Source organism: Sminthopsis crassicaudata, chromosome 1, assembly GCF_048593235.1.
Source record: "Sminthopsis crassicaudata isolate SCR6 chromosome 1, ASM4859323v1, whole genome shotgun sequence".
Lineage (NCBI taxonomy): Eukaryota > Metazoa > Chordata > Mammalia > Dasyuromorphia > Dasyuridae > Sminthopsis > Sminthopsis crassicaudata.
In genome coordinates this window covers 272470854-272542942 of record NC_133617.1, presented here as the reverse complement: position 1 = coordinate 272542942, position 72089 = coordinate 272470854, and the positions used below count along the sequence as shown (strand labels likewise).

Genomic DNA, 72089 nt, shown 5'->3' with positions numbered 1-72089 from the left:
TCTTTAGTATTTCCTTGGGATATAAGCCCAGTAGTAGCACTGCTGGATCAAAGGGTATGCACAGTTTGATAACTTTTTGGGCATAATTCCAGATTGCTCTCCAGAATGGTTGGATTCTTTCACAACTCCACCAACAATGCATCAGTGTCCCAGTTTTCCCACAGCCCATCCAACATTTCTCGTTATTTGTTCCTGTCATCTTAGCCAATCTGACAGGTGTGTAATGATACCTCAGAGTTGTCTTAATTTGCATTTCTCTGATCAATAGTGATTTGGAACACTCTTTCATATGAGTGGAAATAGTTTTAATTTCATCATCTGAAAATTGTCTGTTCATATCCTTTGACCATTTATCAATTGGAGAATGGCTTGATTTCTTATAAATTAAAGTCAATTCTCTATATATTTTGGAGATGAGGCCTTTATCAGAACCTTTAACTGTAAAAATGTTTTCCCAATTTGTTACTTCCCTTCTAATCTTGTTTGCATTAGTTTTGTTTGTGCAGAAACTTTTTAATTTGATGTAATTAAAATTTTCTATTTTGTGATCAATAATGGTCTCTAGTTCTCCCTTGGACACAAACTCCTTCCTCCTCCACAAGTCTGAGAGGTAAACCATCCCATATTCCTCCAATTTATTTATGATTTCGTTCTTTATGCCTAAATCTTGGACCCATTTTGATCTAATATTAGTATGTGGTGTTAAATGTGGGTCCATCAAGGAACAATATGTTAAAGAAATGTAAAATATATGCTTGACTCAATTAGACTTGTTTCTAGAAATAAAAACATTTGTTGCCAATCCAGGACCAAATAATTTCTACCAGAAATTATGGAGATATTCTCTTTAAGGACTTCCAACTTTTTGATCAATGCAAATTATGAAATTAAGAGATGGAAACTGTGCAACATAGTAATACAAATTGTTTCCCTAGAAATTAACAATCAAGCAGCTAGTTTTAGTACTTCTCACTATCATTTATAAAGCAACAAATAGTAAACCTCTAATGCAAACTTCATATATCCCTGAAAAATCAATCACAACAATAAAAATAAAAAGTAGTATTGCTACTAGAAACTATTATAGATAGAACTATTATTTTCAATTACCTAAATATATCATTGATTCATAAAAATCCAAGAAAATATTTTTAACAAACCCCCATACCAAATACTTGTAATCTCCAAACTGCATGGAATCAAAAACATTCAAAATATTGGGACCTAATAAAACGATTAAAACATGTGGAAACAGGATAAGGTATATATAATCCTTTTTGGCCTGTCTTCTACTGGAACTGATCTTAAGGTATTTTCAGAGATATTTACAGAAGGTGAATTTATATCCTAGTACTATTATTTTTATCTAACTGCACACTATTCTATAAATCACTAAATATGAAAGTAAAATAGCTGAAGATCCATTTGCCCTTGTCCTACTTCTATCTGAACTTCATCAAAATCATGAGAAGAATTTGACATTATTATATTATTGTAAATGATATTATTACTATACAAGGAATTAGTAGAAACAATATATCATTGTAGGCTACAAAATAGTAATACCTATCAAATGCCTAGGAAATAACTGTTTGATATCTAAAAGTTTATAAGCTCACTATCTTTCATGAACTAAGACAATAAATCATCAAATGACTAATATAAACCATAAAATATCTTGTGGAATTCAATCAGTAAATTATATTAGTGCTGAAACTTTATCACAGATTGAACTGTTGCTCACATGCACCCAGATATAACATTAATTCATAACAAGTTGAGTCTTTTTAAAATAGATGTCAATTACTATCTCAAATACTCATAATTTTCAAGTTCTATAAAATAAAAAGTTTTCAAAATAAAGAAACTTAGCCAAAGAAACCAAAATCAGAAAGACGTATTGTCCCTGTCTGCTATTACTATTGTACTGAAGTTGCTTTCAGTGAACTTAATTGATCTTAAATTCTAACAAAAATTATAAACGGAGCTTTTTTTGTCCACTTGTGAAATGATCTGAGCAATACTAAATATAAAAGAAATAAAGCAGCAGAGCAACTTCCACCTTAACCATTTCTATGTGGAACCCATTTAAAAAAAAAAAAAAAGATGAAAAGAGTGCTAAGAAAACAATAATGGTTCATTTGCATGACAATTATGTCATGATATTACATCTGACTCTAGATTTCTGTATACTTTTTTTCCTTAATCTGTACTTTATTTTCTGTCACCATCACTTTTGCTATGTAGCTTCCCCTAGAAGTCAGATGATTTGTAGAAAAGAGAGAGGAACACACAAAATGTTCAGAGTGGAATAGCAGACAGGAAATTTCAAACTAGTGATAGAGGAAAAAAAACCACAGTTTCACAAGACAAGAATAGAGTGTCAGAATTTTTTTAATGAGGCAGGGCAGAGATTAGGATGACAGATGCTACATTCTTCTTTTCATTTCCTAGCTGAATGTATTTCTTTGGATCTTTCCATCACATCCCAGGAACTTCTTTATCCTGCAAGATCTCATTAACCTGAAGCCCACACCTCTTCAGGACCCTGTACTCCTGAGATCACTCCAATCTTAAGGTGGAGTAGAAAATGCCTACCAAAACTTTTATTTAAGGAGAACACCCAGTTCAATCTTCACTGTTACTTCTCATAGAACTATAGTTCTTTGAATTTTATCATTTCTCTATATCTGTTATTTTTTTTCTGCCCTCTCTTTTTAAGCTTCCTTTTATGTATTGTGTTCTCCCTTCAGTTTGTAAGCTCTTTGATATAAAAGATTTGGATTTACAGAGTTTAGCACAGTCTATGCCAGAATATAATAGGTTCTTAATAAATATTTATTGACTGATTCTCTTTGAGCTATAGAATTTAGGGACAGAGGAATTTGGGAATGGGCTAGTCAGACCCACATTTCATTTGTTTCATATCACTATTGCTTATCTTTGCAATCACTCCATTAAAACAAGTTTTTTGTCTTTTTTTGACCTGACCTAACCATGTAATATCTTGACACTTTTTACATTTTATATGATTGGTAGTAATAGCTAGCATTTATATAATAATTTAAGATGTACTAAGTATCTAACAAATAATATGACATTTTATCATCACAATAACAGTAGGAAATCATTTCTTATTCTCATTTTTAATAGATGAGGAAACAGAATCACAAAGAGGTTAAATGATTTACCCAGGATCATATAGCTGGTGTCTGAAACTGTATGTGAACTTAGTTCTTCCTGATTCTAGGACCAGCACTCTATTTAGTATATCACCTACCTGCTTCTCTACCTATATACAATTGAAATTGTTTATGTTGCCATAACTTGTTAGTGATATTCCTCATCATAAAATGCATACAAATAGAACCTTCCATTTAATTTTTTTAAAGTATATTTAAGTACACAAAAGCTTATGGTTCTCTTGTTTACACTTTTCATTTTCCTTGATACTCTTTTTTCTAGATTTTTTGTGAAACTACTCCCTTTTGGGTCTCCTATCTATCTGATTGCTTTCTCTCAGTCTCATTTGCTGGATATCAGCCTGTCCCTAACCATGGATTTCTGTTTTAGACCCTCTTCTATTCTTCCTCTATATATTATTCTCAAAAATCAACTCCTATGAATTATATTATCATATCTATGATGATCATGAAATTGTGAAATCTAGTTATCCAGCCCTAACCTCTCTGCTGATCTCCTATCTCCTATCTCCAGCTGCCTATTGAACAGTTCAAATTGAATATCTTGTGGACATCTTAAACTTAGCATATCTAAAAACTGAACTCATTATTTTATCCACATTCCTTTTTCAAGCTTCCTTGTAACTTTTGAGGGTACCATCATTCTCCTAGTCCTTCAGGCTCCCAATGAAGGTGTCATCTTCAACTCTTCATTCTTTCTCTCATCCATTCCTCATCCAAAGTGCTGCAAAGTTTTGGTACCTTAATAAAGATCTCTCATATGTGTCCCTTTCTCTCCTCTGACACCATCCTGATTTAGGCCTCATCATCTTATACCTGTATTTTTGTAATAGCTTTCTGATTATTTTCTCTGCCACAAATTTCTTCATTCTATGATCCTCCTAACTGTCAAATCTATCTTCCTAAAATATGGTCTGACCTTACTTAATAAACTCCAGTTACTGTCTTTCATACTTTTGAATCTGCGTCAGTCACTTAATAGCTCTGTGACCTGAGGAAAGTAATTTAACCTTTGCCTTAGTTTTCTGGGGATAATATTTGCAGCTACCTGACAGAGTTAAGATCAAGTGAGATCATATTTGTAAAAGTGCTTAGCACATAGTAATTACTTAAATATTTATTGACAGACTAAGGAAGGGAATAAATATATTTTACTGCTGCAAGTTTGAAGTCAAGTTATTTTGTTCTTTGCTTTCTTTTGAAAATGGAATAATGTGAATATCAGGACACAGACAAAGCTTTTTTAGCAGCCTCTCCCCTTCCCTCTTAAAAATGCATTAGCTACCATGTTAGAATCTCATGAAATCACATGTGACTACCTGCTATCCTATTAATACATGTTAAGTTATAAAAACAAACAAAGCCATTTCCCTTTAATATCAAGACATAATGTGAAGAATTTATTTTAAAAACACCTTGTAGACTTTTATAAGAATTAGCATTTCATCAAATTGTGGAATAGAAATACAATTAGGAATTGCTATTTCTCTAATACTTATTTTCTCTAAAACTAATCTGATAAAATATATATTATATTAAATTTAGTGTTTTATTTTCCACAGTTATATGTGAAGCAACTTTAATGTTAATTTTAAAACTTTAAATAAAGTTATGCAAAATATTTCCATAAGAGCCATGTTGCAAAAGAAAGCATTAACCCCCCCCCAGCAAAAACCTTCAAAAAATAAATTAAAAAAACCCAGGATGCTTCAATCTTAATTCAGACATAATCAGTTCTTTCTCTAGGAATAAACAGTATTTTTCATCATATGTGTTTTAGAATTGTCTTGGATCAATTTATTGCTGAGAATAGCAAAGTCTTTTACAGCTGAACATCCCACGATATTGCTATTACTTTGTACACAGTACATTTCACTTTGCATCAGCCCATGGAAGCTTTTCCAGGTTTTTCTGAGAGTATCCTGCTAATTATTTCTTACAGAATAAGAGCATAGCATCATAATCACATACGATCATTTATTCATTCATAACCCAATTGATAGACATCCTCTCAATTTCCAATTCTTCTCCCTAAACAAAGTGCTACTATAAATATTTTGTACATATAGGTCATTTTCCATTTTTTAAAGTCTCTTTTACATTAAAAGCCTAGTAGTGATGGTGTTATGTCAAAGAGTATGCAAGATTCTATAGCACTTTGGGCATGGTCTAAATTGCTCTATAGAATGGTTGAATCAGTTAACAACTACATCAACAATGTATTCATATCTCATTTTCCCCAGATTCCCTCAAATATTCCTCATTTTCCTAATCTACCTGGTATAAACTAGTACCTCAGAATTGTTTCAATTTACATTTCTCCATTCAATAGTGAATTAGAGTATTTTTTACATATGGCTATAAATGGATTGATTCCTTCATCTGAAAACTGCTCATAAATTTTGGTCATTTATCTGTTGGGAAAGGATAAATTTAACTCAACTTCTTATACATTTGAGAAATGAGGTCTTTGTCAGAGAAACTTGCTTCACAATTCTTTTCACAATTACTATTGCTAACTGTATCCCCCATTTATTCTATTCTATCTCTCATTTTGCCCTGTTCCTCCTCAAAAGTGTTTTGCTTCTGATCACCCATCCCCCAATATGTCCTCTCTTTTGTCACCCTCCCTCTTCCCTTATTCAAAGTCACCTCCTACTTTGCTGCAGCATATGATAAATTTAAATACACAATTGAATGTGTTCTATTTTCTCTTTGAGCTAATTTTGATGAGAATAAGGTTCACTCACTTCCTCTCTTCCCCTTCAGAATAAAATATTTTCCTGCCTCTTTTATGGTAGATAATTTATACCATTTCATCTTTTTCTTTCCCTTTCTCTAAGTACATTTCTCTCTCCCATCTTAATTTTATTTTTGGATATTATATCTTCATATTCAACATACCTGTGCCATATATATACCCAATCCTTCTAATTGCTCTAATAATGAAAAAGTTCTTATGAATGATAGTATCATCTCCCACATAGGAATGCAAGCAAATTAACCTTATTAAGTCTCTTATGATTTCCCTTTATCACTCCCTCATACTTCTGAGACTTGTATTTGAAAGTCAACTTTTCTCTTGAGTTCTGGTCTTTTCATCATGAATTTTTGAAAGTTCTCTATTTCATTGAATGTGCAACTTTCTCTCTGAAGGATTATATTCACTTTTGTTGGTGATTTATAGTTTTAATCCTCACTCCTTTGCTCTATGATATATCACATTCTAAGTCCTTTGATTCTGAATGTAGAAGCTGCTAAATCTTGTGTTATTCTAACTGTGGTTTCAAGAAAGATTGTTTCTTTCTGGATGTTTATGATATATTTTTATTGATTTGGGAGTTCTACAATTTGACTATAATATTCCCTAAGAGTTTTCATCTTAGGATCTCTTTCAAGAGGTGATTGGTGGCATCTTTCTATTTTCAATATCAATTTTACCCTCTGGTTCTAGAATATCAGGATAATTTTTCTTAATAATTTCTTAAAAGATGATGTTTAGTTTCTTTTTTGATTATGGCATTCAGGTAGTCCAGTCCAATAATTTTTAAATTATTTCTCCTGGACCTACTTTCCAGCTTTTCAAAACAGATATTTCACATTGATTTCTAGTATTTTATTTGTCTTGTTTTGTTTAATTGTTTATTGAGTTCTCATAAAGTTATTAACTTCCATTTGCTCAATTCTCATTTTAAAGAATTATTTTCCTCAGTGAACTTTTGTACCTCCATTTCCTTTTGGCTAATTTTGTTTTATAAGGCATTCTTATCCTCAGTGACTTTTTGTACTTCCTTTTACATCATTTTCATTTATCTTCCCAATTTTCCTGGATCTTTCTTACTTGATCATAAAAAAATCCCTTTTGAACTCTTCCATGACCTGAGACCAATTCAAAATTTTCTTGGAGTCTTTAAATGTAAGAGATTTTACTTGGTTGACTTCTGCGTGTGTGTTTTGATCTTCCTTGTCACCATTGTCACTTTGCATTGTCAGAAGCTTTTTCTACTGTTTGCTCACTTCCCAAGCCTATTACTTAATTTTTAATTCTTAGTTAAAATAGGATTCTATTTCCAGGGTGCAAGGTGTAATGTCCAAAGCTTCAGGAGTTTTGTGAAGCTATTTGCCAGAGTTCCTTCTAGAGATCTGTAAATTTTCAGTTCATTCAAGCTAGTATAATCTAAGAAGTGTTTTTTAACTACTTCCCTGGCCTGTGCTCTGGTCTATGAGTGACCACAAGGTTCCTGATCCTCTTTGGTTGTAAGTTTTAGTGCTCCTCTTCATCCTAAAACTGTGACCCCAGATTCCTATCCAGATCTGTATATGGGCAAAGCAGCAGAGTTCTACCTCAGTTCTAGTGACAAGATGCCAATAATCTCATTTTACCCAGCTGTGTAACACCTTACCCACTGTAGACTGTTCCTGCCATTGCCTCCTCTGACACAGCTACTCAATGGGTACCAAAAATATCACAAATCCCCTGTCAGGGATTTGGAGTATATGAAAGAAGACCCAGAACTAGCTAAGCTGGCTAATGAAAAAAAATATACCTGAGAAGTGTCAGATCTTAGTGCATATAAGAAAGCAGAAGTAATATGAGAGAAAGAGGTAAAAAAACAAAACAGTTTAATAATTATAAAGGAAATTTGAGAGGACACAGGTTGGGGATAGAAGCTTGTTTGTTTGTTTTTTTTTAAATCCAGAGATTCAGTATCAATTTTTAGGATGAAATAGTTAATTTGAATGACACAATTATCTTCAAATTTGCTTAGAGATTCTTGACTCAATTGTCTATTGTTTTGACTATGTGATGAGTGGACTAATCTCCCCTTTTTGTCAATATAAAAGTTCAGTAATATAGATACATTCTATTCTATAGATATATTCTAAGCATTTATAATATCTATATATAGTTATGTGTATACATACATACATTTCTCCCTTCCTTTACTTTCATTTCATTTATTTTGCTATGCAGTCTCACTGTTGTCATTCTATTCAATATAATTATTTGTTGCTCCTATAATTTAGTCTTTGATTTATGCATCATCATTGTCATAATGATTATTTTTGGCACAGCTATATGATTTTATAGGTATAGAGGCCTCTATACTTATGATCAATATTATTCTGGTGGTAATTTATTTGTACCATATAGAGTTAGGCAGTGTTGGAGGAGTTTAAGAAGTTAAGTGACTTGTCCATAGTCAGAGAGCTACTGTGTTATCAAAGATATAACTGAAAATCCAATGTTCTTGAATATGAACTAGTTCTTCATACATTATTTAACAATGTCTTATTATTTATAATATTGTTATTTGGTCTTCACTAAGTTCTACATCTTTATTTTTTTATTTCCCTTATTGATTATAATTTTCACTATGCTATAGTCTCTAAATGCAATTAATATTTCTGCCTTTTTGATTATGTTTATGAGGGAATTTTCTTTTTGGTTTAACATAACATTGATTTAATAAGGTTCTAAAAATAAGCAGGTACTTTAAGGTTTTCATCAAGTAATTTTATTACCATTTATTTTGCCACAGAATCTTAAGGACCAATGGATCTTTCCTTCTAAATTATATTTGATATCTCCTAAATTTATTGTCACTTCTATTAAATTTTGAGCTCTTTGAGAAAAGGAGTTCTTGCTTTCTATTTATATCCCTAGTGCTAAACAAAATTCCTTTCCATAAAGCAAGCATTTTTCATTCATTTGTTCATTAATGTGTCTATCATATTTCAGAATTTTGTTCAGATCCTTTCTATCTTAATAACTTTTCAAAATTTGAAGAAGGAATATTGAAATCACCTATAATTACTGTAAAACTAAGGAAGAGTTTTACTTTTTTTTAGTAAGGTTTTCCTTTAGAAATTGGATGTTATGACATTCAGTGTATACAAACATACATATATACATGTCATATTGATATTAATTCATATTCTATGATGTTATGAAGCATAACAAAGCTTTCTCATTTGGTTTTTATGGAATTATGAAATCATGATTGTCATATTTTCTTTTATGCATTCAGCTAAAGCATAATAGATTTTGTACCTATTTTTCCCTTTAACTCTTAGAATTATAATTATTTGTTTTTCTTGCTATCAAATCCTCTTATGTTACTTTAAAATGCTTTACTTTTTTACAGATTCCTGAAATATAGTATTTAGGCTTCCCATTTAATCATTTTTGGGGGCAATAATTCTCAAGATTGTCCTACCAAATTTGATAGTGTTAGTCGGTTGTTTTGATTTTTAGAGATTTCAGGTGTTTTTTCCCATTTTGCTATCTTTTTATTTTGTTCCATTTATTATATGAATTATATGAATATTATATGACTATTGTCATCCCTTATGAATTAAAAGATTAATATCAATCACAGGGTAATTGAGAATTTGAACATGAATGACTACAACACATAACAAGAAATAAAAAGTCAGAACAAAGGTTGTCTTCAATTAGATATATTAAAAAAAGTAAATGGAATAGTCATGTTGATAGATATTCCATATGTTAAAGTATTAGTCTTGTGATGTTCATAAAAAGAAAGGAAGAATCCCCAGCACATTGGTTGAATCTCTTTAGTAAACTTGTGGGAGGGCTCAGTTAAGAATTGTATGAGACTAGCAAACATGGATGATATTTATCTGATTAATTCAAGATAAAATTTACATCAATGAAATCAAAAATCCATTTGAAAATATAGGTATTTATTTAGAGCTCTCATGCATACACACATGCATATGTACATGAATACAAACACATGCATATACACATATGTACACAAAAGGAAATACAATTTACTGTAAAAATAAAATAGTTTATTTTACTAAAAATCTGAACACAAACTTTCCATAATCTATCTGAAGTATTTTGAACAGTGAGATACCAAGACACCTTTTGTGACAGAATTATAAAATACCCTATAGGTGCTTGTTTGAGAGCAAATGTTTTTAGCTCAATATCTATTGATTACATATCTCAAACTTAGTCAAAACTTTGTAAGAACAAATTCCTGTTGTTCCTTCTCTTTTGGTGTCTTTCATTTTTCTTTTTTTTTTTTTTTTTTAATTTGAAAGGTTATTGTATTGTTAAAAGTTTTAGTTGCATGAAAAATAGGCAATTTGTATTTGTTTAAAGTTATTTTTCTAACCTTGATTAAAAACAGTATACTTAAAAGTATTGGTAATACTTTATTAATTGTCTCATATTCTCATGCCTTCTCATAGCTGATATAGTGGAAGGTGCACATTAATGAAGATTGTGTCACCATTTTAAAATATAATAGAGCAATGAAGTATTCTGTGTCAAAGTCTGAAGAGAAAACAACAGGATACATCAGCAGCAGATAGTAGGTACAAATGGTAGACCTAACTTTAGCTACTAATTTTTTTCATTTGGTCTGGGGAATTTCTTTTGTGAAAAGTTCCATCAACAGTTGAACAAGAGATACTGGGATTTTACATTATTTTGTCATAACCATTGATTATAATTGTGATTATGAAATATGATATTTTTCACAGGCAGGATTTGAAATCATATCTTCCTGACAATAAGATAATCCCTCTAACCTTGAATTTATGCCATCTACCTTCAGTTTTCCTGAAAAGCCAACAAACATTAAGTGTCAGATACACTGATAAAAATGCTTAGAGATACAAGAAAGGCAAAAATAATCCCTTTTCTCAAGGTGTTCATAATCTAAAAATATAGACAACATGTAAACAGGTATGTGCAAACAAAGTATCTAAAAATCAATTAGAGAAAAATCTCAGAGGGAAAGCACTGAGAGGGAAGGATGACTGGAAAAGGCTTTTTGTAAAAATATGGGATTTGAGTTGAGGCTTGGAAGAAGTTAAAAAGTGGAGACAAAAGTGCAGAATTCTAAACTTGAGGGAAAGTCAGTAAAATCTGTAGGTGTCAGAAGATGGAGTGTCGTGCAAAGAATTACAAGGAATATGGGATCATCGAGTATATGAAGTTAAAATCAGCAAGACTTGGCAACAGATGACCCCTAGAGTAGAAGCTTAGATGACTGGGCTTTGGTGAAAGAAAAATGAATTCATTCTGTAACATGTTGGATTTAAGATGTCTACAGGACATCCAGTTTCAGATGTCCACTGGGCAATTGGAGATGCCAGACTGGAGGTCAGGTGAATAGTTAGGGCTACAAAAATAAATCTGATAATTATCATTTCAGATAATAAGTAGTATATGCTACCACAAGAAGAATAGAAGGAAACATTTTTGCAGCTAGATTGAAGATTAGGTTTTTAGCTACCTAAACAACAAGACAGATTTATTTACTTACTTATTCATGAGAATGGCAAATAAAACTTGACTAAACCATATAATTTTTACATTAAGAGATCCCCAAGAAACTCCATAACAACATTTGCAAGTGTTTCCATAAGAAGGAAAGTTTATGAAACATGTTTAAATATTTATGGAATGATAAAAATGAGGCATTAATTGGCAAACAACTTAATTAAAATGCTTTCTCAAGTAATTAGCAGCAAATACTTCCCTATCTGTTTTGCATGCCATTTGTCTTCTTCTCTGTTTGTTAAAGCCTGCCTGTCAGTCAAACTTTGCTGCAGGTAATTTTTTAGCTCTGTGGGGAAAATCTTCAAAAATTACATCTGAATTTAAAATATTTTGATTATCATTTTTATCTAACAAATTCTCTTTTTCACTTCATCTTCTATATGTCCCAGTAAAGCACCATCCTGGGAATTTAGGGCCTGAAGATGAAATTCTGCATCAAGGCATTACCGAGTTTCCAAAAACACTCTCCAGAGAACCAACTGAATCAATCTTGAATCAACAAACAGTGCAGTTAATTAATGAGCACACCATCAGGGAGCTTTTTTAAACAATGTTGACTGCTGCTGCCTCAGGACCAATAGCACCAGAAGTTATTGCTGGTTTGAAAGAAGTGACTCTTAGGGTTCCCCCAAGGCACCTTTTGCTTACATTAGCTATTTCCCACAACTTTTCCTTTTATTTGTACCCTAGGGGAAGTATACTTATTTGCTAAATTACTTTTTAAGTGATGCTCCTTCTTGCCAGTAGCCTGAGGTACAGCAGTGAAGATGCCACTGACTAAAAAATAACAGAAACTAACTCTGGTTATATTGAAAAAGTCTAGGATAAAAATTTCAACTAAAGAGACCATAGTTTTGAAATGGTACATGGGACTTGAGAAATTATAGGCTCTAGGGAGTTTTTTAAGAGAGTTCCAAGGTCCAATTCTGAGGGTGTCAATGATTTGCAAAATTCAAACCTGAATTTCATCATGTTAGTCTATTGCCTTTTTGTAACATTAGGTGACCTTGGTTCTCCAAGGCTATGACAGCAACTCACAAACTCTCTCAGGTCTATTCACTTAATCAAAAAGCATTCTAAATTATCTGCTTTGTGCCCAGCATTATTCAACATTCAGGAAAGAATATAAAGACAAAAGAAAAACAGCTAAGGAAGAAACAGACCCCATAATCATTTGTATATCTCCATCCTAAAACCGTGTAGTAGAGGATTGAATCTATAATCAGAAGGCCAGGGCTCAAATCTCTCTACTGACTCTACATATATGACATTAGGAAAGTTACATATTGTCAGTGACCTTTAATGTTCTTATCTATAAAATGAAGAGACAGAGCTAAATAACTTCTGAGGTGCCTTTGAATTCTAAAACTATGCTGCTCTTATCCTACAATCAGCTTAATCTCAGAAAGAATCATTATGCTGTATCTTTATGGCAAACATCCTTTCACTGAGAAGTGTTGTGACCCGAGTAAGAGGAGATGTTGTACCACCTTTTACAGAAAAAATGGGAAGACTTACATGAACTGACACAGAGTGAAGTAACTAGAAAGAATCACTATAACCAATGGCTACCAGAATATGAACAGAAAGAACACTAATATAAAAATTCAGTTTTATAATTTTTATTACCAATTTCAGCCTCAAAGAAGAGGTGAGAAAATTCACCTCTCTTCTTTTGGATTAAAGGTGCAGAATCTTGCATAGGTAGGCTGTCAGATGTGGTAGTTAATTTTGATGAATTGTCCACCCTCACTCTCTTGAAAGCTCTATGACAAAGGAAGATATTTGTAGAAAAATTTTCTCCCTGTCCTCTTGCCCCTAGACAGCAAGCAGTCTGATATAGCTTGAACATGTGCAGTTTTTCTAAGCATATTTCCATATTCGTCATGCTGCACCAAAAAACCAAAATAAAACAAACAAACAAACAAAAAAAAAGGAAAAAGAAAAACATGAGAAAAAAAGAAAAATGAGCAAAGAGCAAGTAGGAAAAAAAGTGAAAATACTATGTAGTGATCCATACTAAGTCCCCACAGCCCTCTCTTTGGGTGCAGATGTCTCTGCATCAGAAGTCTATTGGCATTGTCTTGAATCGCCTTATTGTTGAAAAGAACCAAGTCCATCACAGTTGATCTTCACATCATCTTGTTTTTGCTATGTACAATGTTCTCTTGGTTCTTCTCACTTCACATAGAATCAGTTCATGTAAGTCTTTCCAGGCTTTTCTGAAATCAACATTTCTTTTAAAACAATAATATTTCATTATATTTACATATAATTTATTCATTCATTCTCCAACTGATGGGCATTCGCTCAATTTCCATATCTTGCCACTACAAAAAGGATTACTACACACATTTTTGAACATGTGGTTTCTTTTCCCTTTTTTATAAATTATTTTGGAGTCACACCTAGTAGTGACACTGCTGAATCAAAGGGTATGCACAGTTTGATAGCCTTTTGGGCATAGGTCTAAACTGCTTTCCAGAATGGTTGGATCAGTTCACAACTCCATTAACAATGAATCCCCTCCAATATTTATCATTATATTTTCCTGTCACCTTAATCAATCAGAAAAGTGTGAGTGGTACTTCAAAGCTTTCTTAATTTGCATTTCTCTAATAGTGATTTGGGGCATTTTTTTTTCATATGACTAGAAATAGCTTTAATTTCTGCATCTGCAATTGTCTGTTTATATTGTTTGAGCTTTTAGGAAAAAAGTATTTTTAAATAAATTGATAAGTGAATATACATAAATATAGAGAAACAAGGAAAAGTAATGCATATAACTGATGTAAAATGAAGCAAATAAAAGGCAAGAAAATGATATGCAAAATGGCTACAAAAATATAAAAACTGTTAAAAATTAATGTTATGGACTTTTGGATCACAAGAGCAACCCCATGGAGGAAAAAAAACAAACACTTTTTGTAAGACCAACAATCTCTCAAATCTCTTTAAAACAGAAATTACACATCAAAGATAAAAAAACTTCAGCTGTCCCCATAATCTAGAACATTCAGAATTACAAAGTGATCTTCAACTAATTTAGCACTCCTTCCCTAACTCCCATACTAACAGGATTGTGGTTCTATTAATATATACAAGGAATAACACAGGCTTGTGACAACCTAACCTTGCATTCTAGTACTTCGTAAGTTTTTTAAGTGCCAAGGTAACCCTGGTTCAAGACTGTGGACATTCACTCTGGTTGTGATAGATAGCTGGTGCAGCCACAACTCTTCAGGTAAAAAAGTCTGCAAGATGTCATAACCTTACAGCATTATAAAGCTTTGAATGAGGCTGGTACAGTCAATATTCCAAAAAGACCATCACAGCTAGGGCTGATGCAGACAACTTAGTACCAGTGCTGCAAAGGTGAAAATTGCCAGTACTATAACAAATAAAGAAATAGAGGAAATAGGACAGGACATCAAAACAGGATTCTGTGTTACTCTGGGACTGTGAAATTACTCACTAAACTTGAAGGAAAAACCACAACATTCAGACTGGGGCCAGTTATGACCACTAATTTTGTCATTTGTGTCACACCTTGGGCTAGCGAATTGTGAATTGTCCAGCATGGTAAAGATTGAGATGTTTTGAAATCCATCTCCAAGGAAACCACAAACATAGAAGGAATCAAAAAGTGAATGAGATAAGGGACAAAGACTTAAATTACTAAAATTTAAGGAAGAAAAAAGGCAAAGACCTTGAACATAAACAAATTAAAACAAAAGAGAAAATAGTGTCAACAGAATGAAATATTTCCTCTAGATCTAGTAAATTAGTTCAAGCTTCTACAAATAACACCATTTTTGTTATATTATGCTGTATCATGTTATAATATGAATAACAACGCAAAACAAAAGAAAATTATCCAACACATGATGAGACGGAATATCTTGTATAATTTGAGAAGAAACTAGAACTATAACATGTTGTTCTTGAGTGGTTCAAAATAGAAATTAGAATCATGACAGCAAAATTTATGGTCTTCACAGGAAAAATAATGGGCAGAATAGAAAATAACTGGAATCTGCAAAGCACTCTTCACTAAAAAAATGAAAAGAAGAACAATAGATTAGGAATAAAAGTTAATAGAACTGAAGAACAATCTTGAAGTAGAGAAGTAAAAAACCATAACATTATAAGAAAATAAGTTCATTATGCAAATAGAACCTACTAATCTCAAAGACAAGATGCATAGAGAAATCCTACAGATTGTAGGTTTCCCAAAAGAACATGACAGGACAGAAATCTTAACAACACACTACAGGAAATTTCCTAAGGTAGAAAATGAATACCAATTAAAAAGAATTCTCAAATAACTTTTAGAAGGAAAAAACAAAACAAAACAAAACAAGAATATTGCTCCAAAAATCATAATGGTTAGATTTATTTTATAATTTCTATTCAGAAACTAGAAGTTCTTTGAGTAATCAGGAGAAAGACCTTCGGATATAGAGAAAAGGAAATCTGAACTCTACAAACTATTCTGCCACCACTAGAAACACTAAAAAGAATGGAATATTCCCTTCTATAGAAATGTGTTTCCAAAAGCACTGGAGCTCAGGATGTAGCCCAGGGAAAATCTGAGCTTAACTAAGCATGAAAAAAGATGTACATTCAGTAATTAAAAAGGCATTTTGAATATCTTATGAAAGAAAACCAGAACTCGAAAGACTGCTTCACATCAATAAAAAAGTGAATGTTGTATTATTAGAAAAGAAAAGAAAAGAAAAGAAAAGAAAAGAAAAGAAAAGAAAAAGAACATAGTCCTTGGAAGAAGTGTGAGAAGATACCTTATCCCAAATTTTATAGAGGTTTAAGTTCTAAAGATGAGGACATTACATATATTTTTAAATATATTAATCAATTTTACTCTTTTTTTTCTGGTTCCCCTTTTTCTTTGAAAAGAAAATCTCCTTCCAAGATGGTGGAGAAGGCACACGTGAGATTCTGAGCTCCTCTTATACCCTCATTACCAATTTTTAAAATCAGCCTCAAAAAATAGTGCTAGACTGGTAATGTTCACGAAGATTGGAAATACAACTCACCAGCCAAAGAGAATCAGGAACATCGCCGGAAAAGGTTTCTCCTGAGTGGCAGGAACAGACTGGCTCAGGGCAGGGATAGAATAGGGAGTAGGGGTGGCCTCTGTGGTTGGAAGGTTTACATAGAGCTCTCTGCCATAGCCTGACTTCTTTGCTTTGGTCGCAGAGTAGTGGACCAGCAGAGAAATCAAAGCCTAGGGTAGAGGGTACACTGAGGAATGCCAGAGCAGGATCTGGCTATGCCCACCCAGGACTGGAAGTAACTCAGCACAGACCATAACATAGCTCTTCAGAGGCATTCTACAGCTAGGGCCTCTAGTAGGGGGGTAGTCACAAAACTGCATGGCAGAAGCACAGCCTGGGGCAGCCTCTCATCTGGACAGTGAGGGGCTCAGCCTGGGGTAGTGGAATCTCCCCAGCTCAACTGTGCTCCCCAGGCAGAGACACTTCTAGTGTGGTGATGGATCAGGCAACTGCTAACATTCAAAGCAGGCATTTATGGGGGGGGGAGGGGGCAGGTAGAGGGGGCAGTGAATCTTTTGCTGCTTAACCTCTAGCCCCAAGGCAGAAGCTAATCCTCACAGTAGGATTCGTCCCAGGGCACTTATACAGCCCGGCCCTTGATACTCAAGCCTAGTCACTTCTATGTGGAGCTCTTCCCAGAGCACTCCTGCAGATCAGACTCTCCTTGAAGCCCTTTGGCAAAACAGCTACTGTCCATATACACATGCTTGTTCTGCAGAGGAAGCTGGTAATCTCCTTGCCCTAAAGGCAGACCCTAAAGGCTTTTAAAAAATGAGTAAAAAAACCAAGATTGATAGCCTCTATACAGAAAGAGAGTGGGCTTCCAACCCCAAGGAGACTAATAGCAAACAGCCTCCAGACAATACCCCAAATAAAACTCTCCTGGAAGAGACTATTAAAAATCTCAAAAGAGAGTTAGAAGAAAAATATGGAAAAGAAAGAGAAGCTATGCAAGAGAGTAACAACCTTCTGAAATGTGAATTGGAAAAGATAAAAAATTCACAGGAAGTGCAGGGAAACAGAATTAGGTAATTGGAAAAGGTAAGGAAATCATAGGAAAGTAGAATATGTGAATTGGAAAAGATAAAGAATTCCCAAGAAAGTAGGATTTGTGAGTTGGAAAAAGAAAATAACTCACTAAAAACAAATTTAGTGAAATGGAAAAAAAATTCCACAGAGCAAAACAACTCATTTAAAAACTCAATTGGACACATACCAAAAGAAGTAAAAAAAAAAAAAAAAAAGTTAATGAAGAAAATAACTCATTAAAAATGAGAACTGAACAAATAAAAATGAATGAATCATTGAGACACCAAGAAAAACCAAAAAAAAAATAATAATGAAAAACTGAAGAAAAATATCAAATATCTACTTGGAAAAATGACAGACCTGGAAAATAGATCTAGGAGAGATAATCTGAGAATTATTGGACTTCCAGAAAATTATAATGCAAAAAAAAGCCTAGATGCTATTTTACAGGAAATCATCAAAGAGAACTGCCCAGAGGTAATAGAAACAGAAGGTAAAATAGGCATTGAAAGAATTCATCGAACACCTTCTGAAAAAGACCTATAAAAAAAAAATCCTCGGAATATTGTGGCCAAATTTCAGAACTATCAGACTAAGGAAAAAATATTACAAGCAGCCAGGAAAAAACAATTCAAATACCAAGGTGCCACAATAAGGGTCACTCAAGATCTGGCTCCCTCCACATTAAAGGATCAAAGAGCCTGAAATCTGATATTTAGAAAGGCAAAAGAACTTGGAATGCAGCCAACTATAAACTACCCAGCTAAGTTTAGCATTTTCTTCCATGGAATAAGATGGATATTTAATGAAACAGATGAATTCCATTTGTTTCTAAGGAAAAAACCAGATCTAAACAAAAATTTGATCTCTAACCATAGGACTCAAAAGAAGTAGAAAAAGGTAAAAGGAACTGTTGAGAACTGTATTTCTGTTGTGGATATACATTAAGACTATATGTATAATTTGATTTTACTGATATAAAAAAGGGAAGTAGAAATGGAAAGAGGATAATGTCAGAAAAAGGGGAAAAGGGAGATATAAAGAGAGAAACTACATCTCACGAAGAGGCAAAGAAAACCTATTATATCTGAGATTAGAGAGGGGGAAGAACATTGTGTGAATCTTACTCTCATCAGAATTGGTTCAAAGAGAAAATAACTGACATTTATTTTACAGAGAATTCTCTATCACCTCATTAAAAAGGGGGAGAGGAAAAGGGAAAAGGAAAAGAGTAATAAGGGAAGGGTACAAGAAAGGGAAAGGGATTTAAAGGGAGGAGGGAGGGATACTAAAGAGGGAGAGCTGCATGACACAAGTGGGGCCCGTAAGTTTAATACTGGGGAAGGGATTCAGGGAGGGCAAGGGGAAAAAGCATAATCTGTTATCAAACATAACTATTAAATTAAAAAAGAAAAAGAAAAGAAAATCCCTTAGTACAGGGAAGGGAAGGGATGCTGAATAAAAGTTAGGCAATGTGAAAAAAATTACATTAAAATTTCTTAAAATTATAATGATGTTAAACAGTGTCTAAAAATTGAAGAAAAATCTAATCCATGATTCTTCATGTACATCAATGATCTCAGATATTCTGAAATGTGAAATACATTTCAAAGCTGCCAACTCATTTGGTAAGGAAAAATAAAATTTCTTCTTTTCTGTATTTTTCTATTCAAAAACTTTAGGGCCTTTTAATACAGATAAATTTAATTTGGAAATTGGGAATGTCATTCAGTAGAGTTAGGTTTTTCTCCCATTACCTCATGATCAGAATTTATTTGTTATATATTTGGGGCTTTTATTTTATTCTATTGGTAGGAAAAGAAATGTCTTTTTATGTTGAATAAATAAATAACAGGGATAGATTTCCAGAACTTCTGAATGTTGTCACAACATATTTTAATAAAACTAGACTTAAAATGAACTTCCTTAAAATATATTTTAGTTTCATAGAACTATAATAATTCTATTTTCCTATATGCTTAGGAACTTTTGAAAGTTTCACAAATTAATTCTATTGTTTTAAAGAAATTATTTACTTCCACATTTATAAATCTGGAAATATCACAGTATTAAATGCTGGAAAGCATAAGACTATCGACTACCACTGGCTAAAATAATTTGTTTCAAAAGAAGGACAACATTCATTACATATACACAATTCAGTTGATATTCACAATGATATAGCACTTTTTAGGGTTCTTCACAATAATGCCAAGAGGCAGATAATGCACGTATTTTCTAATTTTACAGATAATGAAACAGTTCAGGGAAATAGTGACTTGTGCATTGCTAATTTTGTATATGGGACTCCAACATAAATTTCTAATTCTGAGTTCCATACTCTTTTTAAAAATATTACTATTTTCATATTGATTCTATTATTTGCTCAGACTTTGATTATATGGTTTATAATCTACATCACTGGTTCTCAAACTATGACCCATGGGCCAGATGCGGGCCCGCTGAGGACGTTTATGCGGCCTGCTGGGTTATGGCAAACGGGCTGAGGGGCGGAAATAGAGTATGAATTTTTGTTTTTACTATAGTCTGGCCCTCCAACAGTCTGAGGGACAGTGAACTGGCCCCCTATTTAAAAAGTTTGAGGACCACTGAACATTGTCTGCATTAAAAAGTTATTATCCACAGGTTTCTATTTATATTTACGACATGGATTGACCACTTTATCTGGACCACTTAACCCAATTAATCAGGTTTTTTACTACTTTAAATACCAATCATCTTTTAAGGCCTACCTCAAATATCACTTATTCCCATGAAGCCTATCCCACTCTCTGAATTTTACTGAAATGCTTTGCTAATTTAGTTCTGTCTCTACTGTATATGTGTCTTTTCTATTATATTTACATTTCATATGTTATCTTCTCTGTTGGATTATAACTGCTGAAGATTAAGAACTATGATTTTTGATCTCTTCACATAGATTGTCGCGACATTTAGAGGGTATGGTGAGTAGAATGCTGGGCCCAAGTGAGGAAAGCAATTCAAATCTAAACTTAGATATTTACTAAGTCTGTAACCCTGGATAAGTCATCTAAATTTTTTTCAATATGTTTAATCATCACTAAAATTAAAGGTTTGTCTTCCTGCCTGGAAGATTTTTTTTTCTGTTTTTATACATTCCTAAAATGTTTGAAGTAATCGCATTTATTTAACAAATATTGGTGAAGCACCTTCTTATGTATTGAGGAATATATAAAATAGCCAATATCTACATCATGCCAAACTACTATTTGAAAATAAATGAATTTTTATTGAGCAAAAAATTAGATAGATAGCACAATGTCTGGTACATAGATTCAGTAGCATGAAGTAAACCCCCAAAAAAGCAGAAATAATAACATTTAGACATACACATGTATCGCATTGCTCAAACTTGACACATTTTAGTCTATACTTAATACAAGTTAGTAATAATCCAAGAAAGTAGAATTTTTTAGAGTTAGTGAAGAGAATTGGATATTTTTAAAAGTTTTATTTATGTATTATTTCTATTGACAAAGCATTCAAAGATTTTTTCTTTCTCTGTGAGACCAATGCAGATAAATCCAAGTTTAGGATGGGAATTTCAGGTAAAAGAGAGGCTATAAAAAGAGGGCAAAATGTAAGAAACCCAATGACTGTCTGAATAACAAACCTTGACAATGCATAACTTGGTAGAAAAACATTATTCAATTTCCATTATTTGACTACACCTGTTCTGCCTCTATTCAAAAATACTCATGTGCATTTGTCTTGATGAATGTAGTATTGGTATTCACACTGGTGTCAGCACATGTTCTTGGAGTCATCCTTATGAGTAAGTTTGGGGAATTGTATCTAGTAAAGTAAGCTACCTTAACTCTTCTTAAATTCAGGTCACACCTGACATAAAGAAGGCAAAAGAGATAACACCTGGGAAGTAATGGATCTCAACAGTACCAGTGACTGAAATGAAGAGTTTTGGAAGACAAAGGGAATTATGCAGCTAATTCTCTGAAGAATCATGGCTGATAGTGGTCAGGAGACTGGAAACCATATCTGGAGAATACAGTTTTAAGGAAAGAGAAAGGAAAAATAAAGGAAACTATTAGAATTGAGTGGAGGATGAATAAATCTTCATGCAGAAAGATAGTATATGAAACAAAGGATAATAAAATCCAACATGGTAGAATGGTATAAAATGAAAACCAAAGGAATAAGGTGATTAGGAAATATTTTAGAAAAATAAATAATTTTATTGGGAATTTATTTTATTTTATCCTTTTATCTTTATTTTATTATTTTATCCATTTATTTTATCCTTAAGTAGCAAATGTTTTTGGCAAAGATGGCAAAGATGAATATTAGGCTAAAGATGACAAAGAATTTCAAGGAGAATATTAGCCTCACCTTTCACACCTTGAATCTAGCTCTGGAAGTCATTTTTGGTTATATATTTTGGCCTGCTAATATTGAGAAAGTCTCAGTTAAGCATGACTTGGAAAACTAGAAATAGTTCCAGGACTAATCAAAGAAATGTGTGTTTATTTATCATAGAATCTGGTGCAACCTGTAATTTTTGCAACAAATAAACTATCAAGGTCTACTCTGGAACAATGCTGAGACCCAAATCATTTCTCATTTGGGCATAAGCTCAAGACACATCAATGATATAAATATATATATATATTTTTCATTTGGAGTATTCCCCAAAATAGTTTCTGTCCAAAGTTGTTTCAGTAGAGCTGAGTCACTACTGAACTCATTCCCATGGTTGTCAGAGCTTATTTGTACATTTATTTGAAATGTGTTCAATGGATTGTCAGATCAGAAGATGTTTGAGTTAGAATGAAGTGGAAGGCTCTGGTTTTTCAGATCATTAGAAACACCTTTTACAATGAGACATCTGTTGGAATTAGATGCCCTTCACTTAAACAGATGAAAGACTAATCTCTTCAGTTTAAATTGATATAGCTTTTCATGGATTTAAATGAGTCAATGGTATTCAAACTAAACAGGAACTAGAAAGATGAGAGTGAAATCATATGGCCTACTGTTACATGTAAACAAAATGAGAGAGATTGAGAAAAACAATTTAAGAAAAATAAGAATGTGTAAAGAAAATCAACCAACTAGAAAAGGAGATTCGGGATCTTAAGGAAGAAAAGGACTCTTTGAAAACTAAAATTGAGTAAGGGACAGCCAGCAAAGTTATGAGACTAAGAAATGATAAACAAAATATAAATAATGAACAATATAAGTGATAATGTGAAACAACTCATAAACAAACAATAGATCTGGAGAACAGATAAAGGAGAGAAAACTAAAGAATAATTAGACTACATGAAAGTTACAACCAAAAAAGGAGTAATTCATATAGTAATGGAAGAAATAATTAAAGAAAATTATTTTAAAGTGTTAGAAAAGAAGGGAAAACAGAAATAGAAAAAAAATCTACTGATCACCATCTGAAAGAAATCCTAAAAGGAAAACTTACAGGAACATCATTGCTAAATTTTGAACCTTTGGATTAAGGAGAAAATATTATCAGCAACATGAAAAATAAAAACAATTCAAATATAGCAGAGTCACAATTAGAATTACATAAGACCTAGTAATATCTACATTAAGACCATAGGTCTTGGAACACTAAATATCAAAAGCTAAAGAACTAGAATTGTGGCTGGAAAATATTATATTGAGGCAAATTAAACATAATCTTGAATGAAACAAAATGGACATTCAGTGAATTGCCAGACTTTCAGTATTTTGTTACAAAAAAATTTGAACCCAATTGAAAATTGACATATAAAATCCAAGAGAAATATCAAGTAAACATCAAACATTAATTTCAAGGGACTCAATAAGGACAAACTGTTTATGTCTTATACTTGGAAAGACAAACCATATGTCTAATAATGTCACTGGTAGAAGGTAGTTTGAAAGAAAGATTGGGGTAGAGCTGAATATGATGTGATTCTAAAAGCAAAACTGTAAAAAACAAACAAACCAGAAACAAAAGTAAAAAAGAGCAATTAAATTATATGAATAAGGCACGTGTGTGTGTTTATATATATATATATATATATATATATGTATATATATATATGTATATGTATATACATATATATATATAAATCTTTTAATTTTTTAAGAAATAAGAGGGGGAGGAAATAGGATAAAGGTAGTATAGAAGGGACTGTAGATTAATAAAATGGGATAACTGTGTGCATTAATTAAAGTGGGATAAAGATGGAGGGAAAGAATGGGGAGAAAGGGTAAAGTAAGGATTCTTGGGGGTGGAGTGGGTTAACTAATAGCAAGCAAGGTAGTAGGCAAAAATAAAATAGAGAAGTCAGCAAGGAACGTCTGCTATCAGATACATATAAACATAATAATAATGATCAGAAGTATAATTTATAAGAAAAAAGTCAGGGACAGTCATCATTAATCTCAGACAAAGTTAAAGTTAAAACAGATTCAATCAAAAAAGAAAAATAGGGAAACTATAGTATATGTCAACCATATTAATTTATATTGCTTTAGACCATATACAGCCCTTAGACAGTAGGAGGTTGAAGTATTTCTGTGGTGTAGGAAATGATGAATTGGAGAATTTAGAAAATTATAGGCCTTGGACCTAAAATAGATGATATCATCCACCTTAAAAGAAACAGAGGACAAAAATTAAAGTACAACCTTAGAAAAATGTATATGACTCTCTCTCTATGTATCTGTCTGTGTGTGTGTAAATATATTTATGCTTAACTATAGCACACTTTGGAGAGGAAAGGGGAAAAAATAATAAAGTAAAAAGTGCACAGCAAAAAACAAAAAACAAAAAACCCTACAAGAAAGCAAAGATGGACAGTTCTGAATACTATATGTAGTTTTTATTATATATGCTTTCTTGAAATGGAAATTTATTGTTTCATATTTTGAAAACTTTCTTATGTTCTTCTGTCCACACAATGTTCTGTTTCTTTCCCTTTCCTTTTTTCTTTTCTTTTTTTTTTTTGTTTTTAAGTTTTAAATTATTTTTAAATAGAGGCAAAAAATAACAGAGGTGATCATAGATTGTTAAAGACTGTGACAAAGGAAGATTCAATCAAACTAGAAGATATGAAGTATGAGCATGGTGGTAGACTATATCTTATGTGAGGACTAACCTGACTCATTTTGGAGATGGTAATTCCCAAAGGTCATCTAGAGGATAGCAGGGTACTAAAATTTGACCCAAACAACTCTTTAAGGCAAGTGTACAAGTTGTAGAGAGTTTAATATGAATCAGTTGGGAAACTAGGACATCCAGATCAGTGAAATCACACATCCTGAAAATATTGAAGTATTTAAATGCCTAAGACTTTTCTTTTAGAACATAGTGGTGAGGGACTCTCTTGCCAAATTACTACTTTAAGACATTCTGCAAAAGTACTTTTGGAAGTTGGATTTCAGAAGACGAAAACAATTTAAATGGAGTATGTAGAAGAGCAGAGTCAGAGAAGTCATAGACAACATTCTTTTTTCATCTGCTATTTATGCATTTAAAACTATACATAAATATAAAATGTGAATATATATACATATGCATAAATATTCATTTTGTGTTAAAAATACAACAAAAGTATAGACAGACTTGTTAAATCCTTGTACCCAAAACCCAATTGTCTTAAAATATGCAACTAGGTTTTAGTTTTGAAAAATCTCTGTATACTTTGTAAAAATATTCAGTATACTTTAGCAGTGCTTTTCACACATGTACAAGCAACATGAGTAAAAAGTGTAAATTTGAAGAGTAAAAAAAAAAAAAAGAATTTGGAAGACCTGGACAATTGTCCTTTATCTGCAAATGGTTCTCTTATTAAAAAAGAAAATATTTTTGAAATCTCTTTTTTTCTTTGTAATGTGATATTAAAGATAAGGACCTATGATTTAGTGGTATCTGGAACTCCCTCTACGAATGAATGCTAATACCTCTGCAATTTAGACTGGCTGAAAGAACTAGAGAGTCATATGAGCAGCAATGTACAACAAGTTGTTCAGAAGCAATGCTTGAACCCTTTTTTCACTTCTTACTTCAAGGCTAGTTTTCTATCCACTAATATTGGAGGATCATATAAAGAGCTGGAAGTCATATTAGAAGTCATCAAGTCCATTTTGCAGATGAGCCTGAGATTAGAGAAATATCTTGTCCAAGGTCAAAAAAGGTAATGATACTGTCATCTATATATACACCTCACTGAGAATTGAAAGTTCCGATATAATAGGATGTAATATCTTGGTTTCTGCATTAATAAAGTCAGTACCACACATTTTCAGGAGTCAACTAGTTAGAGAATAAGCAGAACCTTAAATATGGCTGGAATAGCCATTAGTTGTTTCCTACTCATAGTGATATAATCATATTAAATACATATTACATATATATATATGTATATATATATATATATACATATATATATGGTGTCAATAAAAACTGTATTCCATAATCATAGATAAAAATCAATTTATGGAATCTTAACATACTCAGAAAAGATTGAACAGAAGATAGTTGAAATAAGTAGATTGGACTAATTTCATCATCTACTTTGGTAACATTGTGTCTTCCAAAGACATTACATTCCTTTGTATCTATCCAAAGTTCATTTAATACCAATTCTCCATAGAAAATAAACTTTTAAAAAATGAAATCACAATGGTCCCAGTGATAGATGTACTGGTAAATGATTTTTCTAAAATATTTTTAGCTTATTTTAAAATTTAATCTGCATTATTAACATTTTCTCTAACAATGAAATTTAAATATTGAACAAAACTATAAATCAATCCCTAATGTATAGGGTTTGCTGATTTCCAAGATGTAAATCCCACATTGAAAATTTAACAATTGGTTATCATTTACTCGTCTCTTGACTGCCACATTTTTTTAAAACTTTATCACAAGAACATTTCCCTTTCAAATTCTAAAGTCTAGATAATATCATCTCAGATTTCTGAGCAAAGTAACTTAAATTACCATCAAAACATGATTTCATTAGAAAAATTAAGTGATGCTACAATGTGTTCTGGAATAATATATGCTCAAAGTTCATAATAAGGACAGGCTATAGATCACATACTTTTAAAAATAATTTTTATTTATAAGATATATGCATGGGTAATTTTACAACATTGGCAATTGCCAAACCCCTTGTTCCAATTTTTCCCCTCACTCCCCACCCCCCAGATGGCAGGTTGACCAATACATGTCAAATATGCTAGAGTAGAAATTAAATACAATATATGTATACATGACCAAACAGTTGTTTTGCTGTATAAAAAGAATTGGACTTTGAAATAGTGTACAATTAGTTTGTGAAGGAAATCCAAAATGTAGGCAGACAAAATTAGAAGGACTGGAAATTCTATTTAGTGGTTCATAATCATGTCCTAGAGTTCTTTTGCTGGGTGTGGCTGGTTCAGTTCATTACTGCTCTATTGGAACTGGTTTGGTTTGTCTCATTATTGAAAATGGCCTCATCCATCAGAATTGATCATCATATAGTATTGTTGTTGAAGTATACAACGATCTCCTGGTCCTGCTCATCTCACTCAGCATCAGTTCATGTAAGTCTCTCCAGGCCTTTCTGAAATCATCCTGTTGGTCATTTCTTACACAATAATAATATTCATAATATTCATACACCACAGTTTATTCAGCCAATCTCCAATTGATGGGCATCCAAGTAGTTTCCAGTTTCAGGTCACTATAAAGAGGGCTGCCACAAACATTCTTGCACATACAGGTCCCTTTCCCTTTTTTAAGATCTCTTTGGGATACAAACCCAGTAGCAACACTGCTGGATCAAAGGATACATACAGTTGGATAACTTTTTGAGCATAGTTCCAAATTGCTCTTCAGAATGGCTGGATGTATTCACAATTCCACCAACAATGTATCAGTGTCCCTGTTTTCCCACATCCCCTCCAACATTCTGCATTACCTTTCCCTGTCATTCTAGCCAATCTGACAGATGTGTAACGGTATCTCAGAGTCTTAATTTGCATATCTCTGATTAATAATGATTTGGAGCATCTTTTCATATGACTAGAAATAGTTTCAATTTCTTTATCCAAGAATTGTCTGATAATTGACCATTTATCAATTGGAGATTGGCTTGATTTCTTATAAGAGTCAGTTCTCTATATATTTTGGAAATGAGGCCTTTATCTGAACCTTTGAATGTAAAAATGTTTCCCCAGTTTATTGTTTCCCTTCTAATCTTGTCTGCATTAGTTTTGTTTGTACAAAAACTTTTCAATTTGATATAATCAAAGTTTTCTACTTTGTGATCAATAATGATCTCTAGTTCTTCTTTAGACATAAATTCATTACTCTTTCACAGGTCTGAGAGGTAAACTATCCTATGTTCCTCTAATTTATTTATAATCTCATTCTTTATTCTTAGGTCATGAACCCATTTTGACCTTATCTTGGTGTACAGTGTAAGTGTGGGTCAATGCCTAGTTTCTGCCATATTAATTTCCAATTTTCCCAGCAATGTTTGTCAAATATTGAGTTCTTATCCCAAAAGCTAGGGTCCTTGGGTTGGTCAAACACTAGGTTATTAGAGTTATTGATTGTTTTGTCCTTTGGACCTACCCTATTCCACTGATCAACTAGTCTATTTCTTAGCCAATATCAAATAGTTATGGTAACCGCTGCTTTATAATATAATTTTAGATCTGATACAGCTAGGGCACCTTCATTTGATTTTTTTTTCATTAATTCCATTGAAATTCTTGACCTTTTGTTTTTCCATATGACCTTTGTTGTTATTTTTTTCTAGGTCATTAAAACAGTTTTTTGGGAGTCTGATTGGTATGGCACTAAATAAATAGACTAATTTAGGTGGTATTGTCATCTTTATTATATTTGCTCACCCTATCCAAGAGCATTTAATATTTTTACAATTGGTTAGATGGGACTTAATTTGTGTAGAAAGTGTTTTGTAGTTTTGCTCATACAGTTCCTGATCTTCCCTTGGCAGATAGATTCCTAAATATTTTGTACTATCTGTAGTTATTTTAAATGGAATTTCTCTTTGTAACTCTAACTGTTAGATTTTGTTAGTGACATATAAGAATGCTGATGATTTATGTGGATTTATTTTGTATCCTGCAACTTTGCTAAAGGTGTGGATTATTTCTAATAGCTTTTTAGTAGAATCTCTGGGGTTCTCTAAGTATAACATATCATCAGCAAAGAGTGATAATTTGATTTCCTCATTACCTACTCTAATTCCTTTAATCTCTTTCTCAACTCTTATTGCCAAAGCTAACATTTCTAATACAATATTGAATAGTAATGGTAATAGTGGGCAACTTTGTTTCACTCCTGATCTTATTATCCTGATCGACCCAGGCAAGGAACCCCCAGACCCTCAAGAGCATTATCTCGAGTTTACATATATACATATCTTTCAGGCTGCAAATGCCAGCCATCAGGACTCTACTTCCTTCAATCTTCAATTCTGTTTTCCACTGAGTATCCCTGATTCAGGTCATTGTCTAAGAGTGAAGGGAGGCTGCTCATGCAGAGTCAGAGACCATGGAGAAAACTACTGTGTGGGTACCTTTCTCTGTTTGGGGTTACACATAGCCATCTCCCCTAAAAACCCCATCCTGAATGACCTCCTAACTGTGAGGGATGTAGAAGACTTTTAACCAAAATGGCTACTCAGAGATCACTCACAATAGAAAGTAGAAAGGTTGTTTATTAATAAATTCTCATGAGAATGAGCAATTCCACTGTGAATAGGGAAAGAGAGAAAGGTCGCAGTAGAAGGGCTAAAGAAATAGTAAAGATATACAGTTTTTATAATTTATGTTACAAAGGATTATATCATAGGTTGAGGAGCATTGAGAAATAAGTGCTCTCTCCCCTAACTGAATGTTAAACATTGGTGCCAAAGGCAGATTAGAATGGAACATTTTCAGTTTCCCTGATTCCAAGAGGAATCATCCATCAGACATTCAAACTTCAGATTGCTGAACTGATGGCATTTAGTAATCTAAATATTGATAACATTGAACAAGGATAAACTGTCATCATCTCTGGTTAAATAAATGTATCTAAAGTTGAAGTAAATATTGGTTTGCACACACCATACTTATGTAGATAACATAGACATAGAAATAATAATAAAAAAAGATAAAATACAGAAAAAGAATTTAAACATTCATGTAAGTTCTTCACCTTATCTCTTTATTCCACACAGACTTCATCTTGTCAGAATTTGTCTTTAGAATACTTAGGGAGTTTGAGGTCTTTTCTTCTCTTTATCCATAAAAGCTATTTATGATCAGAGTTCCTTTTGTTTTTTTGCTCATTTTCTTTTAAAAAGTTGATGACTGCTATGAAGGCAAAGGGATGATAGCTGCTTTAATTTGCTCTGCGGCCAATGCTGCTGACTGACTTCTGGTGCTGGGTCAGTACAGAATCCATGTTTTTCTGAAGTTTGGAGGCTCACTTTTTGCTTTTTATTTTCTTTATACTCAAAGAAATTTCAAAGAAAGAAGCATCTAATCTGCTCATTCATTGGCTTGTAACCAGGACAGAGTAGCTTGGGACCTTCACAGTAGGTTTCTCATTGAGCAGATGCCACAATGCTCTGGCTCCCTGTTCCAGGCTCCTTACTCTGCATCTGTACTCTGTAGCCTCTCCCCATGCTGGATTGAACCAGATCTTTTTTGAAGTTCTTCCAAAGTATCTTTTTTTCTGGGAATTTGTTACACCCCAAATATTTGTGGGTTCTATCACTCCTAAACATAGTCAGAGGCTTGATCTGGTATTGATCTGAGGGAAACTAGGAGGAGCTCAGATAAAGATGTATCTACTCTCTGCCATCTTGGCTCCATACCCCCCCACTACTCCACAAAGTTATTTACTTTAAAAAAAATACCTGCTCATCTACTTTAGTCTATTAACTGATTTTCTATTTTTTAAAACAATAGCAATTAGTCTTGATGATTATTCCCTTATGATTTGAGACCTGAAATTGACATTCTTTTTTCACCTTTCCTTTCTATCCATTATTTGGGATTCTAGACATTTTATTAATCAAGATGAACAAACAAAATGAATAATGATCTTGTTTTTTTTGCTTTATCTCAAATTCCTTAAATATATTTAAATTATGGCTTTCTTTCTTCTTATTTATATTCCCCTTTTTCTATCTTACTCTTCGTTGAAATATTTTTCCTTTATGATTACCTTTCATTTACATTTTCTGTTTCCTCATTTCTTTACCCCTTCTAATATATTCTGAATTCTGTTCATTGCTTTTATATTATATCTTCCTTTTTTATTACCTCTTTTTCTCTAGAAGAGGTAGAAATTCTCTAGTGCCAAATTGTTATAGCATTTATAAAGTTTATTTTATACTCTTTTCTTGTATATCTATTTATTTTATCTTTGTTCTGGTTTTTTGTTTGTTTGTTTTTGTTTTTATTTTGGGTTTCCATTCCTAAATCTTAGAAATTCACTTGGGTATGAGGGTAGAAGTGGTGGATCTAATATAGTTATTTTGGATCTTAATTCATTGCTCTGACTGTATCCCTTGTGCCTCCCATATTATCTAATAACTTCCAAGATCAAACCCAGGTTGATTGCATCTGGGGATTCATATATCCTTTATTTTGGGGTGGGATATAATTCTGTAAATGCATAGTTTTTTTATTTATTTTTGTTTGGGATAGGATAGATGGAAAGAAGGTTGTTTACTATTATGTATATTCCTTGCCTAAATAAAAGGTCCCACCCTATCACTAGGATATAAGGTTTGTCACTACTTCTGCAAAGAAAAAAAAAATCTTATGATAAACCCCTTTCATTTTAATTTTCCTTTATTGAAGGAAATTTGCGTTCTAATTTCCTTATCCTAATCTTCAAATCCATTCCAACTCATTTTGTTCAATTAAGAATATTACTATTTTTAAGCTATTCCCCTCAAAGATAGATGAGGCTTCATTTCAAACTTAACTAGGTAGGTTTAATTTATTTTCACTCAATATGAGTGACTCCTAGCTGTGTTATTATTCCCCTCTCTCCCAAAGATGTTGATTTACTTGTGGGGAAGATGGAATTTAGCATATAGTATATAAATCTGACTATTTCCCATAGATTCAATTATTGCTTCTATGAAGACTATTCCCAGATTTCTATATCTAAATACAATCTGTCTCCTAGCTATAATGTAGATGCCATTAGAAACTCAAATCCAACAGGTCCAGAAATATACTCATTCCCCACCTTTTTTAGCTTCTCTTTTTCCAATAAGGGTACCAGCATTCTTCATTTCATGAGGCTCAGAACCTGAGCATTGTCCTTGTCTTCTCACAGTAGCTCCACATACCCAACCTTTTGACAAATCTTATCTACCAAATACAAAATTTCTTTTTGGCATTTGAAGTTTCTCACAATCTGTCTCTTGTTAACTCCTTTAACTTTCCAGTCTTCTTATACCCTCTTCCCCTGCTGCCATGCAACCTTCAAACTAGTTATATTGATGTGCTTAACATTCCACACACTCTATCTCCCATTTCTGTGGCTTTACATAGGTTGTCTCTCATGCTTGAAATGGTCTTCCTTCTCACCTCTATCTAATACTTTTCATAACTTTCTTCAAGTCTTAGAATAAGTCATTCCTTTCTCTGAAGGTTATTCCTAATCTCTCCAGATTGCAGGGCCTTCTATTCTGAAATTACTGCCCCCCCTTATTCTGTATATATCTTACATGTGATTAATTATTTGACATCTTCTGTATAATAGGGCCATTTTAATTTTGTTTTATGTTACCAATACATAACAGAGTGCCTGGCATATAACATATATGATATGATGCTTATTGAACTGATAGAGAACAGGTTCATTGATATGTTTTTTCTTGATAATTATACTTATTTATTTCATTATGATTCTTTTGTGTGAAGTTTTTTTTCAATCTAAACATATTGCTTACATAAAAATTATTTTAATGTCTCTTTTGTTGAAGTTCCATTTTTTCTCATTGATGATCTGTAAAATGTGTCACTTTAGTTGGCAAATTCAGCTTCTTTCCTTGTTGGAGTAGCCTATTCCATCCCCATATAATTTCTAGGGATTATGGAGTAATCCTAAATTATTTGAATTCCTTTAAAAATAAAAATGTTCCTCCCTGGTGCTTTTAAAAAGTCATTTGTCATTAAAACTAAAATTTAACCATCACATTTCAAAGAGTTTCTAGACAAATCTTTGTTTGTCTGGATGGTAATCTGTAGATTCAATCATTCATTACTTTTTATCTCTAACCAAAAGTTCTGGAAAATTTTCTTGCATTTTTTTTCTGCCTCCCATATACTGTGCAGTTTATAGATTTTTTTAAAATTTATGGTGTTTTCCTGGGAGACATATACTATATTTTAGGTAAGTCACTTTGGTTTATGTTGAATTTATGTATTTTGATGTTTCTTTTTGCTTTATTTTCTTTTACTTCTATGTTTTTGAGTTTTAAATCTGACATTTTGTCTTTCAGGCATTTGGTTGCTTTGGAAAATACTTCATTGTGCAGTCTAAATAATTCCTTTTGTTTTTATTATTGTTAATTTTAGATTGAAAGCTCTGGTTTATAACCTAGTTTCCATTTCCATATTTTCTTTAAAATGATTATTTCTCAGCCACAGCTAGATGGCTCAGTGGATAGAGTACCTGCCCTCAACTCAGAAGGACCTGAGTTCAAATCTGATTTCAAACACAACACTTTCTAGCTCTGTGACCCTAGCAAGTTACTTAATCTCAATTGCCTCAGCTATATATATTCTCCTCTGAACCATTCTCAAATATTTGGCTATTTTTCTTTGATCTCTTGAAAATCACCAATACTTTGGTTGTTGTGGTTTTTTTTTTTTGTTTGTTTTTTTTTTTTGTGGAGGATTTTATGGATCCTTTTTTCATGATATATTTGTTCAATGTTTCATCATTGTCTGAATTTTTATTCCTTTTCTCCCTCTATCTTTCTTTGGGTTTTCTATTTAGCAGTTAAAATTACACTCAGCATAGCTTTAGAATTCTGCCTTTCAACTCTTGTATATTTCAGGAGCTTGGATCACTGTTCACTTTTCCCTCACCACCATCATCAACTATTGAAGAGCCCCTTAAGACTGGACATACTCAACATCCATGTATTGAGAAAATATGAGACTACACTGGTTCCCCATTCAAAATAATCTCTACAGGAAAAGAACTAGGTTTCTGCTTCTCATTCCTTTTTGGTATGGAAAACCCCCAGGGCTTCTCCTCCAATATTCTCTCTTCTAATAGGCCTTCCTAATTGCATTGCATTTTGTTTATCTGGATTTGCAGAATCCGTGTTTTCTGTCTCTTTCCAGTGAAGAGTAATTCATACCAAGTGACTGTGGAGAAACTAAGCAAGGGTCTTCATATTCCATCCCTGAAGCACAAACCTGAGAGATTGCTGGAGTAGGATGGGTCTGGCATGCTGTTTTTCCCTGTTTCCCAGTGAAATTGGGGATGCTTAATGGTAGGTCTAAGTAGTTCAGTTTCCTTTTGTTATTTCATGAGAATTTTATATTTCTGATGTTTTTGTCTTCCTTTCCTGTGAGAATTCAGCTAAAGTATATAAACAGACATATATATATACACACAAATGTATAAATATGTATGCAAATCAGCAACATTTTTTCCAAAGTGTTTAGATTGAAGAGGTTTGTGGGATTACATACTTATCAAAGACTCAATATGTAATTTGATCCCTCTTACAGACTAGAGGAGGAGATGCAAAAATCTTTACATCATCATATGCATGGATAGATTCTCCATATAGGCCTGGCAATGTTTATCTTTAAAATTGTTGTTTAGAAATAAAGGAAGAGTTAGGCAATCACAACACAAAGATTATTTATTAAATGTCCACTTCTATTTAGTTTTTTTCTAGTTCTTCTATGTGCCTTAGGGGCAAAAAAAATCTTAATCATGAGATGATTAAGTAGATACAAAAATCTTAGCTATGAAAGACATATCAGGGAATCCTTTCCCACAGAAAGAAGAGAGACATCTTTCTTTAGCAGCCCTGTGGACAACTAGGCCTCTGGTTTGCTCTTTCAGTTTATAACAGAAGCCAATTTTTTGTTGTTGTTATTAAATGGGTTGTCTCAGAGGGGCATCAGAAAATAAGGAATCTATCAGAAGGCTTTTGGAAATAATCAGTAATATTTTCCCATCAAATTATAATTTTCATCTGACATGTTATAATGATGAGCACAAGTTGGAAAAATTCCCTTTTGGCTCAAAGTCAGACAGCATTCTCATAATTCATAGACTCTTATAACACTTATTGAGTTCTACAAAATGCCTAGGAGGCATCCACAACAAGTCTGCTGGTTTTCAGAAGCAATTACTCTCTCTACAATGCAAGCATAGTTCACACTGAATGAACTACAAAGGACTAAGTGTTGCACACTTGGTTGCATTTTTTTTATTAAATTAAAAGTTAAATGATAGTCACTGGTAGTTCAGTAAGTGTTAAATAAATACAGTGAAATAACCTTTAAACATCACATAGTAACTCACCCCCCCCCCCCCGCCTTTCAGGCTAGATTGATCCTTCCTCCCTATAGGAACATAATGAAAATCAATTTATTTAAGTCTAGATCCAGGAAATAAATTGTTGGGAGGTCAGAAAAAAAAGCAATATATAACTCTTATTCCCTTCCAGCTTGGAATGAAATAACTGAGTTTGAGGTCATGTTTTCATGTAATTCACTTAAAAATTACATTAGAGACCTTGTTGCCCATTAACCCTTTTTAGAATTGCCCAAACTGAAATACAGTGGATAAAAACCCACACTTAAGAATTTTCTTTCCTAAGTTCTTAGAACTCAAATATAATACTCTTTCTACTATGCTGCATTTTCTCTTTATCTAATACCAATTATTTGTATCTTTTTTATGTCTCCAAGTCACTTAGCATTCCTGTGTATGTTCCCCTTACTTTGTGACAAGTTGTGTTCATATTTAAATATTTCTGTCACTTGCTTTTATCTGTCTATGGAATAGGTGGCACAAAAAGTATAGATGCAAGGTGGGCATCAGCAGATTGAAGCAACTTTCTAATGATGACCTATATTCAAGAAGAGATATAAAGAATATGATCCAGGAAATATATGCTCAAAAAAGAACTATTCCAGTCATATAGTGAGAATATGCTATGGTACCTTTTCTGTTTAGACACTGATAAAACTGAGGAAGGTCTCTAGCCTGTGGGGGTGATAACTATGAAAGATCTATGGGAAATTTGACTAAAATGTGGATACATTGTAAGTATTGGAAGGGGATACTCATCAAATGCCAATTGGACATTTCAAACAATGTCCCACAGATATTTTTTCTTTCCACTTAATTCTTCCCTCTTTAAGCAAGCTCAAGAGATGCCATATTAGTACTGTACCTATGTATCCATCTATTTGACTGTTTGTCCTTTTTCTATATTACATATTAAAACTTACAAGGATAATTCTAGAAGGAGGAAGAGCCAAGATAGTAGAGTAAAAACAAACACTTGCCCAGCCACTCCCTCAAATTGATCAAAATCCTTTAAATAATGACTGTAAACACATTTTAGAGCATCAGAACACCCCAAAAGATGGAGGAGAACAATCTCTAGTTGAAGGAAACTTAAAAAGTCAACAGAAAAGATTGGTAACATGGAATAGGAGTCCAGCATACAGTCCCAGGGCAGGCTACACCAATGCAACCAGCCTTAGTTCACCCCCCAAAACCTGACTCTGAATAAGCAGCAGTACTGGTGCTTCCAGACTACTCAGCCCCAAGACACCAAAAGAAGACTTGGAAAGTCAGCAGAAAAGGTCTGTGGAACCAGGTTAAGAACCCAGTATATAATCCTACCACAAGCCATTGCCAGTGCAGCCCCAGCCTCAACAAGGAGGCACCTCTGAATCAGCAGCAGTGCTAGAGGCTTCTAAACCTCTCAGCCTTGGGACATCAGGTAGGTCTTGGAAGGTCAGTGGAGAGAGTCTGTGACACAAGAGAGGGAGTCCAGCCAGTTCCAGCACTACAACCCTGGACAACATACTACATCTTACAATTACAATAGGTCAGAGACCCTCCTAACACCTCCAAAGCAGGAAAGAGTGCTTGTGATCAGATTCCCTAGAAAGATTTCTGAAAACAGCTTCACAAAACCCCTGAACTTGGGACAATGCATCGTACAACCTGGAAACAGAGCTCTACTTTAACAGAGAGTTAAAAAGGCAAGTAAAGGTCTAGGAAAATGAACAGACAACAGAAAAAGTTTCTGACTGTCGAAAGTTATTATGGCTACAAAAAAGGTCAAAACACATCAGAAGATAACAAAGTAAAAATTCCTACATCCAAATTTTCCAAGAAAAATAAGGTTAGGTTCAGACCATGGAAGATCTCAGATCTTGAAAATCAAGAGAGATAAAGGAAAAATTAGGAAAAGAATTGAGCAATACCCCCAATAATGCAATAAAGCAAAAACCCCCAAAATGAAAAAATTACAGAAAAGGTGAAATATCTCATTGGATAAACAACTTAGCTGAAAAAATAGATCCAGGAAAGATAGTTTAAAAATTATTGGTTTACTTGAGTCATGATCAAGAAAAAAAAAAAAAAAAAAAAGCCTGGATATCATCTTTCAAGAAATTACCAAGAAAAACTGTCTTGATAATCTAGAAGCAGAAGGTAAAATAGAAATTGAAAGAATCTACCAATCACTTTCAGAAACAGATTCCCAAATGAAAATGCTCAGTAATATTGCAGCCAAATTCTAGAACTCTCAGATCAAGGAGAAAATATTGCAAACTTACAAAAAAGAAATTATTCAAATATAATGGAGCCACAGTCAGGATAACACAAGCTTTTCCAACTTCTAAAAGACTGAAGGTTTAGAATGTAATGTTCCAGAGATTAATGCAGATAGAATTACAACCAAGAATCACCTACTCAGCAAAAGTGAATATAATCCTTTAGAGGATTTTCAAGTCTTCATGATAAAAAGATCAGAACTGAATGAAAAGCTTTTTTTTTTTTTTCGAATACAGGCCTCTGGAGAAAAATAAGGAGGTAATCAGGAAAATTATAAGGGACTTAATAAGGTTTATTTATTTACATTCCTACATGGGAAAATGGTAATTGTAACTCATTAGAATTTTCTCATTATTGTAGCAGTTAGGAATGTATTAGAAGAAAGGAAAAGGGAGAAGATGAATGGAGTAAATTATCTACCAAGAAAAAGATTTTACAATGGAGGGGGAAGAGGGAGCTAGTGAATGAACCTTACTCTTATCAGAATTGACTCTAAGGGAGGGGTGGAGCCAAGATGGTGGAGAAGATACACGCAATTTTGTGAGCTCCCTTCTTCCCTCAATATGAATTAGTTTAATCAGCCTCAAAAATAACACTGGACTGATAGAAACCACAAGGACTGGAAGCACGACTTACCAGCTGAAGAGAAACTGGAGTTTCAACAGAAAAGGTCGATTCCCAGGGGAGGAAAAAAAAAAAAGGCCAGCACAGAAGGTTGGGTGCTAGCACACTGCGCCGATCACGCTGGGGAGGGCTCTGGGATCAGAGAAGCCACTGAGATAGAAGAATCTGGTACAGGCTGTTAGCTCTGCTCTGTTTATAAAACAGCAGTTCAGAAGAGAAATCAAGCCACTTTAAAATATAAAGCCAGATACTAAAACCACCCCAATCTGGAAGTGACCTAACAGATCTCGGCACTGTGGGTGTGGCAAACTTCAGCTGTCCAGGGCCTCACCTGGGGGTAGTTAAGAGATTGAAAAGCATGGACATGGCCCAAGGCAACACATAGTGCCTGACTCGGCTGGAGGCTGTGGAACTCAGCCAAGGAAGTTCCAGAGAAGCGGAACCTTTGAAACAGGGGCCGTGGTTTCTGGGCAGACTCTTCGAGTTTGAGCACAGGGGCTTTTCACATCAGCTGCTGACATCCAAGCCCCACCGTGACGCATTGGCTGGGCTTTGTGTCGCCTTTACTGTTCAGTCTTAAACCTCAGGGAAGTCGCTAGGATACACAGTGTCCTCAAAGCACAGCCCTGCTAATCACCTCTGAGGCACTTCCAGGGAGGGGAAGGGGAACTCTCTCCCAGAGCTCTCTCTTAGCTCAGGCACAGGAGCCACTGCATCCATCCGGTCTGGGAGGAATCTGGTAAAGAAATAAATAAATAAACTTCTTACCCCCCCAAAAGATTTTTTAAATATGAGTAAAAAGCCAAGAAGAATGATCGATTCTTTCTACACAGAGAAAGAGCAGGTATCCAACCCTGAGGAAGTTAATAGCAGAGAGTCAGCAGATAACAGCCTAAAGGGAAATGATACCTACCCCCCATCACATAATTCTCTCCTAGAAGAGACTATTAAAAAATTAAGAGAGTTTGAAGAAAAATGGGGAAAGGAAAGAGAAGCTATAATAGAGAATAAGAACATTCTGAAATTGGAGTTGAAAAAATAAAGAATTCACAGGAGATTAAAGGAAACAAAATTTGTGAATTAGAAAAGGTTAAAAAATCACAGGAAAGTAGGATTTCTGAATTGGAAAAGATAAAAAAAATCTCAAGAAAGTAGGATTTCTGAATTGGAAAAAGAAAATAATTCTCTAAAAAAAATTAGAAAAATGGAAAAAATTCAATAGAGCAAAATAATTCATTTAAAAATGCAATTGGGCATATACAAAAAGAACTAAAAACTGTGAATGAAGAAAATAACTCCTTAAAATTCAGGATGGAACAAATCAAAATGAATGATTAATTGAGAAACCAAGAATCAGTCAAACAAAACAAAACAAAACAAAAAAAAAAAAAAAGAAAGAAAAGCTGGAGAATAACATCAAATACTTATTGGGAAAATCTATAGACCTGGAAAATAGATCTAGGAGAGATAATCTGAGGATCATTGGGATTCCCGAAAACTATGACCAAAAAAAGAGCCTAGATTCTATTTTACAGGAAATCATCAAAGAAAATTGTCCAGAGATAATAGAAACAGAAGGGAAAATAGATGTAGAAAGAAATAGGAACAGAAGGGAAAATAGACGTTGAAAGAATTCATCGAACTCCTTCTGAAATAGACCCTAAAAAAAGAACACCATGGAATATTGTGGCTAAGCTGCAGAATTACCACACAAAGGAGAAAATCTTGCAAGCAGCTAGAAAAAAATAATTTAAATACCAAGGTGCCACAATAAGGGTCACTCAAGATCTGGCTGCCTCCACATTAAAAGATCGGAGGGCCTGGAACCTGATATTCCGAAAGGCAAAAGATCAAGGACTGCAACCCAGCTAAGTTTAGCATTTTTTACCATGGAAGAAGATAGTCATTCAATGAAATAGAGGAATTCCATATGTTTCTAAGAAAAAAAAAAACAGACTTGAACAAAAAATTTGATCTACATCCACAAGACTGAAGAGAAACAGAAAAAGGTACAAAGAACCCTTGAGAACTGTATCTCTGTTGTGGATATATAGAAAGGACGCATGGATAATTTGATTTTACGGATATAAAAAAAAGAGGGGGGTGTAGTAAAGGGAAGGGGGTAGTATCAGAAAAAGGGGAGGGAGTGGTAAAAAGAGGGAAACTACATCCCAGGAAGAGGCATAGAAAATATACCATATCTGAGGGAATTTAGAGAGGGGGATAAACATTGTGTGAATCTTACTCTCATCAGAAGAGGCTCAAAGAGTAAATAATTGACATATTTGTTTGTCAGAGAATTCTCTCTCACCTCATTAAAAGGGGGGAAAGGAAAAGGGAAAAGGAAAAGGGGAATAAGGGAAGGGACGTGGAGGGAAGGGGGAGGGATCCTAAAAAAGGGAGGGCTGCCCGTCACAAGTGGGGTCTACAAATTAAATATCGGGGAAGGGGTTCAGGGGGGTCAAGGGAAAAAACATAATCTGGCGATAATATGATGGCAGGAAATACAGAATTAGTATTTAACTGTAAATGTGAATGGGATGAATGCTCCCATCAAATGGAGATGGATAGCAGACTGGATCAAAAATCAGAACCCTACAATATGTTGTTTACAGGAAATACACTTAAAGCAGGGAGATACATACAGAGTAAAGGTAAAAGGTTGGAGCAGAATCTATTATGCTTCAGGTAAAGCCAAAAAAGCAGGGGTAGCTATCCTTATCTCAGATCAAGCAAAAGCAGAAGTTGATCTAATTAAAAGAGATAAGGAAGGAAACTATATCCTGCTGAAAGGTAGAATAAATAATGAAGCCATATCAATACTAAACATATATGCACCAAGTGGTATAGCATCTAACTTTCTAAAGGAAAAGTTAAGAGAATTGCAAGAAGAAATAGACAGTAAAACTATAATAGTGGGAGATCTCAACCTTTCATTCTCGGATTTAGACAAATCAAACCACAAAACAAATAAGAAAGAAATTTAAAAAGTAAATAGAACATTAGAAAAACTAGATATGATAGACCTTTGAAGAAAACTGAATGGCAATAGAAAGGAATAAACTTTCTTCTCAGCAGTTCATGGATCCTATACAAAAATTGACCATATATTAGGACATAAAGATCTCAAAATTAAATGTAGGAAGGCAGAAATAATAAATGCCTTCTTCTCAGATCACAATGCAATAAAAAACTACATTCAGTAAAAAGTTAGGGGTAAATAGACCAAAAAGTAATTGGAAACTGAATAATCTCATCTTAAAGAATGACTGGGTGAAACAGCAAATTATAGAAACAATTAATAATTTCACCCAAGATAATGACAATGATGAGACATCATGTCAAAATCTGTGGGATGCAGCTAAAGCGGTAATACGGAAAATTTTATATCTATAGAGTCTTATTTGAAGAAAACAGAGAAAGAGAAGATTAAGAAATTGGTCCTGCAACTTAAAAAGCTAGAAAAAGACCAAATTAAAACCCCCAACCAAAAATTAAACTTGAAATACAAAAATTAAAAGGAGAAATCAATAATATTGAAAGTAAAAAAAAAAAAACTATTGAATTAATAAATAAAACCAAGAGTTGGTTTTATGAAAAAGCCAATAAAATAGATAAACTTTTGGTAAATCTGATCAGAAAAAGGAAAGAGGGAAATAAAATTGTTAGTCTTACAAATGAAAAGGGGGATCTTTCCACCAATGAAGATGAAATTAGAGAAATAATGAGTTACTTTGCCCAACTTTATGCCAATAAATTTGATAACTTAAGTGAAATGAATGACTTTCTCCAAAAATATAGGCTTCCTAGATTAACAGAGGAGGAGATAAATTGCTTAAATAGTCCCATTTCAGAAAAAGAAATAGAACAAGCTATTAATCAACTCCCCAGGAAAAAATCCCCAGAACCAGATGGATTTACATGTGAATTCTACCAAACATTTAAAGAACAATTAGCCACAATGTTATATGAACTATTTGAAAAAATAGGGGATGAAGGAATCCTACCAAACTCCTTTTATGACACAGACATGGTACTGATACCTAAACCAGGTTGATTTAAAACTGAGAAAGAAAATTATAGACCAATTTCCTTAATGAATATTGATGCTAAAATCATAAATAAGATATTAGCAAAAAGACTTCAGAAAATCATCCCCAGGATAATACACTATGATCAAGTAGGATTTATACCAGGAATGCAGGGCTGGTTTAATATTAGGAAAACTATTAGTATAATTGACCATATTAATAATCAAATTAATAAAAACCATGTGATCATCTCAATAGATGCTGAAAAAGCATTTGAAAAAATCCAACATCTATTCCTACTAAAAACATTTGAGAGTATAGGAATAAATGGACTATTCCTTAGAATAATCAGGAGCATATATTTAAGACCATCAGTAAGCATAATATGCAATAGAAATAAATTTCAAGGGAATTAATGAAAAAAAAAAGTCAGAGAAAGGTGGTCTAAGTGTACCTGATCTAAAGTTATATTATATAGCAGCAGTCACCAAAACCATTTGGTATTGGCTAAGAAATAGACGGGTAGATCAGTGGAACAGATTAGATACAAAGGACAAAAAAGGGTACATCTATAGCAATCTAATCTTTGACAAACCCAAAGATGCCAACATTAGGGATAAAAATTCAGTATTTGAAAAAAAACTGTTGGGAAAACTGGAAATTAGTATGGCAGAAATTAGATATGGACTCACACTTAACACCATATACCAAGATAAGATCAAAATGGGTCCATGATTTAGGCATAAAGAATGAGATAATAAATAGATTAGAGAAACAGAAAATAGTCCACCTCTTAGACCTGTGGAGGAGGAAGGAATTTATGACCAGAGGAGAACTAGAGATCATTATTGATCACAAAATAGAAGATTTTGATTACATCAAACTAAAAAGTTTCTGTACAAACAATACTAATGCAAACAAGACTAGAAGAGAAGTAACAAATTGGGAAAATATTTTTTAAAATTAAAGGTTCTGACAAAGGTCTCATTTCCAAAATATATACAGAACTGATTCTCATTTATAAGAAATCAAACCATTCTCTAATTGATAAATGGTCAAAGGATATGAACAGACAATTCTCAGATAATGAAATTGAAACTATATCCACTCATATGAAAGAGTGTTCCAAATCACTACTGATCAGAGAAATGCAAATTAAGACAACTCTGAGATCCCACTACACACCTGTCAGATTGGCTAAGATGACAGGAACAAATAATGATGAATGTTGGAGGGGATGTGGGAAAACTGGACACTGATACATTGTTGGTGGAGTTGTGAAAGAATCCAGCCATTCTGGAGAGCAATTTAGAACTATGCCCAAAAAGTTATCAAACTGTGCATACCCTTTGACCCAGCATTGCTGCTATTGGGCTTATATTCCAAAGAAATACTAAAGAGCGGAAAGGGACCTGTATGTGCCAAAATGTTTGTGGCAGCTCTTTTTGTAGTAGCTAGAAACTGGAAGATGAATGGATGTCCATCAATTGGAGAATGGTTGGATAAATTATGTAATATGAAGGTTATGGAATATTATTGCTCTGGAAGAAATGACCAGCAGGAGGAATACAGAGAGGCTTGGAGAGACTTACATCAACTGATGCTGAGTGAAATGAATAGAACCAGAAGATCTCTGTACACTTCAATGTTGTATGAAGATGTATTCTGATGGAAGTGGATATCTTCAATATAAAGAAGATCCAACTCACTTCCAGTTGATCAATGATGGACAGAAATAACTACACCCAGAGAAGGAACACTGGGAAGTGAATGTAAATTGTTAGCACTACTGTCTATCTATCCAGGTTACTTATACCTTCGGAATCTAATACTTTAATGTGCAATAAGAAAATGGTATTTACACACATATATTGTATCTAGGTTATATTGTAACATATGTAAAATGTATGGGATTGCCTGTCATCAAGGGGGGGAGTAGAGGGAGGGGGGATAATTTGGAAAAATGAATTCAAGGGATAATATTATAAAAAATATTCATGCATATATACTGTGGAAAAAAATTCTAAATAAAAAAAAAAAACTTAGAACATAAAAGGCCCCACAAAAATATTTGTTCCCTTACTCCTTTCTATCTATCCAATTCACTTCATTATGTATGTCTGGAGTGTTTGAAAACAGAGCAGACAAGACTCTGGAAAGATTTGGTGCTCTCTTCCAAATAATGGATACCTAGCAGAATAATAATGCATCAGAGTCACTGAGGAGGGAAATCTAGTTCAATTCTGTCAAAAAGACTTCATGTTTCCACATCACTTTTACGAACTTCTTTGCAATAAAATTTTATTATTTAATATCAAAAAAAAGAATTTACTCTAAGAGGAAATAACATACATACTGAATATGGGTATAGAAATCTATCTTACCCTTCAGGAAAATAGGAGAGGAATGGGATATGGAAAGATAGGAAGGTGGTAAAAAACAGGGCATATTAGGGGAGGGAGTGGTCAGTATCAAAACACTTTTGATCAGGGACAGGGTGAAAGAGGAAGAAATTAAAATTAATGGGGGGACGTACAGTTAGCAATATTAATTGCAAAAAGAATTTTAAAGGAAGTTTCTCTGATTAGGCCTCATTTCTCAAATATAGAGGGAACTGAGTCAAATTTATTTAAAAAAATAAGAGTCATGCTCCAATTGATAGATGATCAAAAGATATGATCAGTGCCCAAATAACTATAAATTCATGTATACCCTTTGACTTAACACTACTAGTAGGCATGAATGCCAAATGTGTTTTTAAAAAATTACAAGGTACTTCAATAAAGTTATCTAGTCTTCCCTAACTTCCCTAATTTTCTAGCACAATGATTCACCTATAGTCTAATATACAACACAAATGACAGTCTCCTCTATAGAGTCTAATTTTTTCATCTCTTCTTTATGAGACTTGATTTACAAATCTTTTATTTATTTAGCTTTTTATTTTCAAAACACATGCATAGATAGTTTTCAATATTCACCCTTATAAAATCTTGCCCTCCAATTTTTTTATCCTTCCGTTCCTCCTACCCTCTCTCTTAGCAAATAATCCAATGTATGTAAAATACCTGCACTATCTATATTTAAACAATTATCATGCTGCACAAGAAATGTCAGAGAAAAAATGAGAAAGAAAACAAAAAGCAAGTAAACAATAAAAATGTAAAAATACTATGTTGTGATTCATACTCAGTCCCACACTCCTCTCTCTAGATGCAGACCATTGGAACAGTTCTAATTGTTCATCAGAATTTGTTCTCTTGGTGCTACTCATTTTACTTAGCATCAGTTAATGTAAATTTCTCTGAAAACAGCCTACTATTATTACAAAATAATATTATCCCATAACATTCACTTACCATAACTTATTGAGCCATTCTATAACTTTTGAGCATCCATTGAAGTCCAGTTCCTTGCCACAAATATTTTTACATATATGGGTCCTTTTCCCTTTTTATCATCTCTTTGGGATGAAGGCCCAGTAGAGATTCCTGGATCAAAACGGATGCACAGTTTGGTAGTCCTTTGGGCAGAATTCCATATTGCTCTCCAGAATGGTTGGATCAGTTCACAATTCCACTTACAAACTATTAGTACCCCATTTTCCCCACATTCTCTCCAATATTTATTGTTATCTTTTCCTGTCATCTTAGCCAGTCTAAGAGAGGTATGTAGTGGTACCTCAGAGTTGTCTTAATTTGCATTTCTCTGATTAATAGTGATGTAGAGCATTTTTCATATGATTAGAAATGGTTTTAATTTCTTCTGAAAATTGTCTGTTCCTATCCTTTGACGATTTATCAATTGAAGAATGGCTTGTATTTTTATAAAATTTTATTAAAGAATTATAGAATTACATAATTATAAATAACTCTAAGACCATATAATTTAATTCCCATCTTATTTCAGCTGGCAACATTCATAGGAAATCAGATTTTTAAGTTTTTATTTTTACTTTTTATTTTTGAGTCCTTGAACGAGATAGTATCTCACTATTGAAAGAGATACAGAATCCATTCTTTTGTGTGTCTGAAATATGAATGGATTTTTGTAATGTGCTATCTTCTCTAGAAACTGCCGATTGCTCTCTGGTCTAGAGGAGAGACTTCTTTTTCCTCCAGAGAGCTGCCTTAAGTCTGGCCCAGACAAGACTCTCTCTATTCCTTTTTTATCCTCCCAGAGAATGGGCGTGGGATAACGCAAGGGCTTCTGGGGAAAATTACTTCAACCAATGAACTTGCTCCTCCTAAGAATGCAAGCTCCTCCCCAGGAGTAAAACTCCCAGTAAAGGCCAGAACTAGAGAATTGTTAAGTACCGACTTAGCACTTAGTAAGAACCTAACACATTTTTATTTTTCTTTTGTATGAGTATGGGAATAACCCACCTATAATGCTATATAAAATTGGTATTGTTTTTTTTTTCTTAGTAAACAAAGATAACTGTTGAATTCTAGCATTAGGATGGAGTGTCTACCATTAGTCTTAAATGAATGACTATAGAATTTAGATAATAGTATTCATGTGGCAAAGGCAGTTAGGTAGTAGAGTAAATAGAGTATCAGATCTTGAGTAAGGAAGACTCATTCTCCTGAGTTCAAATCTGGTGTGAAACATTTACTAACTGTGTTAATTCTATTTGCTCCAATTTCTCCCCTTGTAAAATGAGAATAATGATAACACAACTTCTAGGGTTGTTGTGAGAAATTATATCAGCCAATATTTATAAAGTATTTAACAGCTGGCACAAAGTAGGTGCTTAATGAATTCTTGTTTCTTCCTTTATCCAACTGGAAATATACATAGATTTCTTTTTATTATAGCTTTTTATTTATAAGATATATGCATGGGTAATTTTTCATCATTGACCCTTGAAAAACCTTCTGTTCCAATTTTACCCCTCCCTCCTTCCCCCCACCCCCTCTAGATGGCAGGTAGATCAATATATGTTAAATATGTTAAAGTATATGTTAAATGCAATATATGTATACATATCCATACAGTTATTTTGCTGCACAAGAAAAATCAGACTTAGAAACAAGGTAAAAATAACCTGAGAAGGAAATAAAAATGCAAGCAGACAAAAACAGAAGGAGTGGAAATGCTATATTGTGGTCCACATTCATTTCCCATAGTTCTTTTGCTGGGAGTTGCTGGTTCTCACTAAACAAATGGAACTGATTTGGTTCATCTCATTGTTGAAGAGAGTCATGTCCATCAAAATTGATCATCATATAGTATTGTGGTTGAAATGTATAATGATCTCCTGGTTCTGCTCATTTCATTTAGCATCAGTTCATGTAAGTCTCTCCAGGCATTTCTGAAATCATCCTGCTGGTCATTTCTTATAAAACAATAATATTCCACAACATTCATATACCACAATTTATTCAGCCATTCTCTAATGGATGGGCATCCATTCAATTTCCAATTTCTAGCCACTACAAAAAGGGCTGCCACAAACATTTTTGCACATACAGGTCCCTTTCCCTTCTTTGAGATCTCTTTGGGATATAAGCCCAGTAGTAACACTGCTGGATCAAAGGGTATGTACAGTTTGATAACTTTTTGAGCATAGTTCCAAATTGCTCCCCAGAATGGCTGGATGTATTCACAATTCCACCAACAAAGTATCAGTGTCCCAGTTTTCCCATATCCCCTCCAACATTCAGCATTAACTTTTCCTTTCATCTTAGCCAATCTGAGAGGTGTGTAGTGGTATTTCAGAGTTGTCTTAATTTGTATTTCTTTGATGAATAATGATTTGGAACATCTTTTCATATGGCTAGAAATAATTTCCATTTCTTCATCCAAAAACTGTCTGTTCGTATCCTTTGACCATTTATCAATTGGAGAATGGCTTGATTTTTTATAGATTAGAGTCAATTCTTTACACATTTTGGAAATGAGGCCTTTTTCAAAACCTTTGACTGTAAAAATGTTTTCCCATTAGTTCCCTTGAAAGTCATGACCTTTGTTCTTCCACATGAATTTGTTTTTATTTTTTCTAGGTCATTAAAATAGTTTTTTGGGAGTCTGATTGGTATAGTACTAAATAAATGGATTAGTTTGGGTAGCATTGTCATTTTTATTATATTCACTTGAACTATCCAAGTGCATTCAATATATTTCCAATTACTTAGATCTGACTTTATTTGTGTGGAAAGTGTTTTGTAGTTTTACTCATATAATTCCTGACTTTCCCTTGATAGGTAGATTCCCAAATATTTTATATTATCAATAGTTATTTTAAGCAGAATTTCTCTTTGTATCTCTTGCTATTGGATTTTGTTGGTGATGTACCAAACTGCTGAGGATCTTTGTGGATTTATTTTGCATACTGCAACTTTGCTAAAGTTGTGTATTGTTTCTAATAACTTTTTAGTAGAAACTTTGGGGTTCTCTAAGTATGCCATCATATCTTCTGAAAAGAGTGATAATTTGGTTTCCTTATTACCTACTCTAATGCTTCAATCTCTTTCTCAACTCTTATTGCATAAGCTAACATTTTAAATACAATATTAAATAATAATGGTGATAATGGGCAACCTTGTTTCACCCCTGATTTTATTGGGAATGGTTCCAGTTTATCCCCATTACATATGATGCTTACTGAAGGTTTTAAATAGATGCTCCTGACTATTTTAAGGAAAAGCCCGTTTATTCCTATATTCATAAATGTTTTTTAATAGGAATGGATGTTGGATTTTATAAAATGCTTTTTCTGTATCTATTGAAATGATCATATTGTTTTTGTTAATTTGGTTATTGTTATAGTCAATTATGCAAACAGTTTCCCTAATACTGAAACAGCTCTGCCTTCCTAGTATAAATCCTACTGGGTCATGGTGTATTATCATAGGGATAATTTTCTGTAATCTTTTTGTTAATATCTTATTTAAGATTTTAACATAAATATTCATTAGGGAGATTGGTCTATAATTTTCTTTCTCTATTTTCCACCTACCTGGTTTAGGTATCACTACCATGTCTGTGTCATAAAGAGAGTTTGGTAAGAGTCCTTCATTCCCAATTTTTTCAAATAGTTTATATAGCATTGGAGTTAATTGTTCTTTAAATGTTTTGGTAGAATTCACATGTAAAACCATCTGGTCCTGGGAATTTTTCTTAGGGAGTTGATTAATAGCTTGTTCTATTTCTTTTTTCTGAAATGGGACTATTTAAGGAATTTACTTCCTCCTCTATTAATCTGGGAAGCCTATATTTTTGGAGGTAGTTATCCATAAGATTACAGAAAATCATCCCCAGGCTAATAAACTATGACCACATGGGATTTATACCAGGAATGCAGGGCTGGTTCAATATTAGGAAAACTATTAGCATAATTGACTATATCAATAACCAAATTAACAAAAACCATATGGTGCAGAAAAAGCACTTGATAAAATTCAACATCCATTCCTAATAAAAACTCTTGAGAAGATAGGAATAAATGGACTTTTCCTCAAAATAGTCAAGAACATATACTTAAAACCTTCAGTAACCATCATATGTAATGGGAATAAACTGGAACCTTTCTCAGTAAGATCAGAAGTGAAACAAGGTTGCTCACTATGACCATTAATATTCAATATTGTATTAGAAGCACTAGCCTCAGCAATAAGAGTCGAGAAAGAGATCAAACAAATTAGAGTAGGTAATGAGGAAACCAAACTATCACTCTTTGCAGATGATATTATGATATACTTAGAGAACCCTAGAGATTCTACTAAAAAGCTATTAGAAGTAATTCACAACTTTAGCAAAGTTGCAGGATACAAAATAAATCCACATAAATCCTCAGCATTTTTATACATCACCAACAAAATCCAACAGCAAAAAATACAAAGAGAAATTCCATTCAAAATAAGTGTCAATTGGGGCAGCTAGGTGGCACAGTGTATCCACTGCCTTGAGCACCAGCCTTGAATTCAGCAGGACCCGAGTTCAAATCTGGTCTCAGACACTTATCACTTCCTACCTGTGTGACTGTGGGCAAGTCACTTAACCCCAGCCTCAGGGGAAAAAAAAAAGTGTCGATAGCATAAAATATTTGGGAATCTATCTATCAAAGGAAAGTCAGGAATTATATGAGCAAAATTACAAAACACTTGCCACACAAAGTCAGATTTAAATAATTGGAAAAATATTAACTGCTCTTGGATAGGCTGATCAAATATAATAAAGATGACAATATTACCTAGATTAATCTTTTTATTTAATGCTATACCAACCAGACTCCCAAGAAACTATTTTAATGGCCTAAAAAGAAAAAAAAAACAACAAAATTCATATGGATGAACAAAAGGGCAAGAATTTTAAGGGAATTAATGGAAAAAAGATCAAATGAAGGTGGCCTAGCAGTACCTGATCTAAAACTATATTATAAAGCAGTGGTCACCAAAACCATTTCATATTGGCTAAGAAATAGATTAGTTAATCAGTGGAATATGTTAGGCACACAGGACAAAATAGTGAATAACTATAGCAATCTAATGATTCTAACTTTTGGGATAAGAATTCATTATGTGACAAAATTGCTGGGAAAACTGGCAGAAATTAGGCATGGACCCATACTTAACACCATTTACCAAGATAATATCAAAATGGGTCCATGATTTAGCCATAAAGAATAAGATTATAAATAAATTAGAGGAATATAGGATAATTTACCTCTCAGACTTGTGGAGGAGGAAGGAATTTGTGACCAAAGAAGAATCAGAGATCATTATTAATCATAAAATAGAAAATTTTTATTATATCAAATAAAAAAGCCTTTGTACAAATAAAACTAATGCAAACAAAATTATAAGGGAAGCAACAAACTGGGAAAACATTTTTACAATTAAAGGTTCTGATAAAGGTCTCATTTCCAAAACATATAGAGAATTGACTCTAATTTATAAGAAACTTGATTTCTCCAATTGATAAATGGTCAAAGGATATAAACAGACAATTTTTAGGTGGTGAAATTGAAACTATTTCCACTCATATGAAAGAGTGTTCCAAATTACTATTGATCAGAGAAATGCAAATAAAGACAACTCTGAGATACCACTACATACCAGTCAGATTGGCTAAGATGACAGGAAAAAATAATGCAAAAGGTTGGAGGGGATGTGGGAAAACTGGAACACTGATGCATTGTTGGTGGAGTTGTAAATGAACCCAACCATTCTCGAGAGCAATCTATAATTATTCCCAAAGAGTTATCAAAGTGTGCATAGCCTTTGATCCAGCAGTGCTTCTACTGGGCTTATATCCCAAAGAGATATAAAGAAGGGAAAGGGATCTTTATGTGCCAAAATATTTGTGGGAGCCCTCTTTGGGTGATTAGAAACTGGAAAATTAATGGATGCCCATCAATTGGAGAATGGTTAGGTAAATTGTGGTATATGAATGTTATGGAATATTATTGTTCTGTAAGAAATGACCAGCAGGATGAATGCAGAGAGGCTTGGAAAGATTTACATGAATTGATGCTGAGTGAAATGAGCCAGGAGATCATTATACACCTCAAGAACAATGCTGTATGAGGATGTATTCTGATGGAAGTAGATATCTTCAACAAAAAGAAGATCTAATTCAGCTCCAATTGATCAATGATGGATAGAATTAGCTACACCCATAGAACTACACTGGGGAATGAGTGTGAACTGTTTGCATTTGTGTTTTTCTTCTCAGGTTATTTTTACCTTCTGAATCCAATTCTTCCTGTGCAATAAGAGTACTGTTCAGTTCTGCACACATATATTGTATCTAGGATATACTATAACATATTTAACATGTATAATACTTACTGCCATCTATGGGAGGGGGTAGAGGGAGGGAAGAGAAAAGTCAGAACAGAAGTGAGTGCAAGGAATAATGTTGTAAAAAGTTACCAATGCATATATACCATCAATAAAAAGTTATAATAAAAAAATAATATAAAAAAACAAATTAAGAGAACAAAGGGTAATTTCCCTATAAACTCTGGATAAGGGAGGAATTTATGACTAAAGAAGAATTAGAGAACATTACAAAAGGCAAAATGGACAACATTGATTACATTAAGTTAAACAGATTTTGCATAAATGAAAGCAATAAAAGAAAAGATTAAACAAGAAGTACAAACCTGGGAAAAATCTTTTCAGCCAATATTTCTGATAAATGTCTTATTTCTAAGACATATAAGGAACTGTGTCAAATTTATAAGAATACAGGTTATTCCCCAATTAATAAATAGTCAAACGATATGAACAGATGATGAAATTGAAGCCATTTATAGTTATATGAAAAAATGCTTTAGAGAAATCCAAATTAAAACAACTTTGAGGTACCACCTAACACCTCTCAGATTGGCTAAAATGACAATAAAGGATAATGATAAATGTTGGAGGAGATGTGGGAAAAGTGGGACACTGATGCATTGTTAATGGAGTTGTGAAATAATCCCACCATTCTGGAAAGTAATTGAGAACTATATCCAAAGGGTTATAAAACTGTGCATACCCTTTGATTCAGCAGTGCCATTACTGGGTCTGTATCCCAAGGAAATCATAATGAACTGAAAAGGACCCATATGTGCAAAAATGTTTGTAGCAGCTCTTTTTGTGGTAGTAAATAATTGGAAAATTGATGGTTGCTTATCAGTTAGAGAATGACTGAACAAGTTGTGGTTCATAAAGCTAATGGTATATTATTGTTCCATTAAAAAATGATAAACAAGCTTGTTATGCGCCAGAACTCTGAAACAAGGATTCTTACAAAGTGTTAAGTCAGTGGAATTGATAGACAATGATTATCTAGTGTAGTGCGGTGATTAATACTCTAAATTCAGTATGATTGATTTAATCTTACAACAAATAATGGTTTCTTAGTGATATAATGATTGGTTTATATTCAATGTAGAGCATATAAGCTGGGAGCCTCAGCCAGATTCAAGGCCAAAGAAAACAAAAGAGAGAGAGGCAGGAGCTCAAGCTCTCAGAGCCAAGGAGAAAGAGATTCAATTCCATCTTTGGTCAGGCTCCTGGTAGCTGGCCTGGCCTCCTGCATTTTCTCCCTTCTGAAGGCCAGGAGAAAGCTAGCTGAGCACCAGGCAAAGGAGACAATAAAGACTTTTGTACTTTAACACCTGGCTATTCTTGTGATTACTCTACTGAAACAAAGGCTGCTCAGAGACCTCCAGAAAACAATCACTGATAACATTACACAAGCTGATTATAGAAATGCCTGGACAGAGTTACATGAACTTATGCTGAGCAAAACAAGCAGAACCAGGAATACATTATACACAATAAGAGGAAGAATGTGTGATGATCAGCTATGAAAGGTTTGGCTCTTCTCGGTGGCTCAGTGATCCAAAGGAATCACAATAGACTTTGGACAGAGAATGCCATCTGCAACCAGAGAAAGAACTAAGGAGACTGAATAGAAATAAACATAATCTATGTTTCCTTCTTTTTTCTGTTTTTTTTTTCTCTCCTTTTTTTCCCTCATTTTCTCTGATTTTTCTCTCCCAACATAATTCATGAAACAATGTATATTAAAAATAAACTAAAAAAAACTCTTCCAATCTTCCCGTCTTTTTTCATGTCAATTCAATGCAATAAGTTTTATTAATCTCCTACTGTGTGGCAGGTAGCACTTGTATTGCCAAGTTGCTATGAGGATCAAATATTATAATATTATCAAAACACAGTCCTTTTTTAATGAATCACTGAATTAATGGAAAAGTATTTATTAAGTGCCTACTATGTGCCAGGCACTATGGCAGCACTAGGAATAAAAATAGAAAGATTAAGATGACCTTTGTTCCCAAAACTTGTTGATTTCTTCTTTGAGTCGAGTATCTTTATTTCTTTGATATTATCAGTTTTTAAAAATGATTAATCTCTTAACTTTTCTATAGGTTCTTGGACTTTCTCCATTGTATTTCAGGGGAACTTCTACCAATACTTCTACCAACTTTAAGGAACTCTGGTTTATTTAGTTCCCTATATTGTCAAGTATGTAATAATTCATTCACCTTTTTCTTTGAATGTTGGTTAATTTTCCTTCTCAATCGGTTTTTATGTCTTTAAAAATTACTATTTTGATTTTGATGTAGTTTCATTGCTGTTAGCATATTTCTACCACCTATCTTTTACTACTCTGAAGGCCAGAGATTTTTTGTGGGATTTCTTTTGTGGCCTTTTTTTTGGAGCTCCCTCCTTTTCAATATGCCTGCTCTCAGTTCTTTCAGTATCGGATAAGACCAATGGTTTTCAAGGAGTAAGAACTTCATTTGGTGCACTGCTGCAGGGATTGACCAAGGGGACATTGTTATTTAACTAATTATTTATTTATTTCGTTTTCTCTGGGTTCCATATTGCTCTCTTCAGTTTTTTCAGTCCCTAGACTGATTTCTCAGAGGTGCTTATAAAAAGTGTTTTTTTTTTTTTTTTTTTTTTTTTGTTTTGTTTTGTTTTGTTTTGCAATGAGGGACTTATGAGTGAATTATTTTAAGGAAAATTTCAAAAATCTTAATAACTCACTCCTTTCTTTATCTTTTTGCTACATTCTGTCTATTTCTTCCTATAGAACCTTAACTATACAACTATTTCTTCCTATAGAACCTTAACTATACAAGTGTATAAACACACACATCTGGGTTCCTCCCTTCTCAATACCCTGACTCAGTTTTTATCCCATATAATGGCCCTTTTTCTTTTTTTCTTAAAGCAGTTCTGATTTACAGGCCTTAACTTATAAGGGGACAAGGTCCCTCTTCAGATCCTGTCATGCTGTTATCTCTAAAATGTTGTTTAGTAATTTTTAATCAAGTCTCATTCTTCATGACTCCTTTTGGGGTTTTCTTGGAAAAGATAGTGGAGTGGTTTGCCATTTTTTCTCCATATTTTTTTTTTGCAGATGAGGAAACTAGGGCACACAGGATTAAGTAACTTAGCCAGGGTCATATAGCTAGTAAACGTCTGAGGGCAGATTTTAACTCAGATCTTCCTAAGGCTAGGTCTGGCACTATACCACCTAGTGACCTCTAACTCTCAAAACCAATGACTAAAACCTGAGCTACCCAGCTGTAGGATGTATGTGAAGTTGGAGAAAGTGCTACCAGTGAAAATACCAGGACTAATGTGTTGGTGAGCTTGTCTTATTTTTTCCTATGCAAATTAACATATTTTTGTTTTTCCTTTCTTGACTTTACTATAATTGCTACATCTAGTTTCATTCCTTTCCTGGCTATCATCCTGACTTTCCATAATTTTCTCTTCATTATACCCAAATTCTCTTCCCCCTAAAAACTCATCTCACCTGCTGGATTCCACATATTGTAAATAGAGTCTATTCCTCTCAGATTCTTCATTTTAAAAAGAAAGCTTAGGTGAGCCATATCTTCTCTACTTTGCACTCTTGAGTCTCCTGAACTATCTCTCCAATGACTCTGTGCCTGGTACTTCCTGCTCAATGCTTGCTAACATTTCAGAAATGCTTTCCTCCTTCTTCCTCTTCTCTCTTCATTCATTCATTCATTCATTTATTCATTCATTCATTCATTCATCTTTGGGAAACAGACCTGGTAGTGATATTGCTGGATCAAAGAGGATGCATAGCTTATAGCTCTTTAGATATTATTCCATTTATTTTTCAGAATGGTTGGATTAATTTATAACTCCTTCAACAGTGCCTACTCTTCCACAAACCCTCTCAGCATTTGTCATTATTTTTTCTGTCATGTTAGCTGATCTGATATGTGTAAGGTGGTTTATCAGACTTGTTTTAATTTGCATTTCTCTAATCAGTAGTGATTTATTTTTATAGACTATAGATAGCTTTGATTTCTTCTTTGAAAACTGCTTGTTCATATCCTTCTACCATTTATAAATTTAGGAAGGATTTTTATTTTTATTAATTTCACTCTATTCCATATAAAAAGATGTGAAAAATTAGGTCTTTATTAGAGAAACCCCACCATCATCACTACCAAGTTACCTGTTTCCCTTCTAATTTTGACTGCATTTGTTTTGTTCGTTCAAAAAAAATTAACTTCATGTAATCAAAATGATTCATTCTAATTCCTGTGATCCTCTCTATCTCTTGCCAGGCATTAATTCTTCCTTCATCCATTGATCTGACAAGTAAAATTTTCCATGTTCCCCTAATTTGTTTATGATATTGCCCTTTATGTCTACATACTCATTTTGATCTTATTTCAGTATACTGTTTGAGATATTGGTCTATTCCTAGTTTCTACCAAACTGCTTTCCAGTTTTCCCAGCAATTTTTGTCAAATAGTTCTTATTCCTAAAGACAAGATCTTTAGGTCTTACAATGCTAGATTCCTATGGTCATTTAATACTGTACATTATATATCTAATCTATTTTACTAGTACCACATTGTTCTGATGATTATCATTTTGCAATGTGATTTAAAATATGATAGTTTCTTCCTTCACTTTTTTTTATTCCTTTGCTATTCTTGACCTAATTTGTTCCAGATGAATTTTGTTATTTTTATAGCTTTATAAAAATAATTATTTCACAGTTTGATTGGTATGGCAATGAATGAGTAAATGAACTTAAGTAGAATTGCCTTTTTATTACATTGGCTGAGGCTACTCACAAGCAATTAAAATTTCTCCAGTTATTTATATTTGTCTTGATTTGTGTAGAAAGTGTTTTGTAGTTATGTTTATATAGTGATTGGATTTGTTTTGGCAGGTAAATTCCCAGATATATTATTAAATATTATTTATAAAATATTATGTACATACAAATATGTGGATATATAAATATAATATACAAATATTATATAATTAAATATTAAATATATTATTATATTGTCTGCAGTTATTCTAAATGGAATTGCTCTTTTATATCTTACTCCTGGAAAATGCTGATGATTCATATGGATTTATTTTATATTTCATATTAACTTTGTTAAAATTGTTATTTAATTAGTTTTTTAGATAATTCCCTAGGTTTCTGAGTATACCATCATATCATCTGCAAAGAGTGATAGAATTGTTTCCTCACTGCCAATTTTTATTTCCTCAATTTCTTTTTCTTTTCTTATTTTTGTAGCTAACATTTTGTAGTACAATAATGAATAATAGGAGTATTGTTTGCTTCGCCTCTGATATTATTGGGATGGATTCTAGTCTATCCCCTTTACAAATAATGCTTGCTCTTGGTTTTAGGTGGATACCATTTATCATCTTTTAGAAAGCTGCATTTATTCCTATGCTTTCTTTTGTTTTTTTAAAGAATGAGTGCTTTATTTTGTCAAAATTTTTCTGCATTTATTGAAATAATTATGTGATTTTAAAATTGTTTTTGTTATTATTGTGGCAACTTCAAAACTTCTAAGAACCTTTGGCTTCTTTAATTTCTCAAATTTGTGCTATGACTTTCATCATATTTTCCCATCATTTTATATTCTGCCCATGAAACTCGCCAAGAATCAAGATATATGCTAACTTTTTAATATCATACAATTCCAAACGTAACGTTGTCTATATCTATTGGTTCATAAGATATTGTCATCTTCTTGGTAGATTTTCAGTTATGTTGATCACAAATACCACAAAAAATACCATAAGACAAAATGACAAAAGGTTCTATAAAATCATCTTTCTTAATGACATTGGATACACAAGAAAAACAGTCCTCCCATCTTTACTCCTTATTTCCCTTGTAACTTGTGAATCAGTTTTTCATTAAGTGACAACTTTCTTTTGTCTTTTGGTCTCATTTTACTGAGAATATTAATGTTGTCCCATTTTCATAATTGTTTCTTATTTGGGGGCAAAAATCTTATAGTTGGAGAACCTAATATGATGTGATTCATGATATACCTATTCTTGTTTTCCATCTATTTGTAAACAAAAGAGTGGCACTGAACTTTTTTGGTTTCAAATGTTGCCATAATCAAATAATTCATCACCTACTGCACAGGTGATGAGCTTGAATATATTGCTAAATTGGTCCTTAGACAGCAGACTCAACCTGTTGCTGAGTCTATATCCACTTAAAATATTTCTGACATGTCAGAATGTGCCAGAGCTCCTGGCACTGCTTTCTGGTATCCTATATTACCTCCAAACCTCAAAGCTACATTGGTATAAAACTTTGTGGAGTAAAGACAGTATGACATTTGCAAACTAGACAGAAAGGTCCGGAGTTATTGATGTCCTCTTAGGCTTTCAAATTCATCTTCTTTGGTCCAACATTTTAATTCAAGTCATCATTACCTCTCTACTAAAGTATCAAGAAGCTATTGTGTTATGATGGATAGAACCCAGGGGCTAAAGCCAGGAAGACATGAGTTCAAATCCATTCTCAGCTTTAAGTATAACTGTAGGAAAATCATTCAACCTCTGTTCACCTCAGTTCCAACTCACCGAAAAAGAGATAATAATAATAAAATAATCATGGTGAAAATATTTGTATAAAAGTATCTAATATTAGTACATTTCTAATATATATTATATTCTATCAAATATTCCAAAATATATAATAAATTAAAATGATAAAAAAGAGATAATAATAATGCCTAACCCTTAGGGTTGTTGTGAATATCAAAGGAAATGATATTTGTAAAATGCTTAAAAGAATGTCTAGTACATAGTGGGTATTTAATAAATGTTCATTCTCTTCTCTCTACCCCACTCCTTCAATTAATCTGTGTTTCCTAGGTTCTGACATTGGGATAGGTTCTAGAGATTTAAAGACAAAAATGAAGTAGGAACTGTGTTCCTATTGAGGGAAATAAAAGGTACAAAAATAAATATATACAAGGTAATTGTATAGTGAATCCTTTCTACTAAGAAAAATCAGGAAAAGCTGTAAACTGCAGGTATTTCTTGAGCTGATGAGTAGGTGTAGATAATTAGGAAGTAGATTCCAGTTATAGGAGACTGATTATATAAAAACACAGAAGCAAAAAATGGAGTGTCCCAGTAAGGCATATTTTCATTTGTCTAAACCTATGACTGTATGAAAGGTATTAACATATAAAAGAACTGGAAAGTCAAGTTGGAAATAGTTTAGAAGAGTTTAAGTGACACACAAGTATGGTTTTGACCCCAGAGGTAATAGTAAACTACTGATGTCTATTAAGCATGCCAGATCTGTGTTTTAAGAACATTACTTTAACAACTATGTGGAAGATAGATTAGAGAAGCTAGAGATGAGGTGGGAAGGCCAATTAGTAGTGTTCATTGATTGCTGTCCTTCAGTCTCAAAGAGGACCAAATGACACCATCCACAGTAGGGAATTACAATATTAAATGTTAGGTGATAAGAGTCTTATTAGAATATTAGAGTAATTGACTCATTCAGCATGATTGGTTGACTTTCTCTAGAACCATTAAACAGCTTGTGGATAGAAGTGGAAGAGGAAGATAGTAGTGGATTGGGATTTGTCAAGGCATGAGCAGTAGTTGGTCAAAAATAAAGAGATGTCAAGTTAAAGGACAGTGTTACACTGAACTACTTAACCACAGGGATAAGGAAAGAGGAAGATGTCTATTGCAATAGCCTCCTAATTTCAGTTTACCTATTCTTCAAACATCTTCTACAGAATTAGCAAATAGATTTTCCCAAAGCAAAGATTTGAATATTTCAATGGCACAAATCCAGTTTAAAATACAAACTCCTACATTAGATATCTAGCTCCAACTTCTCTCCAGACTAATATACCATTATTCAACCTCATACAATCTACATTACAATCTAACTGGCCCACATGTTGTTCCCTATAGGCAACATACTACTTTTACTTTATGTCTAAAATTTTCTCCCCTTACCTATACCTTTTAGAATCCATATTTTCAGTTCCAGGGTCACCTCTCTTATAAGATCTTTCCTAATAAGTTGCAACTTTTCCTCCACTATTTACTTTATAATTAGTTTTTAATTGCTTTGTATATATTTTGAATTTACCAGTGCATGCTGTGTTCTACCAACAGAATTAAAGGTCCTTAAAGACAGGATCAATACATTTCTCTCCATCTCCAATGCTTAAAACAATGCTTTTTATACATTAGACACTTATGAAAAGTTGTTGAATCAAATAAGATTGCATTTTAGTATTAATATCATTTATAATTTCTTTCCTTCCCCCAGCCTTTGTGTAATTTCATCAAAGCTTTTGAAATTGTGTCTCTTCCACCAAGGATGTCCCTTTCTGTGCCTAGTTTAATCCTCACTGCTCTTCCTCATCTCATCTCAAAAAAATCTTATGATAGAGAAGAAAAGAGTCATTTTCCAAGATGCCACTCATTCATAAGAATCTCTTGCCTTGTCTATGGGATTCTTCCTTTGAAAGGTATGCAACTACCGTTCATTTCTTAAGATCTAATTATCAGTCCTCAGCTCTCTGTGGGGTGCCCTGAATGTCCAAAGGCATCTTTTCAATAAAACTTAAGAAATGTCCTGTGCTTCGAATATCACAGTCAAAGGATTCTGTCTGTCAAATGATTAGATCCATCTGTATATGCAACTGGTTCTTTTGTTAATCTCTTGTTTGGGTTTTGAATTTGTATTTGAATTTCTTTTCTAATTTTGGGCTTCCTATGCCACATCGTAAAGTGTGTAGGAGTGAAAAGGCAGTGAAGTAGTCAGAACTTTCAAGGGTTTGCTTTAGTTATGGAGACAGAGCTCACAGAACATTTCTCTCCCCCCAACTTCCTCAGTGCCATAGCTGTGTGACCTGAATATGCTATTAACTTCTTAGTGTTGTATTTAAATGGTTAGATATATAGTACAGTAGAAAGAGTCCAGAAGTTAGTCAAGAAGAACCGAGTTCAAATCTTGCCTCAAATTATTAATAGTGTGACTCTAGACATGTTACATTAAGCTCTCTTTTCCTCAGTTTTCTTATTTACAAAATAAGAATAATAATAGCAATTACCATGCAAGGTTTTTGTGAGGATAAAATAAGTTAATATATGACAGTGCTTTGAAATCTTAAAACATGACATAAAGGTGAGGTGGTATCTTATTTATCTATCCATTCATTCATTCATTTGCTTATTTATTATTTTATTTAATTATTGTTTATTGATTGATTTATTTGTATTCATTCATTTGTTTGTTTATTATTGATATAATTATTATTTATTATTACTAGCAACTCTAAATTTTCAGTAGCAGAGAAAGTGCCAATCTAAATCAATGGAAGGAACTTCCTCATTGGTAATTCACTGTACCAATGAAATCACAAGCTTAAGTATCTATCCAGGGGAAGGCAAGAGATTCTTAGAAATGAGCAGCATTTTGGAAAATGATTCTTCTCTATTATAAGATTTTCTTTCCTTCCTTCCTTCCTTCCCCCTTCCTTCCTTCCTTCCTTCCTTCCTTCCTTCCTTCCTTCCTTCCTTCCTTCCTTCCTTCCTTCCTTCTTCCTTCCTTCCCTCCCCCTTCCTTCCTTCCTTCCCCCCTTCCTTCTTTCTTTCCTTTACTTCTTCCTTCTTTCCTTCCTTCCCTCCCCCTTCTTTCCTTCCCCCTTCCTTCCTTCCTTCCCCGCTTCTTTCTTTCCTTCTTCCTTCTTTCCTTCCTTTCTTTCTTCCTCCTTTCCTTCCTTCCTTCCTCCTTCTTTCCTTCCTTCCTTTTCCCCTTCCTTTCTTCCTTCCCCCTTCCTTCCCCCTTTCTTCTTTCCTTCCTTTCCTTGTTCCTTCTTTTCTTCCTTTCCTTCTTCCTTCTTTCCTTCCTTCCCTTCTTCCTTCTTTCTTTCCTTCCTTTCTTCCTTTTTTCCCTTTCCCCCTTCCTTTTTTTATCTCTTCTCCTTCTCCTTCCCTCTTCCCTGCTTTCTTCCTTCCCCCTTTTCCTCCTCCCTTCCTTCCTTCATTACTATCTTCTTTCCTTCCTCTATCTCTCTCTATTAGTCCTGGGATATTATTTATTTATTTTTAACTTTAAAAAAATTTTTTGACTTGCAAATTTTCTCCCTCTTCCCAATTCTGTCCCTATGGAAGAGGCAAACAGTATATCAATTATATACGTGAAGTGATGCTAAATCAATTTCCATATTAACAATGTTATAAAAACAAACAAAAAAAAGTGAAAAAAATATACATCAATTTGCACTCAGAGTCATCAGTTCTCTTTCTGGAGGACAATAGCATTTTTTAATTATATCTCATTTGGAATTGTCTTGGATCACTTATAACATGATTTTCAATATTTTGTATAACTACTTATATTGACTAATTCTAATGTTTAAGTAGAATAGTAGTATGTTAGAACTGCAAAGTTCATGGACATGATCTATTTAGCTCTTCAATTTTATAAATGAGAAAACTTAGATTTACAGAGGTTGTCTGTTTAAATTTTATATATATATATATATATATATATATATATATATATATATATGTATGCTTTTTATTGACAGAACATATGCATGGGTAATTTTTCAACATTATCCCTTGCACTCACTTCTGTTCCAACTTTTCCCTTTCCTCCCTCCATCCCCTCCCCTAGATGGCAGGCAGTCTCATACATGATAAACATGGTAAAGTATATCTTAGATGTGTGCAGATCTGTACAGTTTTCTTGTTGCACAAGAAAAATTGGATTCAGAAGATAACAATAACCTAGGAAGAAAAATAAAAATGCAAGTAGTCCACATTCATTTCCCAGTGTTCCTTCTCTGGGTGTAGCTGATTCTGTCCATCACTGATCAATTGTAACTGAATTGGATCTTCTCTTTGTCAAAGATATCCATTTCCATCACAATACATTCTCATACAGTATTGTTGTTGCCATGTATAATAATCTCCTGGTTCTGCTCATTTCACTTAGCATCAGTTCATGTAAGTCTCTCCAAGCCTCTCTGTATCCATCCTCCTGGACATTTCTTACAGAACAATAATATTCCATAACATTCATATACCATAATTTATCCAACTATTCTCCAATTGATGGGCACCCACTCAGTTTCAAGTTTCTGGCCACTACAAAAAGGGCTGCCACAAACATTCTTGCACATACAGGTCCCTTTTCCTTCTTTAATATCTCTTTGGGATATAAGCCCAGTAATAACACTGCTGGATCAAAAGGTATGCACAGTATAATAACTTTTTGAGCATAATTCCAAATAGGCCACATAGTCTTTTTTTATTTAATTTTTATTTTATTTTATAATTATAACTTTTTTTTGACAGTACATATGCCTGGGTAATTTTTTACAATATTATCCCTTGCACTTACTTCTGTTCAGATTTTTTCCCTTCCTCCCCTAACCCCCTCCCCCAGATGGCAGGCAGTCTTATACATGTTAAATATATTACAATATATTCTAGATACAATATATGTGTGTAGAACCTAATTTCTTGTTGCACAGGAAGAATTAGATTCAGAAGGTAAAAATAACAGTTTATACTCATTTCCCAGTGTTCCTTTTCTGGGTGTAGTTATTTCTGTCCATCATTGATCAACTGGAATTGGATTAGCTCTTCTCTATGTTGAAGATATCCACTTCCATCAGCATACATCCTTGTACAGTATCATTGTTGAAGTGTATAATGATCTTCTGGTTCTGCTCGTTTCACTCAACATCAGTTGATGTAAGTCTCTCCAAGCCTCTCTGTATTTCTCCTGTTGGTCATTTCTTACAGAACAATAATATTCCATAACATTCATATACCATAATTTACCCAACCATTCTCCAATTGATGGACATCCATTCATCTTCCAGCTTCTAGCCACTATGAAAAGGGCTGCCACAAACATTTTGGCACATACAGGTCCCTTTCCCTTCTTTAGTATTTCCTTGGGATATAAGCCCAGTAGTAGTATGGCTGGGTCAAAGGGTATGCACATTTTGGTAACTTTTTGGGCATAATTCCAGATTGCTCTCCAGAATGGTTGGATTCTTTCACAACTCCACCAACAATGCATCAGTGTCCCAGTTTTCCCACAGCCCATCCAAAGTTTATCATTATTTTTTAGTGTCATCTTAGCCAATCTGACAGGTGTGTAATGATATCTCAGAGTTGTCTTAATCTGCATTTCTCTGATCAATAGTGATTTGGAACACTCTTTCATATGAGTGGAAATAGTTTTAATTTCATCATCTGAAAATTGTCTGTTCATATCCTTTGACCACTTATCAATTGGAGAATGGCTTGATTTCTTATAAATTAAAGTCAATTCTCTGTATATTTTGGAGATGAGGCCTTTATCAGAACCTTTAACTGTAAAAATGTTTTCCCAATTTGTTACTTCCCTTCTAATCTTGTTTGCATTAGTTTTGTTTGTGCAGAAACTTTTTAATTTGGTGTAATCAAAATTTTCTATTTTGTGATCAATAATGGTCTCTAGTTCTCCCTTGGACACAAACTCCTTCCTCCTCCACAAGTCCGAGAGATAAACCATCCCATGTTCCTCCAATTTATTTATGATTTCGTTCTTTATGCCTAAATATTGGACCCATTTTGATCTAATCTTAGTATGTGGTGTTAAATGTGGGTCCATGCCTAGTTTCTGCCATACTAATTTCCAGTTTTCCCAGCAGTTTTTGTCAAATAATGAATTCTTATCCCAAAATTTGGGATCTTTGGGTTTGTCAAACACTAGATTGCTATTTTTATTCACTATCTTGCCCTGTGAACCTAAACTATGCCACTGATCAACTAGTCTATTTCTTAGTAAATACCAAATGGTTTTGGTGACTGCTGCTTTATAATACAGTTCTAGATCAGGTACAGCTAGACCACCATCACTTAATTTTTTTTTCATTACTTCTCTTGAAATTCTCGACCTTTTGTTGTTCCATATGAATTCTGTTGTTATTTTTTCTAGGTTATTAAAATAGTTTCTTGGAAGTCTGATTGGTATAGCACTAAATAAGTAGATTAGTTTAGGGAGTATTGTCATCTTAATTATATTCGCTCGGCCTATCCAAGAGCACTGTAATGTCTTTCCAATTATTTAAATCTGACTTTACTTTTGTGGCGTGTTTTGTAATTTTGCACATATAATTCCTGACTCTCCTTTGGTAGATATATTCCCAAATATTTTATACTGTCGACTGTTATTTTGAATGGAATTTCTCTTTGTATCTCTTGCTGTTGGATTGTGTTGGTAATGTATAAAAATGCTGAGGATTTATGTGGATTTATTTTGTATCCTGCCACTTTGCTAAAATTCTGAATTATTTCTAATAGCTTTTTAGCAGAGTCTTTGGTGTTCTCTAAGTATACCATCATGTCATCTGCGAAAAATGATAATTTGATTTCCTTATTTCCTACTCTAATTCCTTGAATCTCTTTCTTGGCTCTTATTGCCAAGGCTAGAGTTTCTAGTACTATATTGAATAGTAATGGTGATAGTGGGCAACCTTGTTTCACTCCTGATCTTACAGGGAAAGGTTCTAGTTTATTGCCATTACATATAATGTTTACTGAAGGTTTTAAATATATGCTCATTTTTATTTTAAGGAATAGTCCATTTATTCCTATACTCTCAAGCATTTTTAGTAGGAATGGATGTTGGATTTTAGCAAATGCTTTTTCTGCATCTATTGAGATGATCATATGGTTTTTATTAATTTGATTATTAATATGGTCAATTATACTAACAGTTTTCCTAATATTAAACCAGCCCTGCATTCCTGGTATAAATCCCACTTGGTCATAGTGTATTATCCTGGGGATGATTTTCTGAAGTCTATTTGCTAATATCTTATTTAAGATTTTAGCATCAATATTCATTAAGGAAATTGTTCTATAGTTTTCTTTCTCAATTTTCGATCTACCCGGTTTAGGTATCAGTACCATGTCTGTGTCATAGAAGGAATTTGGTAGGACTCCTTCAATCCCTATTTTTTCAAATAGTTTACATAGCATTGGAGTTAGTTGTTCTTTAAATGTTTGGTAGAATTCACATGTAAATCCATCTGGCCCTGGGGACTTTTTCTTAGGAAGTTGGTTAATAGCTTGGTCTATTTCTTTTTCTGAGATGAGACTATTTAAACTATTTACTTTTTCCTCTGTTAATCTGGGCAAGCTATATTTTTGAAGGTATTCTTCCATTTCATTTAAGTTATCGAATTTATTGGCATAAAGTTGAGCAAAGTAGCTCCTAACTATTGTTCTAATTTCCTCTTCATTAGTGGTGAGTTCACCCTTTTCATTTTCAAGACTAACAATTTTCTTTTTCTCTTTCTTTTTTTTTTAATCAGGTTTACTAAGGGTTTGTCTATTTTGTTGGTTTTTTCATAGAACCAACTCTTAGTTTTATTAATTCAATAGTTTTTTTACTTTCAGTTTTATTAATCTCACCTTTTATTTTTTAAATTTCAAGTTTTGTTATTGTCTGGGAGTTTTTAATTTGTTCCTTTTCTAGCACTTTTAGTTGTAAGCCCAATTCGTTGGCCCTCTCTTTCTCTATTTTATGCAAGTAGGCCTGTAGAGATATAAAACTTCCCTTTATTACTGCTTTGGCTGTATCCCACACATTTTGGTATGATGTCTCATTATTGTCATTTTCTTGGGTGAAGTTATTAATTATGTCTATGATTTGCTGTTTTACCCAATTATTCTTTAGTATAAGATTATTTAGTTTCCAATTATTTTTTGGTCTATTTACCCCTGGCTTTTTATTAAATGTAATTTTGATTGCATTATGGTCTTTAAAGGATGCATTTACTATTTCTGCCTTACTGCATTTGATTTTGAGGTTTTTATGCCATAGTATATGATCAATTTTTGTATAGGTTCCATGAACTGCTGAGAAGAAAGTATACTCCTTTCTGTCTCCATTTAGCTTTCGCCAAAGATCTATCAAATCAAACTTTTCTAGTATTCTATTTACCTCTTTGACTTCTTTCTTATTTATTTTGTGGTTTGATTTATCTAATTCTGAGAGTGCAAGGTTGAGATCTCCCACTATTATAGTTTTGCAATCTATTTCCTCTTGCAGCTCTCTTAATTTCTCTTTTAAGAATTTAGATGCTGCACCACTTGGTGCATATATGTTTAATATTGATACTGCTTCATTATTGATGCTGCCCTTTAGCAGGATATAATGCCCTTCCTTATCTCTTTTAATTAGATCAATTTTTGTTTTTGCTTGATCTGAGATGAGGATGGCTACCCCTGCTTTTTTGGTTTTACCTGAAGCATAATAGATTCTGCTCCACCCTTTTACTTTTAGTTTGAATGTCTCACCCTGTTTCAGGTGTGTTTCCTGTAAACAACATATAGTAGGATTCTGACTTTTAATCCAGTCTGCTAACTGCTTCCTCTTTATGAGGCAGTTTGCCCTATTCACATTTATGGTTAGAAGGACTAATTCTATATTGCTTGCCATCCTATTAACCCCTGCTTATGCTTTTCCCCTTTCCTTCCCTCTTACCCCCCTACCCAGTATTAAACTTGTGAACACCACTTGCTTTTCACAGCCCTCCCTTTTTAGGATCCCTCCCCCACCTGAAAGTTCCTCCCCTTATTTTACCCCTTTTCCTCAAAATTTCTGTATTCCCTTCCCCTTAGCTTACTCCTTCCCTTTCACTTTTCAATGAAGTGGAAGGAGTTTCACCATAAATCGAATATGTCTATTGATACACACTATGTTCATCTCCCTCCTTTCTTTCTCTCAGATATTATAGGTTACCTTTGCCTCTTCATGAGATGTAGTACCACCACTTTACACTTTTTTATGATATAATTTCCTTTCCACCTCTAGTTTCTAAGACAAATTGTACATATGTTCTTTACATATTTTTTTTTTGGCAGAAGTATAGTTCTCAAGATTTCTTTTTACCTTTTTAGAAATCTCTTGAGTTCTGTATTTGAAGATCAAACCTTTTATGTAGGTCTGGTTTTTTCATCAAAAATAGATGGAATTCTTTTATTTCGTTAAATGTCCATCTTCTTCCCTGGAAAACGATGCTCATTCTTGCTGGGTAAGTTATTCTTGGCTGCATACCAAGTTCCTTAGCCTTTCGGAATATCATGTTCCAGACCCTTCGTTCTTTTAATGTGGACACTGCTAGATCCTGGGTTATCCTTATTGTGGATCCTCCATATCTGAATTGATTTTTTTCTAGCAGCTTCCAATATCTTTTCCTTTGTCTGATGGTTCTTGAACTTGGCCATTATATTTTTTGGCGTTTTGATTTTAGGGTCCCTTTCAGTACGTGATCAATCAATTTTTTCAATGTCTATTTTAACCTCTGTTTCCAGAACGTCTGGGCAGTTCTCTTTGATAATTTCCTCGAAAATGGTGTCCAAGCTCTTTTTTTCCTCACATTTTTCAGGGGGCCACATAGTCTTGATGTAATAAAATTAGATCCTAGCTCTCCTTGTCTTCAAAAAAATATATTTTTTTAAATTTTTTCAAATAACTGGTTATACTCTTACTTTTTTCTGATAAATTCTAATAGTCTTATAACATCAACAGCAATTATTTATTAAATATAAAAAATGCTAATACAGATTTCAGGTGATTTCAGTCCTACTGATAATAAACAAATAAACAAGTTTTAGTGAAATAGTCATTAGGAATTAAGTTAAATTTTTAAGAAATGTACAGCTTTCATCTCATTTGTGCCACTCACATCATTTGACTATAATTTCACCAAAGGGTACTTGGAATCAGGGGTGTGTGTGTGTGTGTGTGTGTGTGTGTGTGTGTGTATTTGTGCTTGTGCACATGCATGTGCATGTATCTGAGCATAACCCTGTTGCTATGTATATCTGCATACAAGTATTCATTTTCATTAGAAATTACCATTCAGGGTTTATTAAAATTGAAAGTGGACTTGGTAATATATGTAATCTGTAGGGGACTGCTCACTACTTTAAGAAAACATGGTGCGGAGGATAGAGCATCAGCCCTGAAGTCAGGAGGACCTAAGTTCAAATCTAGCCCCAGATATTTAATGCTTCCTAGCTGTGTGACCCTAGGCAAGTCACTTAACCTCAATTGCCTTAGCAAATAAATAAATAAGAAAACATGTTAAAATCCTTTCCCTGATACTTAACTACTGTGTAAAAAGAGTCAAATCACCTAATTTTTCTAAGCCTCAATGTCCCGATTTATAAAATGAGGATTAAAAAAGAACTAAACCTATATGATTGTTGAGTAGCTCAAATAAGACAATGAAATTTGCAGACTTAAGGAACTGTATAAATGTCAGTTATGACTAACTCATTTTAGATTAGCTAAATTGTTAGTGTTTGCAAGGGGGAAAAATCACTTTCATCAGAAAGTAACATCAGTACTTGAGAGCTATTTAAAATTATTTTTTCTCTTTCCTTTTTCAGAACAACTGCTTTTCTTGCTCCTGTCATCCATGCCATTTGACAGCAATGAGGGAAACTTTGTGGACACTAAATGCTGCTGAACCATGGGGAAAAAAAATTGAATCATTCAGTGACTAGCATGATGTGGCTACAGCAAGGCAGATCCTAGTGAGTTGGAATCATATCATTCTGAGCATCTGCACCACTCCTCCTTGGAGAGGGCATACTAATCATCTCTCTTCATGGTCAGTAACCACATAAGGACAACACCAGACGATGCCAGTGGTTTTGGTCCTGTAGCATTTATATGCTACCCTGCAAAGAGAGTCATGCCAGATAATATTCGTCAACCTTGTCCTTGGTCTTCTCTCCTGATTGAGGCAGATGTTTATTTTCCATCTGCACTATATGTCAGTGCAACTGCAGCCTTCATCTGGTAAAGGGTGCCAGTAATATTATGAGGCCATTGCATAAACTGCTGGAAAGATTACTCTGGTGAATAAAATCAGTTTATGGCTAAAAACATTTATTCTTAATTTTGATAAGCCCTTAACAAATGGAAATTTGCTTCCTTACACTTTTGCCAAGCATAGGACCATGTTTATTTCCCGCTATATGGGTCACGAAGGATTCCCAGCTGTTAGATAGAGTCAGTTGTGCATTGCTGCACTCTGCAACATCTGTTTCACAAAGACAGTATCCAGCTTTTAAGTGCTCAAATGGAGGTTCTACCATATGCCAGCAGACCACTTAGTTTCTACCTTGGGAACCAACTTTACACTAGTCAAGGTAACAGAGTAAGAACCAAATATTTAAATGTTACTAGGTTTTATCATATCTTCTTGTGTTCTTGTCATTTCCAACTATATATAATAAAATCAGTTCCAAGCATGTACCACAAGCTGTTCCTCTGTTTAATTATTAACTGGAAGAAAGTTTGTTTGCAAAACAATTGAAATGTATTTTGTGATATACTCTGATGTTAAAGGCAGTACCATAAAATGATTTTGCAAACATAGAATTCTATTAAAGTGTCAATCTGATATCAACAAAAGCACATCAGACTGAGTAGCCTCTAAGAAGTAGGTGGAATATCAGAACACTACAAAAACAGTATAATTTCAGATAACACATTACATATTTTGGGTGAGGAGAAGGGGATATATGTTACATGTCCAATGAAATGCTACTCAGATTCTTCATCTTGAGGGGAATTTTAAGAGGGTTTTTTGATCAAATCAACTCTGTCCATTTTACTTGAAGAAGTCTGTCAATCTATTTCTCCTATGAACTTGCTTACCACTCTGTAACTTCTCAGAACAAAATACCCCTTCCTGGCCCCCATTTTTTTTTTATATGTTGGTTTCCTCATTAGATATAAGCTCTTTCAGGACAAGTATTGTGTTTCATCTTGTGTGTATATCCCTAGAGCCTGGCACATAATAACTACTAATTAAATTCTTATTTATTTATTTATTGAAGACTATTTTGAGGACCTTAATTTCCTCATATGCAAAATGAATCAATTTGAAAAATCAATTCCAATTCTGTGATTCTGAAGTTCTTCAGAAACTGTTGCATTCTATAATTGGCAGCTATATTACATTAATGAAAAAATGTTGTTGTGAGATGGGTCTTTTTTCAGTGAGAACTTGATAACAGCACAGAAACCCTTCTCTAAATAGGATGTTTGCTTTTTCCTCCCATGAGCAATGCTTAGTAATTAGAGATTTCCTTTTTGTCATAATAAATGTTAACTAGATTTTTTTTAAATAGGCAGAATAATAAATAATTGAATTAGGGAAAAATTTAAGCTTTTTCTTAGCATGAAGATAGCAGAGAAGGGTAATTCATCAGGAAGACACCTTAAATGACTCTAAATCATAAAAGATAAGATATGTCCATTTGAATCATGCATTACATGGAGATTACGACAAAAAGCAAGGTGAGAATTGTAATGGAAAGAAAATATGATTGGAATATTCTAACTTTCTGTATAAGAATTTTAAATTTTATTCAATTTAACAAGAATTTATAAAATATTTACAATTTTCAAAGCAATATGTTAGGTATTGAGGAGATAAAAATAATAAAGGAAACAAATCTTGTCCTCTAGGAACTTATTTTGTATTTGAAAAGATGAGAAACAACAAGTATAAGTTAGGTCAAATTGTGTACAAAATAAATGGAGAATTATTTGCAGGAGTAGAAAATAATAGTAAGTATGTTAACCTCTCTGAGATGACAGAATAGATGGACTGAAATCTGCTTCAACAAAGAGTACCCACATTGTTGAACCTTATGGTAATATTGGAATTCCAGGAGATGGGGATGAGAAGAAAAAATATTACATGAAAAGAAGACAATCACTATGGGATTATGTTGAATCAGGAGAGGAGATGGAATATCATTTATTGGCAATGCTAAGCAGATCATTTTAGCTGGAAAATAGAATATAAGAAGGGAAAATAATGTAAAACTAATATGTAAAGACCAGATATAATTACATTATGAGGGATTTTAAGTATCAAATTAAGTGGTTTGTATTTTCTCCAAGAAGCCATATAGATCCACAAGCTTTTGAGAAAGAGAATGATTTCTCCATACCTATGCTTTAGGGATATCAATTTGGTAACTATTAAGGTGTTAGGTAGGAGAGGGGAGAGACCAGAATTAGACAGGCTAATTAAAA

At 33.4% G+C, this 72089-nt stretch overlaps 1 long non-coding RNA gene across 1 annotated transcript; it reads left to right on the top strand.

Annotated features, from left to right (window-relative positions):
* Nucleotides 1–55123: 55123 nt before the first annotated feature.
* On the top strand, nt 55124–70290 carry LOC141553946 (uncharacterized). Its single transcript, XR_012485734.1, has 3 exons — nt 55124–55282; nt 60270–60471; nt 69419–70290. It is a non-coding gene; the product is annotated as an uncharacterized LOC141553946 (long non-coding RNA).
* Nucleotides 70291–72089: the final 1799 nt, after the last annotated feature.